The sequence below is a fragment of the Podarcis erhardii genome, assembly GCF_964252035.2.
Source record: "Podarcis erhardii genome assembly, chromosome: 4".
Classification (NCBI taxonomy): Eukaryota; Metazoa; Chordata; class Lepidosauria; order Squamata; family Lacertidae; genus Podarcis; species Podarcis erhardii.
This window is the reverse complement of record NC_138508.1, coordinates 8,945,665-9,016,630: the sequence shown is the minus strand read 5'-3', so window position 1 is coordinate 9,016,630 and position 70,966 is coordinate 8,945,665. Positions and strand designations below refer to the sequence as shown.

General features: G+C 45.6%; 3 protein-coding genes across 8 annotated transcripts in view; 1 reads left to right on the top strand and 2 right to left on the bottom strand.

The window, feature by feature from the left end:
* Positions 1-18,967: 18,967 nt before the first annotated feature.
* SERPINH1 (serpin family H member 1) lies at positions 18,968-37,769 on the top strand. 2 transcript variants are annotated; one of them, XM_081860576.1, is made up of 6 exons: positions 18,971-19,117; positions 22,687-22,730; positions 30,521-31,173; positions 32,376-32,474; positions 33,462-33,694; positions 36,290-37,769. In XM_081860576.1, exons 3-6 carry the CDS (start codon positions 30,543-30,545, stop codon positions 36,590-36,592), a joined length of 1,266 nt encoding a protein of 421 aa, XP_081716702.1. In that variant the 5' UTR covers positions 18,971-19,117; positions 22,687-22,730; positions 30,521-30,542; the 3' UTR covers positions 36,593-37,769. The 2 variants fall into 2 exon arrangements, with proteins under 2 accessions (XP_081716703.1, XP_081716702.1); XM_081860577.1 differs by lacking the exon at positions 22,687-22,730 and having other exon boundaries at positions 18,968-19,117.
* Positions 37,770-42,126: 4,357 nt separating this feature from the next.
* Positions 42,127-50,233, bottom strand: RPS3 (ribosomal protein S3). The gene is made up of 7 exons (XM_081860794.1): positions 50,084-50,233; positions 48,612-48,742; positions 46,956-47,049; positions 45,639-45,733; positions 44,731-44,918; positions 42,947-43,143; positions 42,127-42,199 (listed from the first exon to the last, which is right to left on the bottom strand). The coding sequence occupies exons 1-6, from the start codon at positions 50,111-50,113 to the stop codon at positions 42,950-42,952; spliced, it is 732 nt and encodes a 243-aa protein (XP_081716920.1). The 5' UTR covers positions 50,114-50,233; the 3' UTR covers positions 42,127-42,199; positions 42,947-42,949.
* A 19,418-nt stretch (positions 50,234-69,651) lies between these two features.
* Positions 69,652-70,966, bottom strand: part of FCHSD2 (FCH and double SH3 domains 2) — a 150,563-nt gene continuing 149,248 nt past the window's right edge. For all 5 annotated transcript variants that reach the window (XM_081860316.1, XM_081860317.1, XM_081860314.1 and 2 more), the window contains exon 20: positions 69,652-70,966. This exon is cut by the window's right edge and continues 1,732 nt beyond it. The gene's annotated coding sequence lies outside the window, so the exon portion shown is untranslated.

Here is a 70,966-nt window from a genome sequence, read left to right as displayed (position 1 = left end):
CTGAATCTCAGAAGCCAGAACAACAAGAGGGATCGCTGCGCAGTGAAAGCAGCAATCCCTCTTGCTGTTCTGGCTTCTGGGATAGCCGCACAGCCTGCATTCGCTCCATAAGATGCACACACATTTCCCCTTTTTAGGAGGGAAAAAGTGAGTCTTATGGAGCAAAAAATACGGTAATTTGATTCTGAATTGATTTTAGAATGTATTTCAATTAATTGATTGTGATTTTACGTAAACTGTGTTACTTTTATTGTTGTTAGCCCTCAACTAGGGAGGGCGGGATATAAATAAAATTATTATTATTATTATTATTATTATTATTATTATTATTATTATTATTATTATTTCCCCTCCTGTGCTTTCCAGCAACTACTACGATGTCAGCTGTGGAGGCAGAGCCTGGCTATCAGCCATCATAAACCCCTGAATTTGTCACATCCTCTTTAAAACCACCCAAGTTGGCAGCCATCAATAGCCTCCAATATTGGGATTGAGCTCCACAGATAAACTGTGCACAGTTTTGAAACAGCCCTTTCTTTTCTCTGCCCCGAATCTTCCAACACTCAGCTTATTGCCCACGAGTTTGACTGTTGTGACAGAGGGAAGTAAACTTTCCTCTATCCAATTTCTCCAAGTCATGAGTAATTTTCATAAACTTCTGTTATATCAACTCTTATTTGCCGTTTCTTTAAATTTAAAAGTCCCAAACGCTGCAAACATTCTCCATAGAGGAGCCACTATGTCCCCTTGATCATTCTGGCTGCTTTTTTCTGAGAGGAGGAAAAAAAAGTGTAGCTGAATCTTAACCCCAGAATGAACACAGTGTTTTGCCTGACTCTTAAATGCGGCTTTGAGAAGAGCCATCCCACAAACTCACAGCATTACAAGCTTGGAAGCACGAATCCTAAGAAGGGAGGAAAGAGGGAGCGGCGTTGTGGAGGAGATTCTCTCACAGCTGCTGGCCAGGACTCCCGACATCTGCGTTTCTCTTAGCAGACATCGCTTGGCAATATTTTTCCAGAGTTGCATCATGCCGACTCCCAGAATTTTCTAGACAATCATCTCTCTGCCTCTGTGGGGGCTTGAAAGCCTAAATTGTATATCTATACAGAGCTGGAGCATGACATAAATGTGCAAAGGAAACAGGCAATTTTCTCAACGGGGAGAATTTGTGTTGGGCTAAATTAAAAACTGTGTGCAGTTCCTGCTAGCCATCCCTGTGATTTCTTTTTCACCCAGAAAAAGATCAATGCCATCCAGAGAATACTGGCAAAATGCTATAAATAAGAAAATGTATAATAAGGAAAGCTATGTAATATGATTAGGACTGTGATTTGGTCTTTTGAAACACTGATATTGGAAACTGCTACATATAATTACTAAGAAATTCGGATGGAAGAGATTCGAGGAAGTCAAATACTATGTTTATGAAGATGGATGGTACTTAATTTTAATTAATTAAGTGGTAATATGTTGTATGTATCTTTTTTCTCTTTTCTCTTTTTCTCCTATTTTTTGTTTGTCTTTATTATTGTTAATCTCTTCTTTTTTATTATGTTTATCTACTGAAAATAATAAATATTATTTAGGGGGGAAAGAATACTGGCAAAATGCTCAGGACTGGCCTCTGGAAGAAAGCTGTGGATTTATATCATTTTGGCCAACCAGTTCCTCAATTCTGACCCAGTTGTCATCACTTAGTCTGCCTTTTTTCTCCTGGACGTTCATCCTGAAAGAGGCTTTGTGCTCCTCAGCACTGGATTAAAACTCGCACCAACATTCTTAACAACTAGGTAAAGGTAAAGGGACCCTTGGCCATTAGGTCCAGTTGTGAACGACTCTGGGGTTGCGGCGCTCATCTCGCTTTATTGGCCGAGGGAGCCGGCGTACAGCTTCTGGGTCATGTGGCCAGCATGACTAAGCCGCTTCTGGCGAACCAGAGCAGTGCACGGGAACGCCGTTTACCTTCCCGCCAGAAAGGTACCTATTTATCTACTTGCACTGGTGTGCTTTTGAACTGCTAGGGTGGCAGGAGCAGGGACCGAGCAATGGGAGCTCACCCTGTCGCGGGGATTCGAACCGCCGACCTTCTGATCGGCAAGCCCTAGGCTCTATGGTTTAACCCACAGCACCACCCGTGCCCTAGGTGGGTTTGTCAAAACAATGATGCTTTTAGCAGGTGCCAAAAAGAGTACAATAAAGGCAGCGGCCTGACATTAATAGGCAGGGAGTTCCGAAGTTGCCGCAATAAAAGATTGAGTTGTTACAAATGCAGAACAGGTGTTGTGTGAACCTGTAAAAGTGCCAGTTCCTCCGACCAAAGGGATTCTGGGAATTGTAGTCCAACATCTGTAGGGTCAGCTAAAGCACATGCAACCGCTTTCTGGCCTTCCATTTCTGCAGCACATGGGTGGTGGGAATTGGGAACCCTTCCTGTTCTCATGGGCCGGGTGCCAAGATGCAGAGATCACAATGAACATGCGGGAAGAAACTGAGCTCAGCTGGATGGCAGGCAGAGGGGGCCACAGTTTGATGTTGAAGACACGTGTCGCTTGGCTCAGTCCCTAGATCAGCCTTGCCCAGCCCTGTTTTGAAAGGCAGCACCCTTCAGCCTCAGGCAGCATGGCTGTTGGTCCGGCATGAGGACAGGTGTAAAGGTGAGGTAAAGATAAAGGACCCCTGGATGGTTAAGTCCACTCAAAGGTGACTATGGGGTTGCGGCGCTCATCTCGCTTTCAGGCCAAGGGAGCCGGCATTTGTCCACAGACAGCTTTCCGGCTCATGTGCCCAGCAGGACTAAACCACTTCTGGTGCAACAGGACACCGTGACGGAGACCAGAGTGCACAGAAACACTGTTTACCTTCCCGCTGGAGCGGTACCTATTTATCTACTCGCACTGGCGTGCTTTCAAACTGCTAGGTTGGCAGGAGCTGGGACAGAGCAAAGGGAGCTCACCCCGTCGTGTGGATTCGAACTGTTGACCTTCTGATCGGCAAGCCCAAGAGGCTCAGTGGTTTAGACCACGGTGCCACCTGCATCCCCAGAACAGGATTAGACCTGTATTTCTGAAGTCACTTCAACAGCAGATGGGGGGGGGAATATCGTCCCCCAACCGCCTCACCCTGCTCCACCCTGTATTTTGCCAGAACAAAGATTCCTCTTTTTAAGGTGATATTGTCATCTCCCGCTTTCAATGGAAGTAGACGTAAATTGAGCGTTTTATGCGAGAGGTGTGTTCCGAGGAGGGATCTGAAGGAAGCCAAGAATATGATCCTCAGTGAGGGGGTTCTGGGCACCTAGTGAGAATGGGTGGCACTCTGAATACCAATAATAATAATAATAATAATAATAATAATTATTATTATTATTATTTATACCCCGCCCATCTGGCTGTTTCCCCAGCACTCTGGGCAATCTAGTGTTAAAAACAATACAGCATTAAATATTAAAAACTTCCCTAAACAGGGCTGCCTTCAGATGTCTTTTAAAAATAAGATAGCTGCTTATTTCCTTCACATCTGATGGGAGGGTGTTCATAGAATCATAGAATCATAGAATCATAGAGTTGGAAGAGACCACAAGGGCCATCGAGTCCAACCCCCTGCCAAGCAGGAAACACCATCAGAGCACTCCTGACATATGGTTGTCAAGCCTCTGCTTAAAGACCTCCAAAGAAGGAGACTCCACCACACTCCTTGGCAGCAAATTCCACTGTCGAACAGCTCTTACTGTCAGGAAGTTCTTCCTAATGTTTAGGTGGAATCTTCTTTCTTGTAGTTTGGAACCATTGCTCCGTGTCCGCTTCTCTGGAGCAGCAGAAAACAACCTTTTTCCCTCCTCTATGTGACATCCTTTTATATATTTGAACATGGCTATCATATCACCCCTTAACCTCCTCTTCTCCAGGCTAAACATGCCCAGCTCCCTTAGCCGTTCCTCATAAGGCATCCTTTCCAGGCCTTTGACCATTTTGGTTGCCCTCCTCTGGACACGTTCCAGTTTGTCAGTGTCCTTCTTGAACTGTGGTGCCCACAACTGGACACAGTACTCCAGGTGAGGTCTGACCAGAGCAGAATACAGTGGCACTATTACTTCCCTTGATCTAGATGCAATACTCCTATTGATGCAGCCCAGAATTGCATTGGCTTTTTTAGCTGCCGCGTCACACTGTTGGCTCATGTCAAGTTTGTGGTCAACCAAGACTCCTAGATCCTTTTCACATGTACTGCTCTCAAGCCAGGTGTCACCCATCTTGTATTTGTGCCTCTCATTTTTTTTGCCCAAGTGCAATACTTTACATTTCTCCCTATTAAAATTCATCTTGTTTGTTTTGGCCCAGTTCTCTAATCTGTCAAGGTCGTTTTGAAGTGTGATCCTGTCCTCTGGGGTGTTAGCCACCCCTCCCAGTTTGGTGTCATCTGCAAATTTGATCAGGATGCCCTTGAGTCCATCATCCAAGTCGTTGATAAAGATGTTGAATAAAACCGGGCCCAAGACAGAACCCTGTGGCACCCCACTAGTCACTCTTCTCCAGGATGAAGAGGAACCATTGATGAGCACCCTTTGGGTTCGGTCAGTCAGCCAGTTACAAATCCACTGAGTGGTAGCATAGTCAAGACCGCATTTTACCAGCTTCTTTACAAGAATATCATGGGGCACCTTGTCAAATGCCTTGCTGAAATCAAGGTAGACTACATCCACTGTGTTCCCTTCATCTACCAGGCTTGTAATTCTGTCAAAAAACGAGATCAGGTTAGTCTGACATGACTTATTTTTCAGAAATCCATGCTGACTATTGGTGATCACAGCATTCCTTTCTAGGTGCTCACAGACTGTTTGCTTAATGATCTGCTCCAGAATCTTCCCTGGTATTGATGTCAGACTGACTGGGCGGTAATTATTTGGGTCCTCTCTTTTCCCCTTTTTGAAAATAGGGACAACATTTGCCCTCCTCCAGTCTGCCGGGACTTCGCCTGTTCTCCAGGAATTCTCAAAGATGACTGCCAGTGGTTCTGAGATCACATCTGCCAGTTCTTTTAATACTCTTGGATGCAGTTCATCTGGCCCTGGAGACTTCCACAGGGCGGATGCCACCACCGAGAAGGCCCTCTGCCTGGTTCCCTGTAACCTCACTTCTCACAGGGAGGGAACCGCCAGAAGGCCCTCGGCACTGGACCTCAGTGTCTGGGCTGAACGATGGGGGTGGAGACGCTCCTTCAGGTATACTGGACCGAGGCCGTTTAGGGCTTTAAAGTTTCTGTCGTTTGGAGGAAGCAATAGTAAGGACCAAACAGCAACCAAGGATAATGGAGCCCACTAAGAAGCTCTTGATGTCCAAGGAAGGCACATCTGGACCCAAGGAAGCCCTTTTATACCCCTTCTGGCCAGGGACATCCAATGGTAAGCTTCGGTGGGTGGAGTCAGTTCAGGCCCGGAAGCTTCTTCCCTGAGAAAGTCCCGCCCCCTGCAGTCCTGCATTTCACCACATGGGGCAGCTGCACACTGAACCCTCAAGCTTTTACACCCTTGGAGTTGAATTAAGCATCACCCTTTGCAATTGGATTGGGGGAATTTGCCTAGCTGGCATTACCCAAGCTGGAGTCTTCTGCACAGAATAACAGCATTCTGTTTTCATTTGGGAGTGCAGGAGGAATTTCCCTTGGGGCACATTGGCAAGAGACTACGAATTGCCTTCTGCGCCACTGGACAGTGAGAATCAAGCAGGTATTAGTCAGTTACAGAGGCTCTATTGCATGGGTAGGCAAATTAAGGCCCGGGGGCCGGATCCTGCCCAATCGCCTTCTAAATCTGGCTGGTCTGGGAATCAGCATGTTTTTACATGAGTAGAATGTGCCCTTTTATTTAAAATGCATCTCTGGGTTATTTGTGGGGCATAGGGATTCGTTCATTTTTCCCCCTTCAAAATACAGTCTGGCCCCCCACAAGGTCTGGAGGACAGTGGACCAGCCTCCTGCTGAAAAAGTTTTCTGATCCCTGCCTATTGAGTCAAAACGACAGAGAGCTTTGCAGTACCCTAGGTAAAGGTAAAGGGACCCCTGACCATTAGTCCCAGTCGCGGACTCTGGGGTTGCGGCACTCATCTCGCTTTACTGGCAAGCGTACAGCTTCTGGGTCATGTGGCCAGCATGACTAAGCCGCTTCTGGTGAACCAGAGCAGCGCACGGAAACACCGTTTACCTTCCCGCTGGAGCGGTACCTATTTATCTACTTGCACTTTTGACGTGCTTTCGAACTGCTAGGTTGGCAGGAGCAGGGACCGAGCAACGGGAGCTCACCCCGTCACGGGGATTCAAACCGCCGACCTTCTGATCGGCAAGTCCTAGGCTCTGTGGTTTATTTTATTTATTTTATTTTTTATTTATAAAATTTTCAAATTTAACAATAAAAAAAAAACATTCCATCTGAATTATGCATCCAATTCTAATCTTTCCACTTTCAGACTTCCTTCAGTCTATCTGGAAATTTTCCTGTTTTCACAGTTATTCACATTTCTTGCATCTATATTGTTTTGTTTTGTTTTTAACCAAATTAATCTTAACGATTATTATAAAACAATAATTCTTTCCATTATTATCACAGAGCTTCTTGAAAACCTACAAACGTTAATTGACCTTCACAAATATTCTTAATATACTCTGTAAATTTATTCCAGTCCTCGGTAAATCTCTGGTCTTGCCGGTTCCGAATTCTCCCCGTTAGCTTGTCTAATTCTGCGTATTCCATCAACTTCATTCTCCATTCTTCTTTCGTCGGGATTTCTTCCTGTTTCCATAGGCTCTGTGGTTTAAACCACAGCGCCACCCACGTCCCTAAAGACGATCAAATTCATGGTGGCATAAGCTTTTTGTAGACTGCGGTCCCTTTCATCAGAGTATCAATAGGAGTATAGCATCTAGATCAAGGGAAGTAATAGTGCCACTGTATTCTGCTCTGGTCAGACCTCACCTGGAGTACTGTGTCCAGTTCTGGGCACCACAGTTCAAGAAGGACACTGACAAACTGGAACGTGTCCAGAGGAGGGCAAGCAAAATGGTCAAAGGCCTGGAAACGATGCCTTATGAGGAACGGCTAAGGGAGCTGGGCATGTTTAGTCTGGAGAAGAGGAGGTTAAGGGGTGATATGATAGCCATGTTCAAATATATAAAAGGATGTCACATAGAGGAGGGAGAAAGGTTGTTTTCTGCTGCTCCAGAGAAGCGGACACGGAGCAATGGATCCAAACTACAAGAAAGAAGATTCCACCTAAACATTAGGAAGAACTTCCTGACAGTAAGAGCTGTTCGACAGTGGAATTTGCTGCCAAGGAGTGTGGTGGAGTCTCCTTCTTTGGAGGTCTTTAAGCAGAGGCTTGACAACCATATGTCAGGAGTGCTCTGATGGTGTTTCCTGCTTGGCAGGGGGTTGGACTCGATGGCCCTTGTGGTCTCTTCCAACTCTATGATTCTATGATTCTAGATGCATGAAGCATCCTCCATTACAGGCAGCGGTGCCATCAGGGAAAAGACAAATTCAAAAAGTACGGATAGCGACAATTAAAGTTCGACTGTATGCAAGGTAAATACCATGCACCGGCAGGCACAGGCGATAAAATAATCAGGCTGGCCACCCCAGAACTAGCACAACCACATCCTAGAATTCCTGGAGCTTTTGTTGCTGATCCAGAAGCAGAACAGGGCGATGGCAAAGAGGGCAATGGCAAAAATTAAGAACAAGCTCCGCAGATGATCCAGGGACAAGATGGAGCTGTCCGTGCAGCAGGAATTTGCTTATTTACGTCTCTTGGCATGTGCTATAGGAGGAGATGGGCCTTTGGCAGCTGAGGCCTGTCATTAGAGAAAGAGACTTCTCCTTCCATGCTTACACAAACGTACGTCGCCCCCCCTTCCCCCAGCTCCAGTTCCCCCTTGGCTTCCAGCAAACTGTCCAGCGTGGCAGTGGGTGTGGGTGGAGGCTGGAAGATGCAGAGCTGCAAAGCCACACCCCTTCAGATTTCTCAGATTTCAGGCGATTGCACCAGAAATTTGCAGAGCAAGGGTTTTTTAAAAAAAGACAGAGAGAAGAAGAAGAAGCAGCAGCAGCAGCAGCAGCATTGGGGGTTGGGGGGGGTAACTGTAGTCGGTTGCATCTAAATTCCTATTCCAGATTTATTAATTTGTTGTTGTTGTTTAGTCATTTAGTTGTGTCCGACTCTTCGTGACCCCTGGACCAGAGCACGCCAGGCACTCCTGTCTCCCACTGCCTCCCGCAGTTTGGTCAAACTCATGCTGGTAGCTTCGAGAACACTGTCCAACCATCTCATCCTCTGTCGTCCCCTTCTCCTTGTGCCCTCCATCTTTCCCAACATCAGGGTCTTCTCCAGGGAGTCTTCTCTTCTCATGAGGTGGCCAAAGTATTGGAGCCTCAGCTTCAGGATCTGTCCTTCCAGTGAGCACTCAGGGCTGATTTCCTTCAGAAAGGATAGGTTTGATCTTCTTGCAGTCCATGGGACTCTCAAGAGTCTCCTCCACCACCACAATTCAAAAGCATCAATTCTTTGGCGATCAGCCTTCTTTATGGTCCAGCTCTCACTTGCATACATCACTACTGGGAAAACCATAGCTTTAACTAGACGGACCTTTGTCAGCAAGTTTATGTCGCTGCTTTTTAAGATGCTATCTAGGTTTGTCTAGATTTATTAATAAGACAACCAAATATAGATGATACCAAAATGGAAACATATAAGCTTAAATTATTTCTATGAATTACACATAATCATAAAACACGTGACCTGTACAATAAGTAAAAGGTAAAGGGACCCCTGACGATTAGGTCCAGTCATGGCCAACTCTGGGGTTGTGGCGCTCATCTCGCTTTAGTGGCCGCGGGAGCCGGTGTACAGCTTCCAGGTCATGTGGCCAGCATGACTAAGCCGCTTCTGTCGAACCAGAGCAGCGCACGGAAACGCCGTTTACCTTCCCACCAGAGTGGTACCTATTTATCTACTTGCACTTTGACATGCTTTCGAACTGCTAGGTTGGCAGGAGCAGGGACCGAGCAACGGGAGCTCACCCCGTCGCGGGGATTCGAACCGCCGACCTTCTGATCGGCACGCCCTAGGCTCTGTGGCAAACCATAGTTTAAAAACAGAATCTTAAATCTCGGGGAGGGGGATTGCACACTACAGAATTGTAGAATTGGAAGGGACCAGAGAGTCATTTGGTCTAAAACCCTGCAATACAAGCAGCTTACCCAGTTTTCAAACCATACCAGGCCCTGCTCAGCTTTGCAAAAGGCGCTAGCAGTTTTATTGCTGTGCCACCACACTTCCATTTTACCCGACTGCTCTCCCCTGGGGAAACCTGATCTTTTAGCGCTGAATTGGAATGAAAAGGCAATTGGGTTTCCCGTGGACTGTGGTTTGTTCCAATTTAGCCCTGTTGAAACCAAGACAATAGATATTGCATCTCAGCCACATCACTGAGTGTAGCAAGCACCACATAAAAGGATTCTCAATAGGAATGCCTAGCTCTTTCACACTGTTTACAGAATAGCATAGAATGCCTGGCTTCCTCTACCCAGGGGCTGCCTCATACACAAAAGCACCAGTCTCAGAAAATTCAGCTCCATTGCCTGTGAGTGTTTTGCAGAGAAAAGGTCGATTCAAGCTCAGATCAATATTTCTCTTCCCTGGTTCCAAAGTGGGGGGAAGCACTGGAGGAACTAACGGCATCCATGTCTGGTTCCGCAAGCAGAGCTTGGAGTTGCGCTTATCAAAAATAGCTCGAAAAGAGATGTCCTTAAATGCCCTCAGTGTTCCTAGGCAGAAGGAAACATCAGGTGGCATAAGAAAAAGAAAGAAAGAAAGAAAAGGATTTTTGCTAGGGGGCCATGTCAGATTGTGGCTCATCTAAACTGGTATTGTCTCAACTGGAGCCTTTGGATTTGGCAGGAGTGTGAAACAAGATTTGGAATATTCTATGGGACCTTTAACTATGGAAATCTGGCAGACTTGTTAAGAAGGAATATGACTACCGTTGGGTTGGAGCTCCCCTGAGATTTGTTCTTTAACACCAAAGACTATCAAAAAAAAGATCGGCAGAGGGGACATGAAAGAGAGTTAAGAGCCTCGGACTTAAGGTCTCCGGGTTGATGGACTTTTGGAGAACTGTTGGCAGGGGCCGAGACCGGGGAGGGGAGATGGTGAAAGGAAAATTGGGAATTTAAAGTGTATATATTGTGATATTAAAAAAAAAAAAAAAATCTTCTTTTAATGTGAGATGGGAAAATCGTGGAATGGAATCTTTGTGACCCTAGGGGAAAGTCTTAAGAGAATAATTTCAGATATATAAGTTTTAAGGAGAAATAAGATTAAATAAAGTAAAAGTGGATGGCTAATCGGCGAATGAGAGAATGGATAATTACAGTATATTAAGGTAAGTTATAAAGATAAAAATAAAGATGAAGGATTTGCTGAAATATCTATTTGAATTAGAATACAAAGAGGAGTGTAACCTTTTTGTAACCTTTTAAAACTTGAATAAATATTATTTGGGGGGGGAAAGGTATTGTCTGCACTGAACGGCAGCCGCTGAAGTCAGGGACTGAAGCTGTGGTTGTTGCACCCACAAAACGTGTTCTCCGCAACTGAGCTGCAGACCTTCGCTCTATCAAGGTGTGCTGGAACTGATTAAAGAATTTGGAGAAGTGGCAGGCTTTAAGCTGAATATAACAAAAACAAAAATGCTTGTTAAAAATGTAACCACAGAAGAAAAGGACGACTTAGAAAAAATATTGGGCCTGAACATCTCTTCAAAAGCGAAATACTTGGGTATTTGGATCACCCCCCAAGAACATAAACTTATTTCAGGATAATTACACCAAAACGTGGCTAGAGATTAGAAAAAACTTGGTAACCTGGAGTAAACTAAAATTAACATTTCTGGGTAGGATTTCCATTATAATGATGAATGTGCTTCCAAAATTAATCTTTTTATTTCAAATGATTCCAATGCTGGGTGAAGCAGGTTGTCTCAAGATATGGCAAAGAGAAATTTCCAAATTTCTGTGGGAAGGGAGGAAACCTAGGATTAAACACCTGATCTTAATAGACATAAAAGAGAGAGGAGGCTTTTCCCTACCCGACCTAAAACTTTACTACGAGGCAGCCTGTTTCACCTGGTTAAAAGATTGGTGCACGTTGCAGGATCCGGACCTCCTGGACCTGGAAGGTTTTGACAACCGTTGGGGATGGCACGCCTACCTAATATATGGAAAAACGAAAATTCATAAAAATTTTACCAACCATATAATAAGAAAGTCACTCTTTGCTGTATGGAAAAAATATAAAGACCTGATGGAGCCTAAAGTCCCGTGGTGGACTTCTCCAGTAGAAGCCATAGCAGTAAAACGGAAAAATACTCAGGAAAGCTGGCAAACATATAAAATGCTTCTAAAAAATGAAGATAACCAAATAAAATTTTTTAAAAATTGAGGAAATAAGAGAACACATTTCAGACTGGTTCCAATACCATCAGTTATTTGAAAAAATTAAATCTGACAAACAAAAGGGGTTCTCAGTAGAAATTTCCCAATTCGAATCTGATCTTGTAAATTCTAAAAGAAAAACTCTTTCCAAAACTTACTGACTTCTCCTTGACTGGACAGTCAAGGCGGAGGAGGTAACAGTGGCAATGGTGAGGTGGTCCCAGGATTTTGGCCATTCAATAACCATGGCCCAATGGGAAAATTTATGGAAGATCAATTGGAAATTCACAAACTGTTACACGATTAGAGAGAACTTTCAAAAAATGCAACATCGATGGTATCTAACACCATGGAAACTTTCAAAAATGTATAAAAATGTGTCAAGTAATTGTTGGAGATGCGGAGACTCAGGAACATTCTACCATATGTGGTGGACATGTAGGAAAATACAGTGGTGCCTCGCAAGACGAAAAGAATCTGTTCCGCGAGTCTCTTTGTCTAGCGGTTTTTTCGTCTTGCGAAGCAAGCCCATTGACAGCTTAGCGGGGAAAAACCTGCAGGAACTCGCAATACATTTTCGTCTTACAAAGCAAGCCCATAGGAAATTTGTTTTGCAAAGCACCTCCAAAACGGAAAACTCTTTCATCTAGAGAGTTTTCCGTCTTGCGAGGCATTCGTCTTGCGGGGCACCACTGTACAGGTATTCTGGGAGAGTATACATGCAGAACTGCAAAAAATGCTAAAGATCTCTTTCAATAAAAAACCAGAGGCCTACCTCCTGGGAATAACAGATTTGGATATTCCACAAAAGAGGAAGGGTATCTTTTTATATGCGACGGCGGCAGCAAGAGTTTTGATCGCAGCAAAATGGAAGAGTAATGAAATCCCCTCTATACAAGATTGGATCCAAAAGCTGACAGAATATGCCGAATTAGATGGTTTATCAGAAAAAATAAAGAATAAATCAAAACAGGAATTTGTTTCTAAATGGGAGGTTTTCAAAGAACATCTGAAAAATAAATATAGTAGTTTAAATTCCGTTGCAGCATTCGAGGAACTTCAGTAATAGTTGCTAGGTAGATAGAAGAAATTAGATTTATTGAGAATAAGTTTAATTCTGAAAAAAATGTGTATTGGCAATAAGTAATATGAATTTGAAATATGGAATAGACGGGAAGTTGGGTCTTTAGTGTTAAGACCAATAAATGTTTTATTGTTTGCCAAGAAAATTATGTGTCTATGGTTATTTTTGTAATTTGTGTGTAATTTGGTATTTGTGTTTTTTTTTGTGTGTTTTTTCTTGTTGTATAAATAAATATTAAAAAAATAAAATAATTTCATGTAGGAAGTCAATTGTTCATCCAGACTTAGCACAATTTCCGTAAAAAAAAACCCCCAAAAAACACAAGGTGGGCTTGTGAGTGTGGAGATACAAACACCCTGTTCAGATGGAATGACGGCCCCCCCAGGCGGTTATCTTGACAAGGGGCTCCCTGTTATGTGCTCAGTATTTGCCTGAGCTTTGACTCTGGACTAAGGAATCTGAGCTCCTGTGTTCTGATTCGATACACGATGTCCAATCACAGAACATTTCAGGATTTGGGCCTCTGCCATTGGCCCTTGAACTCTTGAGTCGTGATTCGCAGCTTGGAAGTTTAGACAGCCAGTCACGTTGGGAGTGGGAGTGGCCCAGGCTTTCAGGAATGTATATAAGCAGTTGCTTTGCCCCCGTTTCCCAGTTATGTAGTTCAATAAAGGCTCTTGCTGTTATTGTTGTGTCTTGCCGCGTGGGAACCCACCTATACTTCACTCCCCAATCACATTGGGTAGGAAAGAGTCACTTAGGGTCCTCCCAGAAGACCCTGTGAATAGAGCATCCATCTTGATTTGTGCACAAGGAGATTAGAGAAAGAAGGCTGCAGAGATAGTGCAGGATGGTACACACCCTGCAAATGATCTCTTTCAGCTTCTGCCTTCTGGAAGAAGGTACAGGGTTATAAAGACGAGGACTAGCCGCCTGAGAAACAGTTTCTATCCAAATGCGATTTTGGTTTTAAACACAGTGTAAGGTAGTCTCTATGTGAGTATATTGTATTCAATTATGGGGTATCAGAGTTTTTAGGGGCTAACCAGGTTGGGATAGCTGAGATAGCAGGCTTGTTGCTTTTTGAATGTCTGATGTAGATTTTTTTCAGTTTCGTTGTTCTGTATGGGACAATGACAATCAAGATTATCGTATTGTAGATGCTGCCAGCTACTTAATGAACATTCATCCTGACTTGTTCGCAGGAAGGTTTGACGACACTGCATCAAAACAAGGGTTGCCCCACCCCTTCTCCTATGCACCCCCCCTTTCCTATCGCAAAGAGTCTGATCTTTCAGGGAAAGTGGGTTTGTTGCAGAAATCCTCCAATCACGCCACCCAAATTTAATGGTGCAGCATTGAAGCAAGTGTCTGGAAGTGTCCCAAGGTGGCCATGCTGCAATGGACCTAACTGCATTCGGATGGGGCCAGAAACTTCCTAGATTCAATTCTTTTTTCTTTTTTTTTTAATAAATTTTTTATTAAGAGTTTTTTTTATTACAATAGAAAAAAGAAACAGCATAGCAAAAAGCAAACAAAAAAGAAAAACAAACATAAAAATTAACAACATATAATAACGAACTTTTCTTCATTATTGGACTTCCTCACGTCTCTCGCTCCTACTTTCCAAATTTATAGAGCTTTAACCAGCAATTTATCACCTTGTTTCCATTCTTATTGTACACTTTTCCAATATTTTGTCCCTGACTTTGAATATTTTTAACTAGGTCTTAAATCTCTAATCTTACCATAGTATTTATTCAAAATTTATTTTTCTCATAAAATTCACTCATTCTCACAATCTTTTCACCAAATTTTATGGTGCCCTGTTATTTTCAAATCTCTCATCCTTCTTAACACTCATACAATTTACAGTGTTTTTGTAGATAGTCCTTAAATTTCTTCCAGTCCTCTTCCACTGCTTCCTCTCCCAGGTCTCGGATTCTGCCAGTCATTTCTGCTAACTCCATGTAGTCCATCAGTTGCATCTGCCATTCTTCCAGTGTGGGCAAATCTTGAGTTTTCCAATATTTGGCGACAAGTATCCTTGCTGCTGTTGTTGCATACATAAAAAATGTTCGATCGTTCTTTAACACCCTCTGGCCAACAATGCCCAAAAGGAAGGCCTCTGGTTTCTTAGGGAAGGTATACTTAAATACGTTTTTCAGTTTGTTATATATCATTTCCCAGAAGGCCTTAACCCTGGGGCAAGTCAGAACGTTCCTTCAGTTTCCTTACATTTCCAACACTTATTATCTGACAGGTGATATATTTTTGCAAGCTTGACTGGGGTCATGTACCACCTATATATCATTTTCATAATGTTTTCTTTCAAGGCATTACATGCCGTAAACTTCATACAGGTGGTCCATAACTTTTCCCAGTCAGCAAACATGATATTATACCCAATGTCCTGTGCCCACTTTATCATAGCTGATTTAACCGTTTCATCCTGTGTATTCCACCTCAGCAACAAGTTATACATTCTTGAAAGTACCTTAGTCTTAGGTTCTAACAGTTCTGTTTCCAGTTTCGATTTTTCCACCTGGAATCCTAACTTTTTATCCAATTTAAAAGCCTCTTTGATCTGAGCGTAATGTAGCCAATCTCGCACTTTGTCTTTTAGTTTCTCCAAACTCTGCAATCTCCAATTGTCTCCATCTCTTTCTAATATCTCCCAATATTTCGGCCATTTGACCTCCATATTGGGTCTTTTCACAGCTTTAGCTTCCATAGGTGATAGCCACCTTGGGGTCTTATTTTCTAATAAGTCTTTATATTTTGTCCAGACATTAAACACTGCTTTCCTTACAATATGGTTCTTGAAATTCTTGTGAATCTTAACCTTGTCGTACCACAGATATGCATGCCATCCAAAAGCATTGTTAAATCCTTCTAAATCTAACACATCAGTGTTTTCAAGGAGCAGCCAATCTTTCAGCCAGCAAAAAGCCGCTGATTCATAATACAACCTTAAGTCTGGCAGGGCAAACCCCCCTCTTTCTTTAGCATCAGTTAATATTTTAAACTTAATTCTGGGCTTTTTGCCCTGCCAGACAAATTTAGAGATGTCTCTTTGCCACTTCCTGAAACACTCCACTTTATCCACAATCTGTAAAGTCTGAAATAGAAACAGCATTCTTGGCAATACATTCATTTTTATAGCAGCGATTCGGCCCATCAAGGAAAGTTTCAATCTTGACCAACTTTCTAAATCTCTCTTAATTTCTGACCAGCACTTTTCATAATTGTCCTTAAATAAACTCAGATTTTTTACTGTTATGTTCACCCCTAGATATTTTACTTTTTTAACCATGTTTAACTCTGTCTCCTTCTGAAACCTTTCTGACTCTGAAACTGTCAAATTTTTCTCCAATACCTTAGTTTTTTGCTTGTTTAGTTTAAAACCCGCCACCCGACCAAAGTCTTGAATTAATTGTAATGCCCTTTTCGTACTAGATTCTGGCTCCTGTAAAGTCAAAACTAGGTCATCTGCGAAAGCCTAGATTCAATTCTTGCAGAGCTGAGCAAGGACCTAAAGCATGATCTAATCACAGCTAAATCCTGTTCCTGTTCTTGTTGGGGAGAGAATAAAGCTCTTGTCCAACTTCCTGGTTGGTCTGTCTTCCGAGCTTCCCATAACACACGTGGCACAGTCTTCCTGGGACCAGTTGGGAGCGGGTGCCATGTGATCAAATCCTCCCCCATGCCGAAAACTCCATTACGTTGGGAAACCTGCACGCCCGGGAGAAGCCAAACCAGGGATACAAAACTCATGCGCCGGGCAGGAACTTTTCTCCTGTGGAAAAGGAAAACCCCGACAAATCCCAGTGTTGCATGAACAGCTTGGGGTGGGTTGGGGGGGGTGGAATCAGGAACACGGTCCCCTTCTTCTACTATCCTGTCTACCTTCTGGAGTTCTGTCGTTCTGCTTCCAGATGACTGCCTTTTTGTGCGCTCCATGTGCAGCCTCCAATGTAATAAACGGTTATTATGGGGAACAGATGAAACAAACTATTTCGCTCGCAGCTGGACACAAAAGATGGGCAATAGGAGGGGAGCGAGGAGACATTCCTGTCTCTCTCATCTGACATAATGCCCATTAACAAAGGCTGGTTGGAGACTAGATGAGGGAGATATATGGAGATTTTGCTCTCAGTTCATCTGAGGGCAGATTCATTTAATTCATTGGCTTCAAATATCCACCCAGAAAGAAGAACGAATGCAATGCAGTTTACAAAAGAAATCAAACCCTATGAAACAATAGTTTATAACACAGGTCCCTTCCCAGACTGTCAGTGTCTTTGGCAAAGTCAGGCTGCCACAATTACAGTGGTACCTCGGGTTACATACACTTCAGGTTACATACGCTTCAGGTTACTGACTCCGCTAACCCAGAAGTTGTACCTCGGGTTAAGAACTTTGCTTCAGGATGAGAATAGAAATCACACAGCAGCAGCAGCAGCAGGAGGAGGAGGCCCCATTAGCTAAAGTGGTGCTTCAGGTTAAGAACAGTTTCAGGTTAGGAACGGACCTTCGGAACGAATTAAGTACGTAACCAGAGGTACCCCTGTATAGGTGATTGGGAGGTCCTGCACAACAAATCCATGCCCCAAAAACAATAGTTTTGCAGTAAAGAAAGTGACAGAAATTCACTGGAAACTGTGAGCTAAGTCTTTTAATGCTTAAATGTTTCTTTGAGTGTGCTTGAATCTTCCTGCCACAGCTGTGTGATGCTCCACACCCTCTCTCTCCTGGGGAATATCTCTCCTGGGGAATATCTGGGGTGGTACATGCTCTGGTTATCTCCCGCTTGAACTACTGCAATGCACTCTACGTGGAGCTACCTTTGAAGGTGACTCGGAAACTACAACTAACCCAGAATTCAGCAGCTAGACTGGTGACTGGGAGCGGTCGCCGAGACCATATAACACCGATCCTGAAAGACCTGCATTGGCTCCCAGTACATTTCCAAGCACAATTCAAAGGGCTGGTGCTGAACTTTAAAGCCCTAAACAGTCTCGGCCTAGTAGACCAGAAGGAGTGTTTCCACCCCCATAGTTGAGCCTGGACACTGAGGTCCAGTGCTGAGGACCTTCTGGCGGTTCCCTCCCTGCGAGAAGCGAGGTTACAGGGAACCAGGCAGAGGACCTTCTCAGTGGTGGCGCCCGCCCTGTGGAACGCCCTCCCATCAGATGTCAATGAGATGAGTACAGTGATACCTCGAGTTAAGAACTTAATTCGTTCCGGAGGTCCGTTCTTAACCTGAAACTGTTCTTAACCTGAAGCACCACTTTATCTAATGGGGTCTCCTGCTGCTGCCGCGCCGCCGGAGCACGATTTCTGTTCTCATCCTGAAGCAAAGTTCTTAACCCGAGGTACTATTTCTGGGTTAGCGGAGTCTGTAATTTGAAGAGTATGTAACCTGAAGCGTATGTAACCCGAGGTACCACTGTAACCATACAGTGGTACCTCGCAAGACAAATGCCTCGTAAGACGAAAAACTCGCAAGACGAAAGAGTTTTTCATTTTTTGAGTTGCTTTGCAAGACAAATTTCCCTATGGGCTTGCTTCGCAAGACAAAAACGTCTTGCAAGTTTGTTTCCTTTTTCTTAAAACCGTTAATACCCAGGGTGCATTCAGGGGGTGCAGTTGCGACTTGACTTCGAGGAGCAACTCATAGCACGCAGTGTGGTAGCCTTTTTTGAGGTTTTTGAAGACTTTGGTGATTTTTGAAGCTTTTCCAAAATCCGTGCTTCGCAAGACGAAAAATTCGCAAGACGGGAAAACTCGCAGAACGAATTAATTTCGTCTTGTGAGGTACCACTGGATAAGCTTTAGAAGACATCTGAAGTATTGGGAAGTTTTTAATGGTTGATGTTGTATTGTGTTTTTAATATTTTGCGGGGAGCCACCCAGAGTGGCTGGGGCAACCAGTCAGGTGGGTGCCATTTTATTTATTTATATTTTATTATCATTATCATTATTATTATTCCACGTTGGGCAAAAAGATTCTTGCATTGCAGGAAGCTGGGCTTGGTGACCCAACTCTACAACCCCATGTTTCTGTAACTATAAAGACAGTTTAAAGCAGTACCAGCACATGCATAAAATCCATTCTTTTCTCCTGCCTTGCCTCTCCACTTAGGACCGGGGTTGAGGTGTTGGGTGGAAGGGAGAACAGCTCACGTTTGCAGCGTTTCAAAAAAACCCTTCGCTTCTCGTGCCGAACTGCAGCGAGAGCTTGAAGGACGTGGGAGGGAAAAGGAGACCGAGCTACGACTGTGCGCCTGGAAACGGGACTCTCTATAGGACCCTGCAGGGCCGGGAGGGAGCAGCAGGAGGGGCAGAGAGAAGAGCGCTGCTTGGGACGGGGGGGGCCCATCCTTTTCCGCAAAGACGCAGCTGGAGAGCGTTCCCCCCCCCTTAACAACTTTCCAGAAGTTTCTCTCGCGGGGTTATATAGCCCCCTCCTCCGGGCCGCCGCGTCGCAGAAAGCGCAAAGAGAAGCCCGGCTTTCCTTCCGCCGCCCGAGCGCCATCTCCGAGGTGAGCGGGGGGTCCCTTTTGGAGACGTTTTGCGCAACTCTCGGGGAACCCGGCGCGGCTTGCGCGCGTGGCGAGTGCCCGCTTACTCGAGAGTAAGCCCCTTGACCTTCGGCGGGACTTCTTCCCAAGGAAGCGCGAAGCTTCCTTAAGGCCGGTTTGGGGAGCTTTCCTTTTTGGAAAGCCTTCCTTGCTTGCTTGGGAAAGCGACTCTCCCTTTCCGGACGGCGAGGCGTCCGTTCCCTGCGGGTGGTTCTCCTGCGCAAGCCCCGCTGGGAGAAGTCGTGGTCCCGAGGCTTTGGCAGGAGAACGACCCGCGCCGGGGTGGCCTCCTTAACCCCCGCTTGCCCCAGGCGTGAATTCGGATTAAGGCTCAGGGTGGCGCTGATCTTGGATTTGAACTTCGCTGGGGCGTAGGGGGGACAGTTTACTTTCCTTTTCACAAAGCTGAATTCCTTTTGTAGCTGGTTCATTTGACTCTGCCGGCTTTTTCGGGGTGCGCTCAAAAGAAACCCCCTCCGTCGCCACCAGGCGGGACCTTTGAGACACGTCGATGAGCCGTCGAGCTCTCCTTATTTGGGGAAGGTGGCCTTTTCATGCAACGCCTCCGGGCTCCCCATCCAGGATCACAGAATTGTAGAGTTGGGGGGAACCCTGGGGATGATCTAGTCCAACCCCCTGAAAATACGAATATGCAGCTGTCCCAGTCAGGGATCGAACCTGCAACCTTGACACTGTCAGCACCAGGCTCTATCCAAATTGAGTTATCCAAGCTATACAATGAAATGCTTTAGACGGGGGCTCCTGGCAGTGATGTACCCAGAGACCAAGGTTGGTTTAGTCCAGCGGTTCTCAACTTGTGGGTCCCCAGATGTTGTTGGACTACAACGCAAGTGGGGCGCATCTTGCGCTCTGGGATGCGCCTCGCCGTGCGCTCTGCAGGGCGCGCGTAATGCCCGTGCGCCCGCTCGCTTTAGGACCCGGCTTTGGAGAGCGGATGCCGAGAGGGACCCCCGGGATCTCCTGGAGAGCAGGCGGAGCAGGGAGGATCGCGAGATCGCCCTCTTCCTTGTGGGGAGCAGCAGCAGCCGCCTCCGCCCCGTCTCTCTCTCCCTCCTCCGGCGCTATTCCTGGGCCTTGCGAGCTAGTTGGCTGCAACTTTTGCCGGCAGGATTAAGCCTGCTCCGGTTTCCTCGCGGCTGCTGCTGACTGCATGGAAAGATTGCCGGAGGAAATGTACCCCCGCCCCTCCCGCGGGGAAAAAACAGTAGCAAGGGTGGGGGAAGGATGCTCCCGATTATACAAGCCTGGCCCCATAGAAGGGATGTTTGTTTTTACTATACTTTGCGTTCAGTGCCTAGATTGGGGAAGGGCGTTCCAGGTTAAATGTTGAGTTATTCCCCACCCCCACCCTGATGCCCAAAGGTCTCAAATGTGGGGTGGAGTGGCAGGCACCCACTAAATATTTGGGGATGTCAGAAGAAGTGGAAAGAGGCAGAGAGGGCACAAATCTCACCAACGCTAAACACATCCCATGAGAGAAGTTTAAGTGCCTTAAAAGGTAGGAATAGACCTGCTTTTGGATCAGATTCAAAAGTCCTTTGGAGTCCAATATCTTGCTTCCTGCAGAAAACAACCAAATGCACCCAGAAAACAGGACAAGGAGCCAGCAGCTCCTTTCACTTAATGTGCCCTTAATAGCTATATATTTTAAAACCTGTTGTCATCATCAGTGCCTTGCATGGGAACAAAACAGCTTAAAGCTGCAAGCCCCACTAACAGAATTAGCATCTTGGTCAGTGTGAAGTGTTTGTGGTTTGGAATCTCCAAAAATAATTCCATACGGTTCATCCCTTGTTTGTCTGGATGAATAAATACAAAAGGTAGATGTTCCAGAATCATAGTGGACAGACTTATTTCAGGTCCAATGTGGTGGAGTGCGCCTATGATATGAAACGAGAAGTGTAAACCCATCCTCCCTTTTTGCCGTGGGAACCCAGAGTTCCCCCGATAAGCAAAGCTTAGAAAGGTGAAAGAAAGCCAAGTTCAAAAAGGCGCATTGTGCTCTCATGTACAACTTACAAAATGTTAACTCTTTGCTAAAATGCAGCCGCTGTAACATAATGGTTTCTTTGTCTGCAAACCCAGAATCTGTTTTGTTTTTTAACTTTTGAGGGTCGGATCTTTTGGTAACCCAAGAAATGCTGTCACGTTTCACGTGCAAACTCTGAAATCCAACGCAGAATGCAAAAATGGTTATCTTTAAAAATAAGTGTCCGGCCCTCCTGGAAAAGTTTCAACAGCTTTGCAAGGAGATTTAGGACAATGGCTTACATTTTGATGGGTGTGTTTTGAACAGGTCAGCATCCCCGGTCACTCCATTTAAAATGTTTTGCCAAAATAAACCCAATTCCACGAAAGCCCCAATTTTGCGATGCATCCGAATAAACAGTGGGCGATATTTGTCTGAGATGCTTTTTTGACGAGGGTAATTTGTGCAGACTGCGCCCGGCTTTGGTTTAGATACGGCATACCATTGCTAACTCTCTCGGTGTCTGGTCTTGCCTCGGCTTGCTTACGTGGCGTGTGGGGGCAGCCAGGGACATAGGAGGGGCTTCATTATGTGTAGCGCTGAGGGAACACTGCAAAGGATGCTGTGTTGATTTAATGCGCTGCCAGAGGTCGATTTGTGCATTTTTCAGCTTGCCCATTCGCTTGGGGAAAGTTTTGGCACACTTCTGGAACATGTTACATATTTCTTTCATTTCTGCCACACCTTTTTAAATGCTCCAAGGAACCTTTTTATGACTGAGTCAAGATTTGAACCCTGCTCTCCCAGGTAACGGCTGCACTAGTCCATTAGAGGAAAAGCACCAGCATTTTAAGATTCAAGTGCATAGCAAACACAAGCTGTACCCATATTTTGCATTCCACAGCTGGTAGCTAACTGGTTTCCTAAAACGCTTATAATTGCATATTTAACATTCCAAAGCTGGTAGCTAACTAATTTCCTAAAGGGTGGATTGAAAAAAAAGTTTAAATCCCAGGACTGCCAACCCCAAATCTCACAAATTTCTCTCGAAGCACCATCAGTTGGGTTGAGAAAAGGAGGAGCATTTAGGGCACCCAAATTCTTTTTCCCGCATATCTATGGTCCCAGGGAGTTCCACAGCTGCTGGCCCCGCCCACCTGGCCCTGAGGCCCCGCCCTCTTTCTTGGAAGCCCTATCCACATTATGCCATGTGGAAGTGGGAGGGGCTATGCAAAACAGCGAGGAGGACCGCCCAGGCATTGGCTTGCGGGCAGGAATTCCAGAGGGGCAGCCGTGTCACTCTGTGATTGGTCCCCTTCCGATTTCAAAGTCCGCTTGGAACGGTGAGGTCTAGAAAGTTGTTTCCTGCAATTAAAGGAACCACTCCAAACCTCCTAGCTAGCAGCACCCTCTGATTCCTTCCTCCTTCCTGGCCCGCCGACATGTAAACTGTAATTTCTAAAGCATCCTGTTGATCTGTTCTGTGCAAATGTTCTCGGATCCTTGAGGGAACTGCCTGATTTGTCTTGTTTTTTTTCAGAATGAAAAAGCCAAACGTTGACCTCACTAAGAGAAAGTTCCAAGGTATCTTTAGAAGAACAGCAAAAACTAAACAAAAACCCTCCACACTTGTCACACCACACATCCAAAATGAAATAACGCCTAAAATCTAGCGCCCTGTAGGTTTTAAGGAACCTGGGTTAGAGTGATAAGTTTGAAGACTAAAGCCTTCTGTCTTGCCCTGAGACAGGGTAACCTGGTCCAGGAAAAGCATCTGAAATAGCTAGCTTGGCCCAGCTGTTCATATAGCGTTGCCATATTTCAAAAAGTAAAAACAAGAATACCCTGAACGTTGTAAAGCGCTTTTTTTTTTTAAAAAAAAAAAAACCACCAAAATTGTTTTTCCTATGAAAAAAACGCCCCCCAAAAATGCCTTTTCGATTGAAAGAGCGCTGCCTTTTGCAAAAAAAATAATAATTTCAACAACCTCCTTGATCACTGCATTGTTCAGTTGCAATTAATGCTTATTTCCCTGTTTAAGCTAAAATCACCTTCTTGAGAGTTAAAACGCTTTTGTTTGCTGAGAGCCTAATATAGAGCCTCAACACCGCCTCCTTTCTGAAAACCTTGTGGGTGGTGGAGCGGCAGGTCTGAAAATAATTGGGTTGTCAGTTCACAACCCGGAGAAGGTCTTAACAGCTCTGCAGACACAGGTGAAGAACAAGCGTAGAAACTTTCCTGTATCTTCCTCCTTCTCGACTGCAGAGCTGTTAATAATAATAATAGTAATAGTAATAATAATAATAATAATAATAATAATAATAATAATAATAATAATTTATTTATACCCCGCCCTCCCCGGCCAGAGCCAGGCTCAGGGCAGCTAACACCAGGAAAATTACAATAAAAACATAATTGGGGGGGGGGGGAGAACCAATTTAAAATACAGGTTAAAAATACAATTTAAAATGCAGCCTCATTTTAATAGTAGCCCATAGATCAAAACCATAAAGGGAGGGAAACATAAGGGTCAGACTGAGTCCAAACCAAAGGCCAGGCGGAACAGCTCTGCCTTGCAGGCCCTGCAGAAAGATGTCAAGTCCCGCAGGGCCCTGGTCTCTTGCGACAGAGCGTTCCAGCACGTTGGGGCCAGTACTGAAAAGGCCCTGGTCCTAGTTGAGACCAATCTAACCACCTTGAGACCTGGGACCTCCAAAGTGTTGTCATTTGTGGACCTTAAGGTCCTCTGCGGGGCATATCAGGAGAGTATGTTGGAGATTGAGAGCTCTTAAGTCTGGCAACGTTCTCAAAGACAAGCAGTTTAACCCCAGCAGCAGTCAATTACTTTGCTTCTGTAGCAAAACTTTTTGCCCTCCAATGTTTTTGGACGATATATCCCATCTTCCTTGACCGCTGGCTGCTGGGAGATGGAGTCTACCAGCATCTGGAAGATGTCACCATCCCTGCTCCAGATGTTTCAAATTACAACGCATCATCATCATATTTGGCACAATCCTATAGAGGGCCAGAGGTTCCCCTATAGGCCCTGTCTGTCGTGTCCAAACCGCTAACACTGTTTGCTTAACCGCCGAAGTCCAGCTTTTGCTGCAGTTTGAGAGTGTTAGCCATGCGGACTACAGAGGAGTAAATCTTTGGTGGCCGAAGCTACAGCCCTCGTAGGGGATTTGTTACTGCTGAATGTGCCGCTGGAGCATAGCTGCAAAGGCACCAACTGCTCAGACACATTGGGAAAGACGATGAAACTCTTAAGCTTGGGGTCATGGGTTTGATCCCCATATTGGGTAATAATAATAATAATAATAATAATAATAATAATAATAAATTATTTGTACCCCGCCCATCTGGCTGGGTTTCCCCAGCCACTCTGGGCAGCTCCCACAAAGACCAAAAATACAGTGGTGCCTCGCAAGACGAAATTAATCCGTTCCGTGAGGCTCTTCGTATAGCGTTTTTTTCGTCTTGCGAAGCAAGCCCATTGACAGCTTAGCGGATTAGCACTATTAGCGGTTTAGCGGCTTTTAGCGGATCAGCTGATAAGCGGCTTGGGCTTAGGAAAAGGGGGGAAAAGGGAAAAAAACCCCGCAGGAACTCGCAAGACATTTTCGTCTTGCGAAGCAAGCCCATAGGGAAATTTGTTTTGCGAAGCGCCTCCAAAACGGAAAACCCTTTCGTCTAGCGGGTTTTCCATCTTGCGAGGCGTTCGTCTTGCGGGGCACCACTGTACACTAATATGTCATACATTAAAAACTTCCCTGAACAGGGCTGCCTTAATATTAATCCCAGCTCTACAGTACCTCCAGGCCGGCCTTTCTCGACCTGTGGGTCCCCAGATGTTGTTGAACTACAACTCCCATCACCACTAGCTAGCAAGGCCAGAGCTCAGGGATGATGGGAGTTGTAGTCCAACAACATCTGGGGACCCACAGGTTGAGAACCGCTGCTCCAGGCTGTGCCTTTTGCAAAGTGGACGTTGCAGATCCTGTTCTGCCAGATCTAACCAGCCACTGGTTCTAACCAGATCAGAATATATACAGCAAGAAAGAAGACATCTGGTTTTAAAAGCCTTTTTCATCTCCATCCCTGCTCCCACCCAACCACTGCCACCAAAAAGACCTTTTTTAACTATCTGCATTGCTCGGAACTGTAATTTGACTCCACTTGGAAAGCTGTGCTATTTCCAGGAGTTAATTGCAGGGGGCCTTTTGCTTCTGTTTTGCCTGCGTGGCTCTTCTCCCCCTGCTCCCCACCCCCGCGCGCTTTCTGCATGGAATGTCCCGGGGGGAGGCGGGGGAAATGGCTTCTCCCACTTCCTTCGCTTTGGTTTATTCTGCTGCATGCAGAGTACATAGCTCAGACCCCACCCTTGGCACAGTGCCACAGGGCGCAGCTGGATGAGGTCTTGGCTACCTGCCAGATGGGATCAGGGAAGAAAAATTCAGAATTGGGAGCAGAGTGGAAGCTCAAAAAGAGTTTTGTCTGAACTGGCCCTTGCCAATCTGGTGCCTTCCAGGTGTTTTTGGAACATCTGGATGTTGTGGACGCTCCTTCCTTTTAAAGCAGAGGTTGGATGCTCATCTATCATGGATGCTTGACCTGAGATTCCTGCATTGCGGGGGTTGGACTAGATGACCCCTGGGTCCCTTCTAGCGCTAAGATTCCATGGAGAGCACCAGATTGCTGAAAGGCGGAGTAATAATAATAATAGGTAAAGGTAAAGGACCCCTGACAGATAAGTCCAGTCACGGACGACTCTGGGATTGCGGCGCTCATCTCGCTTTACAGGCCGAGGGAGCCGGCATTTGTCCGCAGATGGTTTTTCCGGGTCATGTGGCCAGCAAGACTAAGCCGCTTCAGGCGCAGCGGAACACCGAAACCAGAGCAGCGCAAATAATAATAATAATAATAATAATAATAATAATAATATAGTTACACCCCGCCCATCTGGCTGGGTTTCCCCAGCCACTCTGGGCGGCTTCCAAGAAGGTATTAAAATACAGTGGTCCGTTAAACATTAAAAGCTTCTCTAAACAGGGCTGCCTTCAGATGTCTTCTAAAACGCCGTTTACCTTCCCGCCGCAGTGGTACCTATTTATCTACTTGACCTGGCGTGCTTTCAAACTGCTAGGTTGGCAGGAGCAGGGACCGAGCAACGGGAGCTCACCCCATCGCGGGGATTTGAACCGCCAACCTTCTGATCGGCAAGCCCAAGAGGCTCAGTGGTTTAGACCACAGCGCCACCCACGTCCCTGCAGTAGTAGTAGTAGTAGTAGTAGTAATAGTGATGGATAAATAGTATTATTTAGGGCACTTTTTGAAATCCGAAGAGAAACACTGAATAAAGCTGAACACTGGAATATTTGCAACAGGTAGAAAGTGCTTCTTCACACAGTGCAAAGTTCAGCTATAGAATTTGCTCCAGCCAGGTGTCATAATGGCCACCGACTCAAGAGGGCTTTAAAAGAGAGTTAGACAGATGGAAAGAAGATAAAGTCCTGACCAGAGAAGAATGGCAGACCGAGTTGATGGATTATGCAGAAATGGCAAAAATGAAGAATCAGAAATCAGGAAGACCCAAATTTTAATAAGGAATGGGGGGAATTTATAATTTACATTAATAGCCATTGTAAACCGTTAAAATCATTAGTAGGATTGGAATAACACTTGTAGTTTAATGGTGGGACACAATGGAGAGGTAAAATATTTCGATTATCCTAAAAGATACAGGAGGAAATGATTAACAACAGGACCCACAAAAGGGAGGAAAGGTCCGTGAGATTCTTTGGAATCTCATTTTTATGTTGGATGTTGTGATTGTAAAACTGTAATTTAAAAAACCAAATGAATAAAATAAAATAGGGCCAGACAAATTCACAGAGGGTCTCAGTGAGTAGTGGCCATGAAGCCTGTGCCTTGCCTTCACAGTTTGAGGCAGCAATGCTTATGAGGAAACCACAGGAGAATCGAGGGCTTTTGTGCTCAAATCCTGTTTGCTGGCTTCCCACAGATGAGTCCCTGGCCTGATCCAGCCGGCTCTTTTTATGCTCTTTTGGCTTTGTGTTCCCGTTCGGAAACTACTTTTTAACCTCTCTTGAATCGAGAAAAAGGACAACGTCCCAGTAGTGGCAGCAGCTCTGTGCATCGATTCGACCCTCCGCCTTGGCGAAAGGACATTTTCCTCCCCAGTGGGAATATCTGGGATTAAGGCTTCTTCAACAGTTGCTGCTATTAATACTGCACTATCGAGGCACTTAGCCAATTCGGACAAATCCAAAGCGTTTAACAACCTGTTCCAGCCTTCTTTAAAGCTGGTGTCCTCCTGTCACTGGACTCCAAGTCCCATCAGCCTCACCTGGCATCCTGAGCGGTTGTAGATTATGGGATGTAGCTGGAGATTGGATTTGGGACAGATGTGGTGCAGATGTTTTAGTGGGAACATTCACAGTTAGCCCTGATGTGGAGTCACAAGAGAATCTCTCCTTCCTCTGGGAGAGGCTGCCCGTTGCCTTGCTGTCTGAGTCTGCGCTCTGGGATTAAAATAAATAATTAACACCATTCAGCCAGAAGTACCGTATTTTTCGATCTATAAGGCACAGCAGACCATAAGATGCACCTAGTTTTTGGAGAAGGAAAACAAGAAAAAAAATATTCTGAATCTCAGAAGCCAGAACAGCAAGAGGGATCGCTGCGCAGTGAAAGCAGAAATCCCTTTTGCTGTTCTGGCTTCTGGGATAGCTGCGCAGCCTGCATTCGCTCCATAAGACGCACACACATTTCCCCTTACTTTTTAGGAGGGAAAAAGTGAGTCTTATAGAGCAAAAAATACGGTATTTCCCAGAATAACGGCTGGTGCAGAATTTTTTTTAATTTTTAATTTTTTTGCATGCTGAAACGAAGCCTTTTCAGGTGCAGGGAGAGTCGTGGATATATCACATTTTTAATTAAAGGGAAGACTATGATTGTGATACGATTTTTTTGGGTGGGGGACGACCGTTAAATACTCAAACTTTCTCAGAATCCAAAAGCTCCCTCTCGTGGTCCTACAAGGAAGTGCAAATAGCTGCATGTTGACATTTGGAGACTGCAACCAACTTTCCTTTTCCTGCACAGCATGCAGAACTCTGCAATCCTCCATCATATTCCTCCTATCCTCACCTTTTCTCTAACCCGATGGCCCTTGCAGGGCTGGTGAACCAGTGGCCCTTTAGATATGGTTGGACTACAATTCCCATCACCCCTGGCCATTAGACATGCCTGATGGGAACTGGAGTTCAACTCGATTCCTTGGCAGGGATGTGTCCTCATTTTGCACCTCTTGCTATTTATTGGCCAAAGGTGATTTGCAGCAGCTTGCAACCAACCAAACGAAAACCCACATTGGGACAAAAAAGGTCCTCTTGAAACAATACATTAAAAACACCCCAGCCACTTTTCCACCACCGTTTTGAGATGAGGAGACCAGAACCACATGCTGCATTCCAGATACGGCTTTACACTGAGCCGCGCTTCTGATTCATGGACCTCTATATTGTCAACTCAGACTGGCAGCAGCAGCAGCAGCTCTCCAGGATTTCAGACGGGACATTCCCATCCCTAGCGGGAGATGCCAGGGATGGAACCGTGGACCTTCTGCATGCAGGGCAGGTGTCCTGCTGTCTTGCCAAAGGCAAGGTGGTTCTTTTAATGAGATTCAGAAGCAATACAAGCACAAGTGAGAAGATTAAAGATTCTGTTCTACACAGCAAGCACTATATACATTACCAAGCAAGCACTTCGATCTGCCACTGAGAAACCCTCAAGAAGTTTCGAAGCAATTCGCCAGATGGCCTTTGTTTGCACAGTCCTGCGGCCATCAGTCCATGAACGAGCTTCTCAGAACTATGTCCAAAAACCACCTGATTTATAGATTATTGATAGCTAGCCTGTATGGCTTGTCCAACTGCCTAGATGCAGTTTATTCTTTTTTTTTAATTTATAATTTTATTTGCTCAACACACCAACAAAAAAAATGTATTACACCATAATAAGAATATCATCAGTCGTGCATTACATAAATAATTCATATAAGTTCCATAATCCGTAAACTGTAATGGTCTCTTCCTTTTAAATCCGACTTGCCATCTACTCCATAAATCTAATTACCATTCTTTGCTGCCAATACATGTTATTGCTATCATCTCAAAATGTATTATCACATACCTAATGAATGATATTGCTGGTATTATTCAAATGCCGCAATGGATTTTAAGTCAGTATTATTAATTTTCAAATATATTTTAAACGCTTCCCATTTTGAAATAAATTCTTTCCTTAATAAAATAAAATTAAATTTTATTTAATTTTTTGGATAGGCTGTCTAATTCAGCATAGTCAATCATTTTTTGGACCCACTCTTGTCTTGAGGGAGCTTTTTCACTTTTCCACTTTTGTGGCTATAAGAACCCTCGCTGCCACCGTTGCATAGAGAAAGATATCCTTAAATTGATTAGGAAAGTCTGCATCAATAATACCCAATCAATATGCCTCTAGTTTGAAGTTTATTCATTAGTCACAATGTGCCGGTCGTTCATTAGTCAGCCTCTTCTCAAAGTCAGCCTCTACATCAAAGAAGGTCAGAAGATACCCAACATTATCGCTTCTTCCTTCCACCAGATGACACATTAAAGGCTACTCTCAGCCATCAAAGAGCAGAACAAGAGATGTTGTTGTCATTTAGTCGTTTAGTCATGTCCGACTTTCGTGACCCCATGGACCAGAGCACGCCAGGCACTCCTGTCTTCCACTGCCTCCCGCAGTTTGGTCAAACTCATGCTCGTAGCTTCGAGAACACTGTCCAACCATCTTGTCCTCTGTCGTCCCCTTCTCCTTTCCCAACATCAGGGTCTTTTCCAGGGAGTCTTCTCTTCTCATGAGATGGCCAAAGTATTGGAGCCTCAGCTTCAGGATCTGTCCTTCCAGTGAGCACTCAGGGCTGATTTCCTTCAGAATGGATAGGTTTGTTCTTCTTGCAGTCCATGGGACTCTCAAGAGTCTCCTCCAGCACCAGAATTCAAAAGCATCCATTCTTCGGCGATCAGCCTTCTTTATGGTCCAGCTCTCACTTCCATACATCACTACTGGGGAAACCATAGCTTTAACAAGAGATAGAGGGGAAGTAAACACAGGCAGGAAGAAAAGACCATGTCAGATCACTAAACGCCTTGATTGCCCCTACACTTGCCACTAAGCAACATCCCTTCCCTACATAGGCCCTTCCAGCACTGGTGGTTTTCTTCACCCATAGAATATGGTTGGAGGAGGAGCAGGAAAACGGGATGGCTCAGCCTCGCTGATCCTTGCCTTCTGTTTCCTTGCAGGCTCAGCTGGTTCCCAGCGTCCATGGCAGCCACCATGTGGATGATCCGACTCCTTGCGCTCTGCGCCTTGGTCCTTGCCGTTCCCCCGGAGGACAAGAAGAAGAGTGAGAAGAAGGCTTCTCCCGGAGACAAGAAGCTGAGCGACAAGGCGTCCGCCCTGGCCGACCGCAGCGCCACCCTGGCCTTCAACCTCTACCACGCCATGGCCAAGGAGAAGAACATGGAGAACATCTTGGTGTCTCCGGTGGTGGTGGCATCTTCTCTCGGGCTGGTGTCCCTGGGCGGCAAGGCCACCACGGCCTCGCAGGCCAAGGCGCTGCTTAGCGCCGACAAGCTGAACGACGACTACGTCCACAGTGGCCTCTCGGAGCTCCTGAGCGAGGTCAGCAACTCCACGGCCCGCAACGTCACCTGGAAGATGGGCAGCCGCCTGTATGGCCCCAGCTCCATCAGCTTCGCCGACGACTTCGTCAAGAGCAGCAAGAAGCACTACAACTATGAGCACTCCAAGATCAACTTCAGGGACAAGCGGAGTGCCCTCAAGTCCATCAACGAGTGGGCCTCCCAGACCACCGACGGCAAGCTGCCCGAGGTCACCAAGGATGTGGAGAAGACGGACGGAGCCCTCATCGTCAACGCCATGTTCTTCAAACGTAAGTGGAAGCCGGCGGGGAGGGTGGGTTGGGGTGCAAGCCCTGAGCTCTTGCTGAGCATGTGGGGTCCAGATAGGAGTGGTGGAATTGTTCAGCCAGCAGGAAGAGCCCTATTGGATGAAACCAAGCATTTCTTAAATGGAAAATGAGCCAGGTCCCAAGCAAAGAAGAATGGCCACTTGAGTTGACCGAATATGCGCAGCTTGCAGACTTAACGTATAGAATAAGAGAATGAGAACAACATGCATTTAGAGGTTGGAAAACACTTACTGAATATATGGGAAATAATGGTGTACAGGTGAAAATGCTAGCGGCGGTAAGATAACCGAAATAATATAAATAAAATGGAAGATGTAGAGAAAGTATCAGCAACAGAGGAATATCAATCAATTGGTAAAGGGCTGTAATGAGAGATTGGCAATACAATGGTACCTCGGGTTGCATACACTTCAGGTTACAGACTCCACTGACCCAGAAATAGTACCTCAGGTTAAGAACTTTGCTTCAGGATGAGAACAGAAATCGTGCTCCGGCAGCACTCCGACAGCTAATGGGGGGAGGCCCCATTAGCTAAAGTGGTGCTTCAGGTTAAGAACGGTTTCAGGTTAAGAATGGATCTCCGGAACGAATTAAGTACTTAACCTGAGGTACCACTGTATTCTCAATGTGGGCTTTGGGCACATGCAAGAACGAGACATCAACAGTGTGGTGGCATTTGGTTCCTTTAGGGGAAAGGAGTTGCATCACTGTGGGTGCCACTACAGAGAAGGCCTTGTTCTGAGTCACCATTCAGTGAGCAACACCTATTGTTGAAAGGGCATCCATTCAGGGTGCAAGCTGGCTGGCCCGGTGAGAGGCACTCAGATAAATACCTCAATCCCAAGCTTCTGAGGGCTTTGTGTATTAATATCAGCACCCTGGATTTGGCCTGCTAATGTAAAGACGGCACAGAATAAATAGTGTTAAATAGCATTGCCTGCAAGTGCCAGTCAAAATGCCGACAGCTGTGTTTTGTGCAAGTTCCTTGCTTCTGGGTTTGGCTTCTTGAAACGCCTGAAACCGCGGCTACAAAGCAAGAACCAGCTGTGTGTTTTTTGAACTGTGGCTGGAGGGGCACGCGTGATTAAATCAGATGTATGAGATACAACAAACTAGTCTGTCCTGCTGTTAACCGGCCTTGCTTCATCTCTTTGCTTCCACAGCTCACTGGGACGAAAGGTTCCATCACAAGATGGTGGACAATCGTGGATTTATGGTGACGCGTTCCTACACAGTTGGCATTCCCATGATGCACCGCACTGGTAAGAGAGCCTGGAAAAGGAGGCCAGCCTCATTCTTGGCTGGAAAAGCTTCAGTTTTAGACTGCTAACACTTTCCAGGATATGGCCCGGTTTGCCTCTGCGTGGCTCCATCCTTATTTCAGACTTTGTGATATATCAGTATCTTTGGCGATCCCTCGTAGCCGAGTAAGATGGAATGTAGGGTCCCTCCAGATGGGTGTTTTGTGGGTATCTTCTGCAACATGCCATCAATGCAGTCATAGTCTTCTTCTTCTTTGGCGATCCCTCGTAGCCGAGTGAGATTGTCTTCCATAAACACGATATTAACAGTGAGTCCGTAAGTGATTGTGGAGGCCAATTCTGGATCCACACGTCCTTCCACAGTGGGGACATAGGTTTCCGGGCGGGAGTTGATCCTGGTGTGGATTTGCCAAACGTGCCAAATCTTTTGAAAGATTTGCCTTGAGAGAGTCTTTAAACCTCTTTTGTTGACCACCAGCATTACACTTTCCATTTTTAAGTTCAAAATAGAGTAGTTGCTTTGGAAGACGATCATCAGTCATCCACACAACATGACCAGTCCAACGAAATTGATGTTGAAGACTCATTGCTTCAACACTGGTGATCTTTGCTTCTTCCAGTACACTGGAATTAGTTCACCAGTCTTCCCAGGTGATGGTTTAGGAGACACCATTGATGGAATCTTTCGAGGAGTTGGAGATGGCGTTTATAAGTGGTTTATATTGTGATGTTTAGCTGGTGAACTATCACAATGTTGAAAAACAGACATCGGCCAGCCCTAATCCTGATCCTAAGCGCTCTTTAGTTGCTTCATTTTTCCCCTTGTTCTTGGTACTGTTTTGCCTTGCCTCCATAGAAACCCAATAAATATTAGTGCCAGAAAAGAATAGTGCTGTCTGCATTGATGTGCCGCTTCGCCCTTGCCTGTTTCGCCCCCGCCTGTCTCCCTGCAGCCGCTGACTCATTCATTCCCCTTTGTTTCCGAAGGGCTGTACAACTATTTCAATGATGAGGCAGAGAACCTGCAGATGGTGGAGATGCCTCTGGCGCACAAGCTGTCCAGCATGATCTTCATCATGCCCAACCATGTGGAGCCGCTGGAGAGGCTGGAGAAGCTGCTGACCCGGGAACAGCTGAAGGTCTGGCTGGGTAAGATGAAGCAGCGAGCTGTCGCCATCTCCCTGCCCAAGGTCAGCCTGGAGGTCAGCCACGATCTGCATGTGAGTACCGCCATTGCGTTGCATTTCGCTTTTCATTTGTACGCTCTAGCGTTCCCAAAGCAAAGGAAGGATTAGACCCTGATTAATAGAATGCATTAATAGAAATAGAATAATAAATAGAATAGAGTGATTCTATATTCTATAATGAATAGAATAGAATGATTAATAGAAAGGGACGCGGGTGGCACTGTGGGTTAATCCACAGAGCCTAGGACTTGCAGATCAGAAAGCCGGCGGTTCGAATCCCCGTGACAGGGTGAGCTCCCGTTGTTTGGTCCCAGCTCCTGCCAACCTAGCAGTTCGAAAGCACACCAGTGCAAGTAGATAAATGGGTACAAGCTGTCGGTTAAACCACAGGGCCTCTTGGGATTGCTGATCAGAAGGTTGGTGGTTCGAATCCCTGCGACGGGGTGAGCTCCTGTTGCTCTGTCCCAGCTCCTGCCAACCTAGCAGTTTGAAAGCACGCCAGTGCAAGTAGATAAATAGGTACTATCCAGCGGGAAGGTAAACGGCGTTTCCGTGCGCTGCTCTGGTTTGCCAGAAGCGGCTTAGTCATGCTGGCCACATGACCCGGAAGCTGTACGCCGGCTCCCTTAATAGAATGCACACAGAGGCCTGGCCAGCAAGACTCTGGGAGGGGTGTGTATAATAATCCTCTCCACCCCTCGGCCCAGGTCGTTTTATTCAGAAAAGAAATTTTTACACAGTGTTCGTAAGAACCAATCAGATTTCCTCTGAGCATTTCAAAAAACCCTACGTGGGACAAAGTCAGATCAGAAGAAATTCTTTTAACTACAAAGACTGCTCTGATCATGCGTACATATCTGAGAGTAAATAAAACAGGACTAGAGGAATGCTTTTAGGAAACTCCGGAGGTCGTAAACAGGAGAGGCAAGATGGCAGTATTTACCATCTCCTTCCTGGACCTTAAAATCTATCTAAAGATTAACAAACTACATTAAACAAACTACTATATTTTATGGCTCAGGATGCCTGATGAACAACTGGCCTGTGTATTTAGAATACTGATATGTGCCTGTCAGGGTAGGTAAAGGTAAAGGTACCCCTGCCCGTGCGGGCCAGTCTTGACAGACTCTGGGGTTGGTGCGCCCATCTCACTCAAGAGGCCGGGGGCCAGCGCTGTCCGGAGACACTTCCGGGTCACGTGGCCAGCGTGACAAAGCTGCATCTGGCGAGCCAGCACAGCACACGGAAACGCCGTTTACCTTCCCGCCATTAAGTGGTCCCTATTTATCTACTTGCACCCGGGGGTGCTTTCGAACTGCTAGGTTGGCAGGCGCTGGGACCGAGCAGCGGGAGCTCACCCCGCCGCGGGGATTCGAACCACTGACCTTTCGATCGGCAAGCCCAAGGCGCTGAGGCTTTTACCCACAGCGCCACCCACGTCCCCTCCTGTCAGGGTAGAGAAAGCAAAATGCAGAAATGGAGAGGCTTGTGGGATTTGATCAGAAATTATTGTCAATGAATCGACCCCAGTCAATGCCATGCTTTCATAGCGGACACAATGGGTTTGATGCATATTTTGTAATTCCTCATAGTAATCCCATCTGATCCCCACACTCTGGACATGTGCACTCCTAATGTACACTACTAGAATCAAAGGAATCTCTCTCTGTGTGCAACTACTGCCGTGAGGAGGCTACTTGATGCCCCCCAATGGCATATGAAAAAAGAGCAGAAGTCGAAATGAATGGGAGCTGAATTTGCAAGTTAAATTCATAAAATTGGAGGACAAGACAAGACAGCCTTCAAGGAGGATTGGAAAACATTTGTAGATTATATAACAGCCGTACCTTGGTTTTCGGTGCGGCTTCCGATTGGCTGCAGGAGCTCCCTGCAGCCAATCAGAAGCCGCGCTTTGGTTTCTGAAGTCGAACGGACTTCTGGAACAGATTCCATTTGACTTCCAAGGTACGATTCTGTGTGTGTGTTAAAATGCTAGCAGATTTGGAGTAAGCTCATCAGTAAAAGTTACTTAGAGAATATGGTGGAGGAAAGAAGGTATCAAATAATTATAATATGCAGCCGAAATAGATAATTTGAGGAAACCATGGAAGGGTGGAAGGGAAGTCGATTACCAAGGGAATGTGTATTAGAAAATGTTTGACTAATTGCATTGTTTTTTAATATATATATTATAATTTGTATACCGCCTTTGTATGTTACTATGCACAAGGTGATTTGTAAGCTGAAGAAACGATGACTCAAATCACAAAGATCACACATGTAATAAGAGTCCGATTCAATACAAAAAAAAGTCACAGTAACAACCGGTCAAATACAGTGGTACCTTGCTTTGAGAACAGCTTAGTTTATGAACAACTTGGACTAAGGATGCTGCAAACCCGGAAGTAGGTGTTTTGGTTTGTGAACTTTGCCTTGGAAGCAGAACATGTTCCGCTTCCTGTTGAGAGTGTTCCATTTGTAAACTGAGTCCACCAGTGCTATGGGAAAGCACGCTTTGGTTTAAGAACGGACTTCCGGAACGGATTAAGTTCGTAAACCGAGGTACCACTGTAAAGCAATATTCAACAATCCATTAGAATATAATATATATGTGTCCTCGTTTTCCAGAAACACTTGGCTGATCTTGGCCTAACAGAAGCCGTTGACAAAAACAAGGCCGACCTCTCTAAGATTTCGGGCAAGAAGGATCTCTACCTCTCCAACGTCTTCCACGCTGCGGCCCTCGAGTGGGACACAGAAGGGAACCCCTTTGAAGGGGACATCTATGCCCGAGAAGAGATGAAAAACCCAAAGCTCTTCTACGCAGATCACCCGTTCTTCTTCCTGATCAAAGACAATAAGACCAACTCCATCCTTTTCATTGGCCGACTAGTGAGGCCCAAAGGAGACAAGATGCGTGATGAATTGTAGTGTGTGAGCCCAAATATGCCATTTGCGTTGGGTTGTGTTTTATTTTTTTTAAATGGGGGGAATATGGTTTATCTTCTACAAACCGGTGCACCCATGCCATTAACTCACTAAAAAAAGATTGGAGGTCATAAAACAGCGGGGAGTTGGGGTCAGGGAGAAGCCAGCCCAGGGAGCCATCCCCACGAGAAACCACTTTTTGACGCTTCACACCTTATCCTCTTAAGACCTGCCCTGGCACCACAGGGGAAAACAGCTCCCAAATTTTGTTGTTCATGAGCTCATCCCTAGCAAGGTGGCATCCATTGCCCGGTGAGAGATCCTTTTAATTTGTAGGCGTTTTTGCTGCTGTTGAATGTGAAACAGGGGTACAACCAGCTACACGCAATATTTGATCACTAATAGGTGAAATTCTGAGTTCGTACCCGTTACTTATAAGACCAACTAGTCATTGGGAGGGGTGAATTAAAAGGATTTCTCATTAGTGCATCCCTTTTGTCAGCTGAAAAGCCCAGTTTGTTTTTAGTTGGGATATTTTCTGAAGTGGAAAAAGGATTCCAGTTCTTTGTGATGGGTTACATAAAAAACCACTCTGGTCCCCAGTTGTGTTTCCAGACAACCACGTCCCTCCCAACTCCTGGAATGTCCCCTTAGTAACTAACTGGTGCTTTTCCTCATAAGAGGCTACATCCATCATTGAAGGAATGAGCAGCTGAAGCTTGCATTGGCGATGGGCGCCTTATCTTTTTACCTTAACCTTGCCATTAACCTTCCCATTTCTTTTCTCCCGTTGTGCTGAGGCTCCCCACTGTTAACATTCCCTTTTACCGGAGTTAACGTTGGCAACTCTTGGCCCTTCTTAACAGCATTCGCGTAATAAGACAAGGAAGCATTTGGGGTGCTAAAAAAAGATAGAATGCCAAGAATAAGCCCAGAGGAGGGTGGGTGCAGGGCAATGGACACAAAACATGGGCCTTACAGTGAACAATTCACACACTGAATCCTGGTGCTATTATACACTTTGGGAAGAGGGTCTGGGTGGGGAAGAGAACAGGGCAAAGCGCAATTGTGAGGTGATTGATTTGTGTTATGTGAATGCAAGTATCAGATGCCTTTATTTTCTATGGTCGCACAAAACCTTTGTCGTACGATTTTTTTGCAATAAAATATTTTTCGGTGACTCGTCCTAAAGCCCTTGAATTTAGCAGGAGGGTGGCTCTTGCCCTATGCATAAGTCATCAAACTCTCGAGGCTTGCAGGTCCTACGAGATTTCCAACACAGGCCACATATTTCCCATATTTCTTACAGATCTATGAATACTGTGTGTTGATCATAGAATTGGAAGAGACCACAAGGGCCATCGAGTCCAACCCCCTGCCAAGCAGGAAACACCATCAGAGCACTCCTGACATATGGTTGTCAAGCCTCTGCTTAAAGACCTCCAAAGAAGGAGACTCCACCACACTCCTTGGCAGCAAATTCCACTGTCGAACAGCTCTTACTGTCAGGAAGTTCTTCCTAATGTTTAGGTGGAATCTTCTTTCTTGTAGTTTGGATCCATTGCTCCGTGTCCGCTTCTCTGGAGCAGCAGAAAACAACCTTTCTCCCTCCTCTATGTGACATCCTTTTATATATTTGAACATGGCTATCATATCACCCCTTAACCTCCTCTTCTCCAGGCTAAACATGCCCAGCTCCCTTAGCCGTTCCTCATAAGGCATCGTTTCCAGGCCTTTGACCATTTTGGTTGCCCTCCTCCAGTTTGTCAATGTCCTTCTTGAACTGTGGTGCCCAGAACTGGACACAGTACTCCAGGTGAGGTCTGACCAGAGCAGAATACAGTGGCACTATTACTTCCCTTGATCTAGATGCTATATTCCTATTGATGCAGCCCAGAATTGCATTGGCTTTTTTAGCTGCCGGCGATCACTTGTAGCCGAGTAAGATTGTCTTCCATAAACACGGTCTTAGCAGTGCGTCCGTAAGTGACTGCGGAGGCCAATTCTGGATCCACACTTCCTTCCACAGTGGGGACATTGGTTTCTGGGTGGGAGTTGATCACGGTGTGGATTTGCCAAGCGTGCCTTCCTCCTAGCACATTTCTCCCTTGCGTCCTGAGTTCGAGTGTCTTCAAAGCCCATGACAACAGGGGGATGGACATAGGAAGATGCTTCCTACTTAGGCCAGTGGTCCAGCTAGCTCAGTACTGCCCACACGGGTTGGCAGCAGCTCCCCAGCATTCTCCGCTGGCCTTAACTGAAGCCATCTATGTGCAAAGCCCATGCTTTGTCGCTCCATAAACTGATGCACTAAACACCCATCGTTCTTCACCATGTGTCATGGTGGCTGGGGCTGAGGAGTTTAGAGTCCAGCGTCAAGATAGCAGGCCCCTCAACCATGTTTTGTAGGACCTGCCAAGGGTAGCTGCCGCCGCCACCTAATTCCTCATCACCCACCACTCCCAAGATGACCCACTACAGTTGTACCTTGGTTCTTGAATGCCTTGGCACACATACGTTTTGGCTACCAAATGCCGAAAACCCGGAAGCATTCCAGTTCCACATTCTTTGTTATATTCTTTGTTATATTCTGGATTATGTATGTTTTAATAGATTATGTCTGAATAGGATGAGAGTGTTGGAGATACGTGCAAATGTGTATGTGAATCCGGTCTTGGGTGTTTGATTTTCGTTGTTGTGTATACTGTGTATATACGGACAATGACAATAAATTTATCTAATCTTTGGAAGCCGAAAGTCCGACGCAGCTTCAGATTTGAGTGCAGGAAGGTCCAGCAGCCAATTGGAAACTGCGCCTTGGTTTTCGAATGGACTCCTGGAACAGATTAATAACCAAGATACCACTGTATGCTCTTTGGGAGACACCATTGGCAACTGGGAACTAAACTAGGCAATCATTTGCTGCAAGCCAGCCAGCCAGGCTGTTCTGTTCCTGATTCTAGTTGACATTTTTTATAGCTGCTTCCCTTAGAAGTTTAGCCCCACCTTTTTAAAAATCTCAAGCCTGAAGCTTGGATCTCAGCTCTCACATGCATTATCCAGAACACACTAACTCTTACTTTACAGCACAGGTGGACATTAAGAACCTAAGGACACTTAAGGTCATCATCCAACCGCCTGCAATGCGGGGAATCTTTTGGCTCAATGTGAGGCTCAAACCCACAACCCTGGGATTATGAGTCTCATGCTCTACCAACTGAGCTACATATGTGTTCCAGCTTCCTGTCCTCTGTGGCCAACCAGGCAGGTGTCCATTATGGGAAACTCGGGATTTGAGAGCAAGAGTGCAACTGGTTTGTAGCTAGTGGTGTTCAGAAGCATTGATGCCTCCTGGCATCCAGATGCAGGGGTCAGCAAAATTTTTCAGCAGGGGGCCGGTCCACTGTCCCTCAGACCTTGTGGGGGGCTGGATTGTGTGTGTGTGTGTGTGTGAAAATGAACGAATTCCTATGGCCCACAAATAACCCAGAGATTCATTTTAAATAAAAGCACACATTCTACTCACGTAAAAACACCAGGCAGGACCCACAAATAACCCAGTGATGCGTTTTAAATAGAAGGACACATTCTACTCATGTAAAAACAGAGATTCCTGGACTGTCCGCGGGCCGGACTGAGAAGACGATTGGGCCGGATCCAGCACCCGGGCTTTAGTTTGCCTACCCATGATCCAGAGGGACACCTGACCTCAAGGGAAACTTTGTGGGCCACATGCCAGTTTGAGTGAAGCAGCAGGTCTGGCTTTCACAGAAAAACAAAAAAGGGTTTCTGTATACAGCAACACACACACACACACACACACACACACACACACACACACACACACAGGACCCAATCCACTCAAAGGTCTTGCCACAATTCAAGGACACATTTTAGCCAAGTGGGAAAAAAGCACACAAGAAGCTGGTGTTGAGGCTTTTCTGGTTTTGTTTGACAGGAGGCAGGAACCTTATACACCATGAATTTTTCTTAATCCCCGTTGGCAGCAAACTTATTTCCCGTGGGACTGAATTGCATACATGTTTCATGTGCTGAACGCTTGTGCACAAAGCATTGGGCTACTGCCCTATTGAAGGAAGGGATGCAAGGCAGCAGCCCCAATCAAGTGAAGACTTGGGATAGGCTGGGCAGCAGCTTTTGAGACTTCCAGGCACAGTTCCAGCTTTTTTTCTGAAAGTATTTGTTGTGCTGGGGTACTAGATACTGCAGCACACACAAAAGCTATCTGCGGAGAGTGCTTGGCTTCGATCTCGCCTCACCTGCTAGGCTTAAGCAAGTCAAGGGGTTCTCAGCCAGTCTCAGGATCTGCCTAGCCGATGGCAACCCCTGCCTGGGTGGGGTGTGAAAATAGCACACACCTCCTCCTCCTCTGCCCGTGCAAATCCTTCCATAGCAAAATACAGTGGTGCCCCCCAAGACGAACGCCTCGCAAGACGGAAAACCCGCTAGACGAAAGGGTTTTCCGTTTTGGAGGCGCTTTGCAAAACGAATTTCCCTATGGGCTTGCTTCGCAAGACGAAATGTCTTGCCAGTTCCTGCGGGTTTTCCCCCCCTTTTCCTAAGCCGCTTATCAGCTGATCCGCTAAAAGCCACTAAAAGCGCTAATCTGCTAAGCTGTCAATGGGCTTGCTTCGCAAGACGAAAAAACCACTATACGAAGAGCCTCACGGAACGGATTAATTTCGTCTTGCGAGGCACCACTGTAGTACTATCCCCCCACAATAAGGGAGGTGTCAGGAGGCTTGGGGGATCCTCGAAATTTACAGAAATACAAAAATGAATAAATTAGAAGCAGAAAACACCCCCACGAGGACAGAGCACGCTCAGCGGTCACACAATGCAGACTGAAAATCAGAAAATTTGGCAGGATGTTCAGCCAGACCTGCATGGACTAAGGCATGACTGGCTAGTTGGAACCTTGAACAAGTGCATTCCACACAAAGACACTTTGCTGCAAGAGAATGAGTGTCAAGTCAAAATGGCAGCAGTTGTTTCGCTGAGGAGTCAGACTAATTCAAGTTTCGCACCCCTTCTCTGCTGCTATCGGTTTTACAGGGATCGCCGCAAAAGGATTAAGAAATTGCTTTGATTCATACATTGATCTCAATGAGCTAGGATTGCTCGTGTTGCTAACACCTAGGAAGTATTCCTCCAATGGACTTTGCTTGTGCTAGTGACATCAGCATATAAACAGTGCTGGGACACAGCTAGAATGCAATTTCTGGTTGGTTGGAATCTCAAACAGCTACAGAAAAAGGGGCAGCAAATAAACAGCAGCTGTAATCAACGGGGGAGAGCAAAATCACTATCCCTTAAGCTTGAAGATCAAGGTCAGTGCTAATGAGAATGTTTATAGAACCTTTTGAACACATGGGTGACTCAATGGTTAAATCTGAGCTGGGGTATCAACAGGGAACAAAACTAGAAAGTTTCAGATATTGGTTGGCCAGGATTTAGGTCCCAGAGCGGGCAAAAAAAAGGAAGGTGAGCAGGTAACAGAAACAACCTCCAGCATGTTGTCTTTTTCTGATTTTATTAAAGAGATATTTGTACAAGACGCCAAACTCTTTGTTCCAGATGTTTTTAAACCTGCAACAGAAACCGAAGAATTAGTGAGTGGGGAGCTAATACCCATACCATGAACACAATCCCTGGGGCAACAGCCTGCGTTGTTTTATCCCTGTAAAGCAGGTACAGGGAATCGTTGGCTCATGGGAGCAGGAGTCCGTCAACCTCTGGAGAGCTACAGATTCCCTGTACCTGCTCTCCAGAGGTTGACGGACTCCTGCTCCCATGAGCCAACAAAGCCAGTGGTGAGGGATGATATGAGTTGTAGTCCTGCAACATCTGGTGGGCTGCAGTTATAAAGCATTAAATACACTGATTGCCCTCTATGAAACACTAGCAGCAACATGAAGCCAAGAAGTGCAGTACATTTCCGAGCACAATTCAAAGTGTTGGTGCTGACCTTGAAAGCCCTAAACGGCCTCGGTCCAGTATATCTGAAGGAGCGTCTCCACCCCCATCATTCTAAACGGACACTGAGGTCCAGTGCCGAGGGCCTTCTTGGTAGTGGCACCCGCCCTGTGGAACGCCCTCCCACCAGATGTCAAAGAGAAAAACAACTACCAGACTTTTGGAAGACATCTCAAGGCAGCCCTGTTTAGGGAAGCTTTTAATGCTTGATGCATTATTGTTTTTTAATATTTTGTTGCTGGGGAAAACTCAGCCAGATGGGCGGGGTATAAATAATAAATTATTAATATTATTTACACTGCGGCTCACCCCCAACGTTTTCTCCCAAAAACCCGTGAGGAATAAAGCAAAGCGACTCACCCCTTATGCCGTGGGGACGGGCTGTGGCATGGGGGGCTGTTCTGGCTTTGTGCCTTTCTGCTCCGAGATGGGGGTGGTGGGCAAGATCTCCTCCTTGGGCTCCACGATGCTGACGTGGTCTGGCAAGGGCTTCTTGGGGCCAATTTTCCCGCTTGGGTCCCAGGGAAGCATGATTTTCACTTTAATGCCCAGCACACCTGGAGTAACAAGGAAACACTGTCAAGAAAAGCAGCCTGGGCAGTTAGTTTCCTCTGCCACCCACAGCCTAGGCCTTCATTCTGTCTTGGGCATAGGCAAACCCGGCCCTCCAGATGTTTTGGGACTACAACTCCCACCATCCCTGACCACTGGTCCTGTTAGCTAGGGATCATGGGAGTTGTAGTCCCAAAACATCTGGAGGGCCAAGTTTGCCTATGCCCGGTCTTAGTCTTTGCTGTCCTTGTAGAGAGACCGACCAAGCAGGCAATTCCCCTCTCACAGTATTGGGGGGTTTGGTGTTTCAGAACATTGTCCTTCGGGCACCTCTCACACTTCTGCATGAAAAATAGAGAAACAAGCCAGAAAAGATTCTCGAGACACTTCTGCAAGCTGGTTCACAGGCCGTGAAACTGAGCTTTCAAGGAGTTACAGGTTCAGTGCTCCCCCCTCAACACATGGCGGTTCCTTCCCATGACTTGAGGCAAACCAGTGTGCAATTTTGTCCCAACCAGCAACTATTGTATAATAACAACTTTATTATTTATACCAAGCTAAGATAAGAAATGAGGTTTTTAAGCACTGTTAGCGAGACAGGTGCAAGCTATGACAAGACAGCAAACTATGGTTTGCCTCAAACCAAGGAAGAAGGGGTACCAATAAAACCAAAGGTCCTTGAAGGCTCAATCATCTAGTGCAGGGGTCTGAAACCTTAGGTCCAAACGCAGGCCTCTATCTGGCCCCTGGGATTTCTCTCCCCAGACCACACCCTTCACCGGCCCTGGCTGTGAACTCTTGATAATGCTCCTTGTTCTCCTGGATTCAGGGTAGAAAGGGATATAATAATAATAAATTTTATTTATACCCCACCCTCCCCAGCCAAGACTGGGCTCAGGGCGGCTAAGAACCGATATAAAAACAAATTGATTGAAATACAACTTAAAAACAAGATTAAAAGACAACATTCAAACATTAAAATGCAGCCTCATTTCAATAGAAACTCAAATCAAATCAAAACTTTTTGGGGGATGAAAATGTCAGATCTTCACCAAGGCTAATTATCCAGATTGGTCCTACTTGGGCCAGAAAAAAGCCAGGGAAGTCCCCAAATAGGAATTCCATCACAGGAGGAGAAAGGAAAAAAGAAAGAGGGAATCAAATAGATTCCAAGCCAAAGGCCAGAAATGCGGAAAGAAATCAGATCCTGCAGGGCCCTGGTCTCATGAGTCCCAGCCAGGGCCAGTGTTGAAAAGGCCCTCTGGTTGAGGCTAATCCAGATTCCTTAGGGCCCTATGTTAAGAGTACACAGAAGTTCCCACACTGTTCTCCCTGCTTTTTGCCTCTGGCCCCCTACACTACTGGCACGTGGCCCTCCAGAACGGAACATTCAAGGAGGCTGGGAAGAGCCAAAGAAGGTTCCCTGCTTCCGACCTACTGCCAAACCATGGCTTGACGCAACAGGAGAACCAGCCCAGCTAGACTACGAAGCAGCCGGGGGTTACAGAAGGCCCAGAATCTTTTTTAGGAACAAGGAAGCCAACTGGGGGCTGCCTGAGAGATTGCCTGATTGCCTCCCCCCCCCCACTCACCCTGCCTGAGGAGGACGTGGCGGACAGCCGTGTCGACGTAGTAGTTGACGGGGTCTCCGCTGTGGATCATCAGGCCATCCACAAATTTCATGGACTTGGCTCGCTGGCCACGGAGCTTTCCCGACACCACCACTTCGCAGCCCTTGGCTCCACTCTCCATGATGAAGCGGAGGACGCCATAACACGCCCTAGAAGAGAAGGAAAACTCTCCATTGAACCGCGCTGGGCCTTCTCCTCTGATCTACTGCTTTATTATCAAGTTAAGGAGGACAACCCACCCCCCATCCCCATAGACTTCCAACATTGGACTTCATCCGCAACACTCCCTTCTCAGACAAATGCCTCAAGATCATTCAATGAACAGGACGCCTCTGTTGGGAGTACACAAGCACAGCGCCACAGAACGTGGCGCTGAGCGGTTTACTCCAAGCAGGATGGCGGCCGTTTCTGACTCGTCATCGTATCATCACTGAAGGGTTTTTTCTTTCCTTTCTTACAAGGGTTGCCATTCAACAACGCTCAAGGAAGAGGCCATACTTTGGGGGAATCTGGCAAGGCAAGTTAGCTCGAGTAGAAACAAGAATCTCGCAAACTCGTTGTGGCATAAACTTGCTTGGGTCAGGGTCTCCCCACTCTGCTCTCCCTTTCCCTATATCAAACATCAGATTGCAAGCTTCGCAGGGCAGTCTTCACCTCTGAAACATCATGCTGCATTAATAATTTTGCCCATTACGCAGAAGAGAAAGGAGAAGCTGCACCAGTGCAGAGATGAGGGGAACTTTAAGGTGCGTTAAGGTGGGATTTATTCAGCCCAATGTCTTGATTATAAACTTCCGCAGAGGCACAATTAAAACCCCAGTTTTCTAAACGCTATTGCAAAATGATTAGACGGAGTGTTGCTTGCTTACCTACGGACGGCAAGGCCCCCCAGAAGCTTGTAACGCAGCGACTCTGCTTGAGCAATGGCGCACAGCCCTCTCGTGGCCACCTTCTCAGCGTACAGCTGGAAAAGAAAGCAGGAACATTTTGTCCATTTTTTATTTTTGCAAAGTTCAGGCTTGCAGGCACCTCTGTTGCTTTACAGGCTCATCTTCACTTTGCACTCACGAACTCTCTGAAAATACTTACATGACCTTAAGGGTTTGTAGGTGTTCTCCTCCGCTCCACAGGCTGAGCCAAGGCATCCCATAAACACACCAGTTTTCAGTGCAGGGCCCACTTACGCTGTGCCTTGTGCAGTATCATGAAAATGAGTTTTAAAAGCCAGTTTGGTTCCAGAACCGTTGGCCAACTTGGAGACGCCACCGCTGAGACGCTTCCAAGGGTGGAAAGTGTCTACGGAAAGCTCAACCAGGTGACTCAACCTGTTTGGCCAATACTGGGCAAAAGCATCATTCCAGACATGCCAAGCACAGAAGGGGCAAAGGGGCTAAAAACTTAAAAAGAAATTAATAGTAAGAGGGCCATATACGGAAGAGATGGAAACACAGCACTAGCTGGGAACTTCTCTTAACACAGCCCAGCACCTTCCAAATATTTTGAACTACAATTCCCAGCACCTCCAGCTAGCATGGTTGTTGCATAAAAGTAGATTTTTACAGCTTTGTACAGCTCACTAATGGTTAACATAGGTGTTTGGCGAGTCCAGCAGCTAACTGAAACTTGAAAGGGTAATTAAGTTTGCAAATTTGTTTTAGATTCGCAATTCTGATCATGGTTAGGGGCTTTGCTAACCCTCATCCACCCAGAAGATTTGAAGCCTCTGACCTTCGCAGCAAATGCTCCAACCTAGCCTCCTGCAACCCTCCAGATGTTTTGGGATCCAGCTTCCACCAAACACAACCTCTGGCCATATTGGACTGATAGAAGTTGTGGACCACTGACAACTGGAGGGAGGGTGGCTGGCTACACAAGGCTGCTCTTGTCTCTGAAAAACAGCCTCATTCTCGTAGCGTTACAATCACGTCAGCCTAGATCAATAAATCAAAACCAGTTTGAGGAAATACTCCCCAAACCTTGACTCGCCCTTCTCAGACAAATGCCTCAAGATCATCCAATGAACAGGACACCTTTGCCCAAGCACCCACACACAGCACCACAGAACGTGGCGCTGTGCTGTTTACTCTGAGCAGGCGGGTGGCCATTTCTGACTCGTCATCAGATCATCACTGAAGGGGGAACTTGGCACACAATAAGCAGAGAGTGAAAACTGGGGCAGCCGTTACCTCAACGCTTCCTTCGGGAAAGCCAAACCGCTTCTGGACAACAGCAGTCAGCTCACGAATACGGCGCCCTTTCTCGCCCAGAACATTCTGAGTTCTGAAAGAAGGAGCAAAGGCAAGGCATTAAGAGATTGTTAAACTGAAGGAGCTGATCATGTGTGTGTAGGCTGATATTGAGGAAGGGGTGAGTGGTTCCCAGTTACATTAGGCTGTGCATTTATGACTGGCCATGACTCACTCTTAGCAAAAAGCAGCCCTTGGGTCAACACGCAGATTGTAAGGGTCTGCCATGGTTTTTCCACACCAAATCATTTGCAGCAAATGTACAGTGGTGCCTCGCAAGACGAAATTAATCCGTTCCGCGAGTCTCTTCGTCTAGCGTTTTTTTCGTCTTGCGAAGCAAGCCCATTGACAGCTTAGCGGATTAGCGCTATTAGCGGTCTAGCGGCTTTTAGCGATCAGCTGAGAAGCGGCTTAGCGCTTAGGGAAAGGGCGGAAAAAAGCGGGGGGGGGGGGACGCGGGAACTCGCAAAGATTTTTTTGTCTTGCGAAGCAAGCCCATAGAGAAATTCGTTTAGCGAAGCGCCTCCAAAAACGGAAAACGCTTTCGTCTAGCGGGTTTTTTGTCTTGCGAGGCGTTCGTCTTGCGGGGCACCACTGTAATGGAGGCCCAGTTCTTAATTAAATCAATTTTATTATACAGTCCCTGACCCATTAACAGGAAGGATAATAGTATTTCCAACATAAAACTACAAAAACACACCTTTCTAAAAGGAACTAAGCTACACTTAAAACTGATGAATCCCTCATTAATTTTTGCTGCAAAAAATCCTGAAAAAGATGGAAACATGTTGTTTGAACCAACATGGATTAGATTTCCAGGTACAGCAGCACTTAGGCCACCCCTACCCTCATGGATCACAACTCCAAACAGCCTCAGCCAGCATGACCGAATGTCAGGGAACAGGAAAACAGAGGACATCAACATGAAGAAGGCCCATCTAGACCAGTATTTCACCCTGCAGTTCATGGGAAAGTATTGTCTGAATCTGGATCTATGACCAAGTGAGTCCAAGTGGCTCCTGCACCCGTGGTTTTTGAAAAGGGTGAGGAATACAAAGTGAGCTGTTTGCTTCTACATAGCAATATAGGGAAACCATGCAAACCACAGCAACTCTTCTGATCCAACTCAAACATTCAGGAAGAAACCATTCCTATTCAACAGGAATGGAGTAGATGGTAAAAATGCAGAAGAGGGGATGCAGTGAGAGATCACGTGTTATGCATGCAGAAGGTCTCAGGTTCAACCCCTAGCCTCTCCACGTAGGACCATGGATATTCTCTGTCTTAAACCGTGGAAAACCTCTGCCAGTCAGTGTCGACAGTACAGGGTTAGATGATCCAATGGTTGGCTTGGTAAAAGGCATCTTCCTATATTCCACCCCAAACTTTGATGGTTTTCAAATACATGAGCCCTACATTTACAGACCCACCCAATATTCCTGCAGTGTATACATGTCTGTAGTAGGTACAGGCTTCAATATTCCAATTGCCTCCTGGATTCAGTCAAACCACGCTATATGAACACACCGCCAGACTTTTGAGTTATCGCAGCGGCAGAGTTGTTCACCCACCACCAGAAACGTAGATGCAAGTCACCTGGTTGCAAGGATGATGATTTCTGTCCTGGTTGGGGTAACTCTGACCTCCACACCAGAGTAGCCATCTTCAGCCAGCTCCCGAGTCAGGAATTCATTCAGTTCAGCTTTGAAGATACCATCAGCCACAAACTACAAAGAGCAAAACAGATTATGAGAAGCCAGCAGCAGTTTAACCCTGCAAAACCCAGGGGAAAAGCCTCGTTTAAAAAACAATAATAATTGACAAGCATCTGCTGGGCCTGATGTGCACCAATCCTGCCCAGTGCATGTGCAGCACAACCAAAAGGCTCAAAATTTCACCCAGAATGGAGATGGACTGGATTAAGAACCACCCAAGTGATGTAGTTACACTTTCCAGAGTGGTTTACCAATTCATCCCTCTTCACAGGAAACCGGGAACTGTAGTTTTCTACGGGAGAATAGGGGTGTCCTATCAACTCTCAGAACCCTTAATAAATTAGTTCCAGGATGCTTTGGGGGAAACTCTGATTGTGGTATGACCCTGCTTGCATGTACAACGTAGATGGGGGCACACATACACAAATTTCTTGATCCTGCTGTCCATAAAACCGGGTTGCCACTTTTTAAAAGAAAACTTTTAGCCAAAACCTTGTAGTTTTGTCTACTGTGATCAAAGGCAACGTACTACCCTGTCAGAGCACTGCCTACTAGGCAGCTGCATGCAATAGGAAAATAATGCATTAATGACGCCAAAACAGAATGCACTACTGCAACAAGTCCCCTCTTCCTGCAAAACCTCCTGGTCCTCCAGCACTTTATTTCGTTTCCGGGGGCAAACCTAGCAATTGCTCTTAGCCCTGACAGCCCCACAGAACCTCCACGTGGAAATGGAGCATCCTTGCCAAAAATGCCAGTCACTGACTTACTGGTGCTTTAATGGTCCCGAAGGGCATCCAGCTGAGACTACATAGAGTCATAGACCCTTCTTATTTATTTGGGAATAGGAGTTTGGTACTAGAATGCAGCTTCTTATCCTTTTTCCATTAAAGGAAGCCATTTCTGCGCACTCAGCAGCGAGAGCAATTGCGCTGCGTGCAGAAGCCCCCAGGCTCAATCCAGGCGCTTTTTTGAGGGTCCCCTCTCCCAAAACCTGGAGAGCTGCTGCCAGCCAGTGCAGGCAATATAGGCCCAGGCAGACCAATGGCCTAAGCGGGGCATGGCGCAGGGTCCTGGACAAACCTTTGAGGGCCTCGAGCGGCCTTCTCTTCTCCCCCAGCCCGGCCTGTCCAGGGCCCAGCCGGCCTCTGCCTTGCCGCCATGTTCTTCAAGCCAGGCCCAGCCGGGAGAGGGGAGAGACCGGCCTCCATCCACCTCCATCCGCCGGTCTCGCCCCGCCGCCGGCCGCTCCAGAGACCTCAAACCCCACAGCTCGGCCCTCCGCTCCTTATCCCAGCCTCATTTCCCGGCTCTCGTCCCCGCGGCTCCGCTCCGGCCGCCCGGCTCCCTCACCTTTCGCTTCTTGGAGATCTGCACCGCCATCTTGAGCCGAGCAGCCCGGGCTGAAAAGAGGCCGCTTCCGCCGCCGCGGAGGATTATAGGGCGGGCAGGCCGCTTTCCGTTGGCTCACGGGTGTCACGTGGCGGGAGCCGCTCTGCATGCTGGGAAACGTAGTCGACGTCCCTTCGCAGCGCGGCTCGTGGCGCATGCGGGATTTCGTCGCGTCCCTTCGCTGCTTCCCATTGGACCGCGGTGGTACCCGCAAGAGTGCATCATGGGAAACGTAGTCTTTCTGTGTTTTTTTTACCCAAATTAAAAGGAGTTTGTCCAGACTTGGCGGGGTCGAGGAGTGAAATATTGTTAAATGAGCGCAAAGATGATTCACAGCAGCGCACATAGCTGTGCACATTATACGCCTAATAATAATAATAATAATAATAATAATAAATCATTTGTACTCCGCCCATCTGGCTGGGTTTCCCCAGCCACTCTGGGTGGCTTCCACAAAGACCAAAAATACACTAATATGTCATACATTAAAAACTTCCCTGAACAGGGCTGCTTGAGGGAAGTATGGCCATATAATAAAATATGATAAAATATAATAAAATTGCTAATAGGCAAATGAAACCTCCAGGAACAGAGGCAGTCTACCTTTAAGTGCCCCAGACGGCAGCGACAGCCAGCAATGGAGAAGCTGTTCGTGTGCTTGCATTGGCATCTGGCTGGCCACCTCCAAAGGATTTTGGAACAGGTGGCCTGATGCAATAAGAGGAAAGGCTGTCGCTCCACTTGTAAACCACTTTGAGATTTTTTTCCCCTTTAAAATATAAGGCGGTATAGAAATTGTGAGGAAAAATTATAAACCTTTTGGAGAATTTATAGATTATACTTAAATGAATTTGACATAAGAGTGTAAACAAGATGATAAATTGCTGGCAAGAATTGGCAATGATGCAAATGGGAGCGGGAGGCGTGAGGAAGTCCAAAGATGTTATGAAAAGATGTTATGATATATGTTATACTGTTTTTTATTTTTGCATTTAAGTTTGAAAAACCCAAATAAAATATTATAAAAAAAAGAATAGAAATGAAATGACTAATAATAATAAATTTCATTGTAAAAAAAATAAATGGTGCCTAGCCATTTCATTGTGCTGACCATAACCTAGGTTTAAGGTGCCATTTGGCGATTAGCTTCTACATCTGAGTTTCCAAAACTGCTCTGGAACTCTTCCAGCTCTGCAATTCTATGATTCCATGTATCTTTTTTTTTTTTTTTAAAAAAAAAGAAAATTTCTAGATATGACCACAGTGGGGCAGTCCCTTCCTGCAGAATAAGACACATGCTTTGCTTAGCCTAAGATAGACACATTTTCCAAGGGGGCAGGTGGACTCTGTGTTCCTTTAGATGCTGATCAATGAGAGGACAATCAAGAGAGATAGAATCATAGAGTTGGAAAAGACCACAAGGGCCATCGAGTCCAACCCCCTGCCAAGCAGGAAACACCATCAGAGCACCATCAGAGATGATTTCCTAGATGATAAGAGGCCCACAAACCTCTAGTGACGTACAGTGGTGCCCCCGCAAGACGAATGCCTCGCAAGACAGAAAACTCGCTAGACGAAAGAGTTTTCCGTTTTGGAGGCGCTTCACAAAACGAATTTCCTATGGGCTTGCTTCGCAAGACGAAAATGTCTTGCGAGTTCCTGCAGGGGTTTCCCCCCCCCCCTTTTCTAAGCCGCTAAGCCGATTATCTGCTTATCCGCTAAGCCGCTAAGCTGCTAAAAGCTGCTAAGCCGCTAATAGCGCTAATCCGCTAAGCCGTCAATGGGCTTGCTTTGCAAGATGAAAAAACCGCTAGACGAAGAGACTCGCGGAACGGATTCTTTTCGTCTTGCGAGGCACCACTGTACAGCCAAGGGTTTGTCTTGAGGATCAGACATATGCTGAGCCACCAAGGTCACACATAGCAAGAGAGAACGTGAGCCACGGACCGCTCACCATCGTCCACAATTGTCACTGGTTCGGTGGTCCAATTGATTCCTCCTCCATTTCAGCTGAAATCGTCACTCCTGTTGTTGTAAGCCAGAAAATGGCTTATCTCCTGAGTTTACGCCAATAAAACTCAGAAACTTGAGGAGTTAGGAGTCCAGCGTTGATTATTGCAAAGCAATAGGTCACAGTCAGATCATTCCGCAAAACTGTGAAATAAAAAATTTAAGGTCTTATATATATAATAAATGTTCGTAAATGTACCAAGCAAACACGTACAGAAATATATAAACCACATGTCTGAAGCAGCACAGGAAGACAGTCCTGGAACCATTTTGACTCCCAAACTGACCAAATGATTTCTCTGCAAGGTCAAGGAAAATGGAAAAGCCTCCCCATTGTCTTTTCATTCGCAAATCCTGTCTGAAGGGTATGTCTGTGTATGAATAGGGTTAGTTACAGATAGGTAGCCGTGTTGGTCTGTGTATCTGAAGAAGTGTGCATGCACACGAAAGCTCATACCAAGAACTGACTTAGTTGGTCTTTAAGGTGCTACTGGAAGGAATTTGTTTTGTTTTGACTATGAATAGGGTGTGAGCCTGTGACCTGGCTCAGGAACTAAGTATTTATCACTACAAAAGACTGGCCAGGCTCCCCAGGGTATCCAATCAAGTAAGCATTAACAGGTAACTTGCCAGACAGGAGATAAACAACACACTTGGATTTCTGTTGTAGACCCTCTCTTCTGTGATGTAGGTATGATGTTTCTGGGGGGTAGGTATGATGTGTCTGGGGGGTGTTTCTGGGGGGTGGTCTTGAGCTACACCCCTTCTGTGATGTATGTATGGTGTTTCTGGGGGTGGTCATGGACTCCAAGGCGGACAATTAACAATGTCTATATAAGGGCGGACACACCTTGGTTCGGGGTCCTCCTCCTCCTGAGTGTGAAGGGGACACCCTGTTGCAACAGTTCAATAAAGATCAGGCTTACTAGCTGCTTTGCTTCTCAATATTCTCTGGTTGGCCTTTGTTATTTTCTCCAATTGATGGAGAACCTGCAAAGGACTCTATGAGGGCTCTTGTGTCCCCCATAAGGGAATAAGGGCAGATTTTCATTTATTACAACTGCAACCCCGTCTGGCAGTCCAGGCAGTGGTACAGTGGTACCTCGGGTTACATACGCTTCAGGTTACATATGCTTCCGGTTACAGACTCCGCTAACCCAGAAATATTACCTCGGGTTAAGAACTTTGCTTCAGGATGAGAACAGAAATCGTGTTCCAGTGGCGCGGCTGCAGCGGGAGGCCCCATTAGCTAAAGTGGTGCTTCAGGTTAAGAACAGTTTCAGGTTAAGTACGGACCTCTGGAACTAATTAAGTACTTAACCCGAGGTACCACTGTATTTATAAATTTTCAAACAAAGCATTTCAATTTCCTCCAATAATACACATCATTACCTCATTTCATGTTTAATACACATGCGCAGTAAGCACTAGCAGTTTCTGCTGATTAAGTTCTAATTCCCACCGGGTTCTGTTACATTGTGTTAGTGTGCATGTTGGGAACCTGTGCTATGTGTAGCCATTTGCACCATGTAGCAACTTATGTTCTAGCTTAGCTATATCTTTGTGGTTCACATATTAGCTGTATTTCTGCCCCAATTTTTTTTTGGGGGGGGGTTTGGCAACTTGCAAAATCATGTTTCATAAAGTAACAGGCTACCATAACACCTCTATTAGAAACACACTCAAGGATTTACAGGGATACACATTATTATATTTATTGTGGCCCTTTGGGCCACTGCCACAACGTGACTAAAGCCCTATAGATGAAGCCGTGAGAAGATGCAACTTCAGGCCTCTTTGGCAAAAAAAAAAAAGCATCATAATGTGCCTGAAGCAGCCATGGCTTCCCTCAAAGAATGCCGTGAACTGTAGTTTGAGAGACAGTGTGGTGTAGTGGTTAGAGTGTCGGACTAGGACCAGGGTTCAAATGCTCCACTGAGCCAAGTTGAAACTCACTGGGTGGCCTGCAGGGGGCAGTCACTGGTTCTCAGCCCAACCTACCTCACAGGGTTGTTGTGAGGATTAAATGAGGAGAGAGCCTCATGCACCACCTTGAGGTTTTGGGCGGAAAAGGAGAGATGTATTTTTTTTATTATCGTTTTTATTTGATTTTACACATACAGTGGTACCTCGGGTTACAGACTTCCTGTAAAGTGGGGCTTCCTGTTGGAGAGAAATAACAACAACAACAACAACAACAACAACAATTCTTCAGTGGTACCTCGGGTTAAGAACTTAATTAATTCTGGAGGTCCGTTCTTAACCTAAATCTGTTCTTAACCTGAAGCACCACTTTAGCTAATTTCTGTTCTCATCCTGAAGCAAAGTTCTTAACCCGAGGTACTATTTCTGGGTTAGCGGAGTCTGTAACCTGAAGCGTCTATAACCTGAAGCGTCTGTAACCCGAGGTACTACTGTAATAATAATAATTTATTATTTATACCCTGCCCATCCAGCTGGGTTGCCCCAGCCACTCTGGGCAGCTTCCAACCGAATATTTAAAACACAATACAGTGGTACCTCTGGTTGCAAATGGGATCCATCCCGGAGCCCTGCTCACAACATGAGCAGAACGCAACCCGTGTCTGTGTGTGTGCGGGTTGCGATTTGCCACTTCTGCGCATTTGAGTGACGTCATTTTGCGCGCATGCGCACGCATGAGCGGCGAAACCCAGAAGTAACCCTTCCTGGTACTTCCAGGTCGCCGCGGGACACAACCTGAAAACACACAACCTGAAGAGGTATGACTGTATGACTGTTCAGAATTAAACATTTAAAACTTCCCTAAACAGGGCTGCCTTCAGATGTCTTCTAAATGTTAGATAGTTGTTTATCTCCTTGACATCTGATGGGAGGGCGTTCCACAAGGCAGGCGCCACCACCGAGAAGGCCCTCTGCCTGGTTCCCTGTAACCTCACTTCTCGCAATGAGGGAACTGCCAGAAGGCTCTCAGCGCTGGACCTCAGTGTCCGGGCTGAACGATGGGGGTGGAGACACTCCTTCAGGTATACTGGACATTGCGAGAGAGAGAGAGAGAGAGAGAGAGAGAGAGAGAGAGAGAGAGAGAGAGAGATATGAGTTGTGCCTTCCTAAAAGGGAAGATTTCCATTCATAACCCCTGTTTGGAGGGTAGAGAGTTAATAATGATAGCAAGAGTCCACCGGGCTCTTCTCATGTTCTTATAAACAACGAATACAGTATATAGTAAATACTGTCCTTAGTTGTCAGCCACAGCCGAAGCAAGAGGAGAAGGTCAAGGAGGCAAAAACACAAAGCGCAGATAATTACAGGCTTGTATCCTGTCCCCAGCAGGGGCAAACAAGCAGAGCACAGTCCCCCTTCAGACCTTCTTATCTGGACCACGCGAATATTCATGCGAGGCTGCCTTGATTTCCCTGCTGCCAAAGCAAAGACGGCTGCAACACAGACCCAGCTTTGTTCGCTGAGAAAGAGGTCTCTGCAGAAAGCCGCGACGTGTAGTGGATTTTAGCAGTTTGAGCACATCCGGGAAGGCAGGGTTCTTGCTTTCAGAGGAAGCGCCCCAAGCTCAGTTGGCCGGACACCTGCTTTGCATGCAGAAGGTCCCGGGGGTTCAATCCCCAAGGGACCTTCTTCAACACAATTCCTCAACATCAACATCGTTGGACTGGTCGTGTGGTTCGGATGCCCCATTATCGTCTCCCAAAGCAACTACTCTATTTAAAGACGCTCTCAAGGCCAATCTATAAAAATGCAGTACAGAGGTACCTTGGGTTACATACGCTTCAGGTTACATACGCTTCAGGTTACAGACTCCGCTAACCCAGAAATAATACCTCGGGTTAAGAACTTTGCTTCAGGATGAGAACAGAAATTGTGTAGCAGCGGCGTGGCGGCAGCAGGAGGCCCCATTAGCTAAAGTGGTGCTTCAGGTTAAGAACCATTTCAGGTTAAGAACGGACCTCCAGAATGAATTAAGTACTTAACCTGAGGTACCACTGTATAAGCACAGGGAATGGGGAAACATGCCATTTTTCCAGATTTGAACCAAGAAGAAAAAGAAGAAGAAGAAGAAGAAGAAGAAGAAGAAGAAGAAGAAGAAGAAGAACAAGAAGAAGAGGAGGAAGAGGAGGAAGAGGAGGAAGAGGAGGAGGAGTAGTAGTAGTTTGGATTTGATATCCCGCCTTTCACTCCCCTTCAGGAGTCTCAAAGTGGCTAACAATCTCCTTTCCCTTTCTCCCCCACAACAAACACTATGTGGGGTGAGTGGGGCTGAGAGACTTCAGAGAAGTGTGACTAGCCCAAGGTCACCCGGCAGCTGCATGTGGAGGAGCGGGGACACGAACCCGGTTCCCCAGATTACGAGTCCACCGCTCTTAACCACTACACCACACCTAATCAGGAACTCATCATACACTTTAGCTCTAAATAATTGAATTAGACAGCACCTATATGATATTGAGCGACAGAATAATTTGGCCACGATAAGGAAATTTTGTCCACGGTATGATTATTTTCCACCTAGTCATTTTGATACGTTGCCACCCTATTTGCAAATTTCAAAATACCGACGTGCTTTCACTTGCGCAAGATTAAATGTGCTACGTAAATATATTTTGGTTTCAAAAAATTCTGTGGGAAAAACAGTTATGTCCCATGTGGAGATGGCAGTATTGAAGTCAGTGGCTTGTGCTTCTAGCTTGCACTCTTTATAAAAATTTGAGGAGTGAGGTTATTACCCCTCTATTACTATCCATGCCGGATTGCTCAACTGTTGCTGACATCTCCTTTCTCCTAGCAGATAAAAAAAATTTAGCAGGGGAAATTAGAATAAAGTTATTGATTATTGATGTAAACCTCCAGAATGTATTTTGTATAGTTAAGTTTTTACCTCTAACTTCAGTAGATTGTATTTTATTGGTATGGCTAGCGGCTGATTGGTTCAAAATTGGGAAAGGAGTATGACATGGCTGTATATTGTCTCCCTGCTTATTTAACTTATATGCAGAATTCATCATGCAAAAGGCTGGACTGGATGAATCCCAAGCCAGAATTAAGATTGCCGGAAGAAACATCAGCAACCTCAGATATGCAGATGATACAACCTTGATGGCAGAAAGTGAGGAGGAATTAAAGAACCTTTTAATGAGGGTGAAAGAGGAGAGCGCAAAATATGGTCTGAAGCTCAACATCAAAAAAATGAAGATCATGGCCACTGGTCCCATCACCTCCTGGCAAATAGAAGGGGAAGAAATGGAGGCAGTGAGAGATTTTACTTTCTTGGGCTCCATGATCACTGCAGATGGTGACAGCAGTCACAAAATTAAAAGATATCTGCTTTTTGGGAGAAAAGCGATGACAAACCTAGACAGCATCTTAAAAAGCAGAGACATCATCTTGCCAACAAATGTCCATCTAGTTAAAGCTATGGTTTTCCCAGAAGTGATGTATGGAAGTGAGAGCTGGACCCAAAAGAAGGCTGATTGCCGAAGAATGGATACTTTTGAATTATGGTGCTGGAGGAGACTCTTGAGAGTCCCATGGACTGCAAGAAGATCAAACCTCTCCATTCTTAAGGGAATCAGCCCTGAGTGCTCACTGGAAGGACAGATCCTGAAGCTGAGGCTCCAATACTTTGGCCACCTCATGAGAAGAGAAGACTCCCTGGAAAAGATCCTGATGTTGGGAAAGATGGAGGGCACAAGGAGAAGGGGACGACAGAGGACGAGATGGTTGGATAGTGTTCTCGAAGCTACCAGCATGAGTCTGACCAAACTGCGGGAGGCAATGGAAGACAGAAGTGCCTGGCGTGCTCTGGTCCAGGGGGTCATGAAGAGTCGGACACGACTAAACGACTAAACAACAACGGTGGCTGATGCAAATAAAGATTATTCTGATTCTGATTTACTTTAGCTCTAATGATCACGGACTGTAACTTTTGCATCTCATTGCCATTCAACTCCCACCATGTGATTCTTTCCTCCACCCTTGGAATAAAGGCCAGCCATGATTTAACTTCCTTCTGCATCTGACCATAGTGGGCTCGAGTGCATAAAAGCTTATTATGCTGCCACCAATTTGTTCATCTTTGAGATGGCACAAGACTCTTAGATGTTTTCTCCACAAGGAGATGACACAGCTGCCCTTTATGGAAATTCATAGAGCCACATCTGTCCTCCAGGCCGGACATCCTATCATCGCCTTTTTTGTTTCTGCCAACATTTCAGTTTATAACTTGTTCTGCTTTTTAAGCAACCTGCTTTTCCGCTTCCTCTTAAATCATGCGAACATTCAGCGGATGCTGACTCTTGACTATATATATGTGGCATGTCTTTTATTATTATTATTCCTTCTTGGAGACAACCTCATCTGGCAAAGCGCCCCTGCGTCTCAACGGCCAGGCTGCCTATCTGCCCAGACCATCTGCAGCAGAAAAGTTCCCTTCCGCAGAAATAATGAGGGGTCATAATTCTTGCTGTTGCATCACACATGCCAACCTGCCTCTTGCCTTCAGAGGCAGCAGGTTCACTGGAAAAAAACTTGTACAGTGGTACCTCAGGTTACATACGCTTCAGGTTACAGACTCCGCTAACCCAGAAATATTACCTCGGGTTAAGAACTTTGCTTCAGGATGAGAACAGAAATCGTGCTCCGGCGGCGCAGTGGCAGCAGGAGGCCCCATTAGCTAAAGTGGTGCTTCAGGTTAAGAACAGTTTCAGGTTAAGAACGGACCTCCAGAACGAATTAAGTACTTAACCTGAGGTACCACTGTACTAGTGCATACTCGATTAGACTCGGATTTTAGGAGGAATAAGGGATAGACGCGTGGGCCTTGCCACCCCTCTAACCTCCAGTTTCTTACTTGAATCTCCCAGTACATAGGAACACAGGAAGCTGCGCTTAGGGTCAGGAGTGAGCCAGCAATAAATCACACTGAGCAATGGGAGTTAACTCTTCATTAGCCAAAATGGTCTGAGCAGAAATGCCAGACCTAATGAGCACAGCAAGTCATCTCCAGCAAGTCTTGCCCCCATGAAGCATGAAGGTTTACACCGCCCCACAGCTGCCCAAGTCCCCCCTACTTTCCAGGGCTTTCCCCAAGCAATCAGAGACTGCGTCTGCATGAAGCTCAGTTCCGAATTTACGTACAGTGTTACCTCTCAGGTTACAGACTCCACTAACCCAGAAATAGTACCTTGGGTTAAGAACTTTGCTTCAGGATGAGAACAGCAATCGCACGGCAGCAGTGGGAGGCCCCATTAGCTAAAGTGGTACCTCAGGTTAAGAACAGTTTCAGGTTACGAACGGACCTCCAGAACGAATTAAGTTCCTCTCCGGCATTTTGGTGAGGTTCCTGGGAGTATCAGCGTTAGACATGGAGACAAATAGAAGAAACCTGTTTGCCGTGCTTCTGAACCCCCACTCAGCTGTCCTCGAAGGGAGCAGCTCTCCCTGCTTTCCAGGCCTTGGGTTAACCCAGGCGAAGGCTAAATGCAGCCGCTTCATTGAAGTGTAAAGAGCGGAACAAATGCAGACTAAATCGCTCCTTGTTCTTTCTGTCTTCTTCCTTTCCTATGTTTACACATCCGTCACTTCAATAATTTAGTGGTGCATTAAAATTAAAAAAGAGAAAAAGAAAACAACCTCTTTGGAGTGAAGTGCTGCTGGGAAAGCAAATCTCTTGTTTGCAGAAAGACAGTTATATTTCCACTGTTCGTACCTGGATCCATCCCCCAGCTTCCTGGAGATAAACAACACCGTCATTTTATTTGCAAGCCACCTTTCCATTCTTAAAACTACTGGTGGCAAGGGGGGAAAACAGGCATAAAAGGAGAATTCCTGTATGCCAATATCCAAGTTTTTGGTGAGAGAACCCCAGATGTAGAATCGCGAAATATGCAACAAAATAAAGCATGGAAATACAGGCTTTTAAAATATGACCAAGTACCTCCCAAAGTTCCCCTCTTCCCCTCCCACAGAAAAAGACCACACATTCGCTAAGTTAAAAACTGATTTACTTACAAACACTTCAAAGGTCAGGTTCATGTGCTTTTCCACGCATCAGTCAGAAAGCACAGGCTGTAAAACGTGGCTTAGTTTCCTAAGTTATTGGTATAGGAACTCAAGAGTGGCTTGTGAAAGTCATGCAGTCTGAGCTGCAGCAACCAGCTCAAAGACTCTTCACCTTCTGAAATTCTCTGGCAGACTGAAAGTATAACCATAGACTTTTTATTTTCCTCTCAAGGTGAGGGGGGGGGGTGACCTAGCCAAGCCTGGTAGGACAGCTTACTCTGTGGCATTAACCCCTTCATGCATTAATTAGACTTAAGCATGTTGGGTAGATGAGGCTGGTTATACCACAAAAACCATGTCAAAGCAGCTTACAACATGAATATAAATTACACCATTACAAAAGTAGCCATAAAAAAATGGTAACACACATCAGAAAGTACACAAAATTGAACAATTTACGCATAAATCATAATAAGATTTAGAGAAAAATATACCAAAAATTCATGATTTTTGTACACTACTTAGATTTTGTTTAATAGTAAGTGGCTCAGGAAGACGCACACACAGAGAGAGTTATCTGCTGCCCAATTAATCAGAGATGCCTTTCAAAATGTATTTTGAAATTGTATTTTGAAATTGTATTTTGAAAATGTATTTTGAAATTGATCACTTTTAATTTTAAAATCAACCAGTTAATTGATTACACATTGCAGCACTGGTGGTTTGTTTGTTTTTTTAAGAAAAACCGTGATTTAATTGGGGATCCAGCCTCAAATTTATAAAGTGCTTTCTATTGATCCTGCAAGTGCTCACTACTTTTTGGTCTCCTGTAATGGACGGCATTTGAGTAAAGCAAATCCTTTTAAATAAACAGCCAACTTTGCATTTGGTAATGCAAAAGTAATTCTTGGGAGGCAGCAATTTAGCATTTCGGACCACAGGCATTAATCACCCGGTGTTTTAGCACGCCTGCTTTCTTTTGGTTTATAACTCTCTTCGTTGTTCCAGCCCTTCTGGGGTTTGTAAAAGCTCCAGAAATAGCTCTGAGGGTGGACTCTGAAGCCTTCCACAGCTTGTGGGAACAAGGTGAGTTCTTACCCTTCCGAGGTCTTTTGTCCTCCAGACTTTGAGCATTGAAAAAAGAGAAGAAGTTCCACTCTAGCAAAATAGCAGCAGTCAAATAATTTGGGTTTTGCTGGCTGTTCTGAGGGTGGATTTTTCCATTTTTCATAGAGCTGTTTGGAAATAGCTTTGGGTATGCAGGACTAGCATGATGCCACAAACAGATTACCGTATTTTTTGCTCCATAAGACTCACCTTTTCCCTCCTAAAAAGTAAGGGGAAATGTGTGTGCGTCTTATGGCGCGAATGCAGGCTGCGCAGCTATCCCAGAAGCCAGAACAGCAAGAGGGATTGCTGCTTTCACTGCGCAGTGATCCCTCTTGCTGTTCTGGCTTCTGAGATTCAGAATATTGTTTTTCTTGTTTTCCTCCTCCAAAAACTAGGTGCATCTTGTGGTCTGGTGCGTCTTATAGAGTGAAAAATACGGTATTCAGCATTGCAGCACCTAAGCACTTCTGTGGGGAGATGCGCCACTTAGGGGCTGCCACAGACAAGGCCCTCTCCTGCTGCCCCAAGCAGACTGCAGCTTCTGAACGTAATGGAACTACTAAAAGGGCTCTCTCAGCTGATCTTTCTTAGGCATTTTTTTAAAAAAAAACAAATTTTATTTGATTTTACAAGCATAGAGTTATAACAATACCAAGTAAATATTCACATTAAGATAGATTTTTTCAATTTTGAAAAGCTTTTATTGTTAAAATAATTCAGCATTAATACACACATATTGTGAATATACAAGCATACAAACATACATTTCATACAATCCTTAAATATATACAAACATACCTACATTCAGTCCCACAGATAGATTTCTCTGAATCTCCATGCTTCTCACTATCCTCTCCATGGGACTTATTGTCAACATTTTCCACTGCATATTATTTCATAATCCATTTTTAAATATCTCTCCATAATGTCCATGATATTTGCTACGTTACAAGTGTCATTAAAATCCTGCTAAGGTGTTCATCTGCTGACAGTGGTCTCCTAAATAAATTATAAATTTCTCCCATTCTTTCTTAAAGTCTTTGTCTTCTTGGCTCCAGAGCTTTCTGGTCAGTTTTGCCATTTCGGCGTAGTCCAGGAGCTTGGTTTGCCATTCCTCTCTGGTAGCGACTCTTTCTTCTTTCCAAACAAGAAGAAGACACAAAACAAAAAAAGTACAAATAAAACATGATTACGTACGAAACTTATACAAAGGTAAAGGGTAAGGGGACCGCTGACCATTGGGTCTAGTCGTGGCCGACTCTGGGGTTGCGGCGCTCATCTCGCTTTACTGGCCGAGGGAGCCGGTGTACAGCTTCCGGGTCATGTGGCCACCAGGACTAAGCCGCTTCTGGCCAACCAGAGCAGCACACAGAAACACCGTTTTCCTTCCCACCAGAGTGGTACCTATTTATCTACTTGCACATTGACGTGCTTTCAAACTGCTAGGTTGGCAGGAGCAGGGACCGAGCAACGGGAGCTCACCCCGTCGCAGCGATTCGAACCCCCGACCCAAGTCCTAGGCTCTGTGGTTTAACCCACAGCGCCACCCGCATCCCTATAATTGTCAATTACACACACACACACACACACACACACACACACACACACTCTTCAGTTCTTTTCTTCCAATTGACTTCCTTCATCCTCAACACTTTTCTTTTATCGTTTTTGGTAAACTGTCTCCTTTTTAGTTCATCATTACCTTTTTCTTTCTGTTTTTAACTTAAGTACCGTAAATTATTTTGTAGACGTTAATGGAAACAAGTCCAAGTATTAATTTGAGAGGACTACTTTTTAAGACAGTCTCTGTATTTTACCCATTCTTTTTGGAATTTTTGCTTGGTTTGACCCCTGATTGCCTCTGTCAATCTGGCCAATTCAATATAATCAAATAATTTGTCTTGCCATTCTTTTTGTCGGGATTATTTCTTTTCCCCAATTCTTGGCAATCAGTGTTCTCGCTGCTCCCATGGTGTAAAGGAATATTTTCTTATTTTCTCCGGCAATATCTCATCTGACAGATCGATTTGGTACTTTAAACAGGTGACCTGTTTTGCTTTCAAGAGTGGCAAATTAAAATGGAAAGGTTTGCAGGGATGGTGAGTTGAATTTTTAATTGGACAGAATTTTTAATTGGACAGAATGTCTAGTTCGTACAAGAGAAGAGGCCTTTTCTGTCGTGGCTCCCCGCGCCAGTTGAAAACATTCCTCTTTGCCCAGGCCTATGACTGTTAAATAATCTATGGCCTTTAAAGGGTGGGGGGAATGGGCTGCAATTATGATGACTATTTTATTGTTAGGCTGTCAGTCTGCATACTTTTTACTATGTTTTTATTATATTTTTATCACTGATGTTTTGTACTGTGTTTCTAATGTTGTACACTGCCCTGGGATCTTTTGCTTAAAGGGCGGCATATAAATTGAATGAATGTAAATGTAAAGAAAAAGAGGGACCATTTTATCACATGTGGTGGGAATGTAAAAAGGTGAAATGCTTCTGGGAGATGATATGCAATGAGTTGAATTTTTTTTTTTTTGAAATATACATTTATAAAGAAACCAGAAGCATTTCTATTGGGCATTGTGGGGAGTGACATAAATAGAAAGGAATGTACGCTCTTTTTATATGCAATAACAGCAGCAAGAATATTATTAGCCCAAAAATGGAAGCAAGAAGAGTTACCGACGATTGAAGAATGGAGGATGAAGTTAATGGACTATGCAGAATTAGATAAACTAACAGGAAGGATTCGAAACCGGCGGGACCAGAAATTCACGGAAGACTGGAGTAAATTTATGGACTATTTGAAAAGTAATTGTGAAGAACAGACAACGTTTGTAGGGTTGCAAGAAGTTTTGTGAGGAGTATTATTAGAAGTATTGTAACAATGGACAAGGGGAAGGATGATTTGTTAAGATATGTAAAGGCAATATAAAGTTAAGGAATGCATAAGAAGTGGTTAAAACGGTGGATCATCAGAGGTGCTGATGGAAGTCTAAAAAGACTGTATAAGTGATAAGTTTTGTGGTACATTTTATAATTTATATGTTAAAATTAATAAAAAATATTATATAAAAAATAAATTGAATGAATGAATGATAGTTTTAATAATTATTTTAACTGTGCAACGTGTTTTGTTTTATGTCTCTTGCTTTGCAATGGCTGTGCAATCAAACATATGAACAGAATTTTAGGGGATTATAGCAGGCGTCTGTAAGGAAGGAACCCCACTTTTCTTATTAAAGCAGACCCTTCTGAAAGTAAACTTTAGCCAGGGGAAAGGACACCACCTAAAATGGCAACTTTGCTTCTGTTCACCAAATAAAACATTTTCCCGCTTTTGCGAAAATTCAATACACTTGATGCCTCAGAATTAAATTAATCCTCGGGCTCAGAACAATTTTTTAATTGGATCCTTGCCATTGATTTTTACCTGGCTAGTTCAGAAGATTTTAGAAGAAGCAATTAATACTTGTTAAGGCTTGCAGTTAGTCCTAGATGCCTCCTCCTCCATTCCTTCCCCCATGATTAATTAGTGCAAATTCTCCCTAATCGGCCAAAAATGTGTGTCTGCACATCGCCGCTCTGTTCCTACTGAAGTTTAACAAAGTTCAAACTGCTGATGGGTGGTGCAGGAATAAAACCGCTAGCACATTTGCAGAGCTAAGCAGCGTCCGGTATGGTTTCAGTTTGGATGGGGGGCTGAATGTTGAGATCCCTTCCTTGCAAGGGGTTGTACTAACTAGAGCAGGGGTCAGCAAACTTTTTTCAGCAGGAGGCCAGTCCACTGTCCCTTAGACCTTGTGGGGGGCCGGACTATATTTTGAGAAAAAAATGAAAGGAACGAATTTCTATGCCCCACAAATAACCCAGAGATGCATTTTAAATAAAAGCACACATTCTACTAATGTGAAAACATGCTGATTCCTGGACCGTCGCGGGCCGGATTTGGGTCGGATCCGGCCACTGGGCCTTAGTTTGCCTACCCATTAATCAGATGACTCTTGGGGTCCGTTCCAGGTCTACAGTTCTATGAACAATCTGCTTATGTATGGATGGGAGGGATATAATGGGAGTAATTGTGCTGGGCCCCAAACATAGAGGGGCCACACCAACGAGAAGAAATTGGTGTTCCCGCTGATTCTCACCATCTTTGTCCTTTGTCCTACCCCTCATAGATATGCCTCATTTCCACCTGCTAAAGGTAAAGGCTTTAGGTAAAGGGACCCCTGACCATTAGGGCCAGTCGCGGACGACTCTGGAGTTGCGGCGCTCATCTCGCTTTATTGGCCGAGGGAGCCGGCATACAGCTTCCGGGTCATGTGGCCAGCACGACTAAGCCGCTTCTGGCAAACCAGAGCAGCGCACGGAAACGCCGTTTACCTTTCCACCAGAGCGGTACCTATTTATCTACTTGCACTTTGACGTGCTTTCGAACTGCTAGGTTGGCAGGAGCAGGGACCGAGCAACGGGAGCTCACCCCGTCACGGGGATTCGAACCGCCAACCTTCTGATTGGCAAGTCCTAGGCTCTGTGGTTTAACCCACAGCATCACCCACGTCCCTGCTAGGGCTGGATTAAACCTTTAGAGGCACTCAGCACTTAAAATATTTTGGTGCCCCTATACATACAGGGGTAACCAACATAGCGCCCTCCAGATCAGGCATCTCCAAACTCAGCCCTCAAGCTGTTTTGGGACTACAACTCCCATCATCCCTAGCTAACAGGACCAGTGGTCAGGGATGTCAGAAGTGAGGTTACAGGGAACCAGGCAGAGGGCCTTCTTGGTAGTGGCGCCCGCCCTGTGGAACGCCCTCCCAGCAGATGTCAAAGAGATAAACAACTACCTGACATTTAGAAGACATCTGAAGGCAGGCCTGTTCGGGGAAGTTTTAAATGTGTGACATTTTGATGTATTTTTAATCCTTGTTGGAAGCCGCCCAGAGTGGCTGGGGAAGCCCAGCCAGATGGGCAGGGTACAAATAATAAATTATTATAATATTATTATTGCAGCGAGTGCAAAACACGGGGAGGGGGAGGGGAATCCACACCATTGGTGGCTTTCTACCTGCAAGGTTGTTCTTTCGTCTTAGTTTTCTCATTGAAGGGTTGAAAGCCATTCCAATGGGCCTTCTCAGAGGTGGCTTGCAGAATCGGCCGCCCCCATCTGCCCCCCCACTGGTGTGTGAAATGGGTCGGCCTTCCTCATCGTTCACTTTCAGGAGGAAATACTGTGCAGCTTACAAGTTATCCTGGGATATACTCACATTAACCAAAGTGGATCTGCTGGGGTTCAGAAACTCAGTTGCGATTCCTGCGTCGCAGGGGGTTGGTCAAGATGACCTCTGGAGGGCCCCTTCCAACTCGGATGATAATCTGCAGGCAGCTTTCCCCCCCTTCATTTGCACATAGCAACCCCTGACTCAAGGACTCCTAGTTTCCTCGGCGTGCATTTCCCTTTCCATCCGTCCGTAAAAAACGGTTCCTCTTCTTCCTCCCTCCTCTCCTGCAATGCAGAGGCTTGTTCTCATTCCGGTCAGAGCCTTCAATCAGTTTTATAATCCCAGTTCCTCTGTGTTTAATGCTGGGGACAGATAGGAGCAGCTCACCTTTGCAAACACATCTTCAGCATCTCACGGTTCCTGCTGTGTAGATAACAGGAAGATCTCTCTCTTTCGCTCACACAGTCAGCTTGCAGCGGCCTGTAAGATTTATATCCAACTTTGCCAATTTCCCATACTGCACAATTCTTACCACGCAGGAAAAGCAGCTCATCTGCCACATCTCCCAGTGCCCTGATCTGGCCACAGTGATCCACGCGATGGTCACCTCCAGGCTTGATTATTATAACTCGCTCTACGTGGGGCTGCCCTTGAAACTGACCCAGAAACTCCAGTGGGTGCAGAATGCTGCGGCGAGGCTCCTTACGGGGTCCTTGCTGTGGGATCACATTCATCCAGTGCTTTTCCAGCTGCACTGGCTCCCGGTGGAGTACAGGGTCAGGTTTAAGGTGCTGATTTTGACCTTTAAAGCCCTATGCGGCCTAGGACCCTCGTACCTAGGACCCTCGGGACCGCCTCTCCTGGTATGCCCCGCGGAGGACCTTAAGGTCCACAAATGACAACGCTTTGGAGGTCCCAAGTCACAAGGAGGTTAGATTGGTTTCAGCTAGGGCCAGGGCCTTTTCAGCACTGGCCCCGACTTGGTGGAATGAGAGACCAGGGCCCTGCGGGACTTGACATCTCTCCACAGGGCCTGCAAGACAGAGCTGTTCCACCTGGCCTTTGGTTTGGACCCTTATGTTTCCCTCCCCTTACGGTTTTGATCTATGGGCTACTTTTAAAATGAGGCTGCATTTTAAATTGTATTTTAACCTGTATTTTAAATTGTTCCCCCCCCCCCATGTTTTTATTGTAATTTTACTAGTATTAGCTGCCCTGAGCCCGGCTCTGGCCGGGGTATGTGTGTGTGTGTATATATATATATATATATATATATATATAAATATTAGGGTCTGCCCCACACTATGTGCTCCACCCCCCTCCCCAGCCATTTTGGTCTCTTTACTGAGCTCATCGGTCCAGCTTTTCCACGTGCAACAACACCTGAATTGTACCCATGCTATTTCAATGATGGTAATTTTTATTAAATTTTCTGTTTTACAATTTCAAATAAACGTTTGAAGAACTTTAAAATATCCAATGACTTCCCCCTTCTTCTCTTTCCATGGTTCATTTTACATAGCATACATCCCTTCATATTTTACTATGACCATTCAAATCAATTTCCCACTTTTACATCCATCAAAAATTACTTATCTTAGTGCTGCCAGCGTTTTCAGCCGTATATTTTCGATGTTTTCCAATCTTCTTTAAACGTATGTTCTTCTTGCTCTCTTATTCTAGATCAGGCATCGGCAAACTTGGCCCTCCAGATGTTTTGGGACTCCAACTCCCATCATCCCTAGCTAACAGGACCAGTGGTCAGGGATGATGGGAATTGTAGTCCCAAAGCATCCGGAGGGCCGAGTTTCCCTAGGCCTGTTCTAGATGTTAAATCTGCAAGTTGCACACATTCTGTCAACTGAAGTTGCTAGTTCTCTTTGGTTGGGACCTTGCTCACTTAAATGTGCTGCTTCCGGGTCATGTGGCCGGCATGACTAAGCCACTTTTGGAGAACCAGAGCAGCGCACAGAAACGGCGTTTACCTTCCCACCGGAGCGGTACCTATTTCTCTACTTGCACTTTGTGCTTTCGAACTGCTAGGTGGGAAGGAGCAGGGACCGAGCAATGGGAGCTCACCCCGTCATGGGGATTCGAACCGCCGACCTTCTGATTGGCGAGCCCTAGACTCTGTGGTTTAACCCACAGCGCCACCCGCGTCCTTCCTAAAATTCTATGAGCACTGTAATATTGAGGATGTATATCAAACAAGCGTGTGTGTATGTATGAGATTGAAATGTATGGATGATGAAGTGGAAGAACTGGACATTGCTTTGGTTGATGGTTTTGTTTTTACTAGATGACCCTCAAGATGCTTCCTGCCTCTACGATTCTTGATCGTATTGATCTGTAAGTCACCCCAAGAGCCTCTGTCCGAGACTCTGGAGAGCCAATGCCGATCAGTCATGGCAATACTGAACTGAGATGGGCCAAAGGTCTGATTCAGGGTAAGACAGCTGCCGACATTCAGGTTTACAGTGGTGCCCCGCAAGACGAATGCCTCGCAAGACAAAAAACTCGCTAGACGAAAGAGTTTTCTGTTTTTTGAGGTGCTTCGCAAGACGAATTTCCCTATAGGCTTGCTTTGCAATGTCTTGTAACGTCTTGTGAGTTGTTGCGAGTTTTTTTCTAAGCCGCTAAGTCGCTAATAGCCGCTAATAACGCTAAGCCGCTAATAGCCGTGCTTCGCAAGACGAAAAAACCGCAAGATGAAAGGACTCGCGGAACGAATTAATTTCGTCTTGCGAGGCACCACTGTATAAGTAAAGGTAAAGGGACCCCTGACCATTAGGTCCAGTCGTGGCCGACTCTGGGGTTGCGGCACTCATCTCGCTTTACTGGCCGAGGGAGCCGGTGTACAGCTTCCGGGTCATGTGACCAGCATGACTAAGCCGCTTCTGGCGAACCAGAGCAGCGCACAGAAATGCCGTTTACCTTCCCGCCAGAGCAGTACCTATTGATCTACTTGCACTTTGACGTGCTTTCGAACTGCTAGGTTGGCAGGAGCAGGGACCAAGCAACGGGAACTCGCCCCGTCGCGGGGATTCAAACCGCCGACCTTCTGATTAGCAAGTCCTAGGCTCTGTGGTTTAACCCACAGCACCACCCTAAATCCCTTTATAAAAGTGCCCCACTTGTTCAAGCTTGATAAAAGGCAATGCCTCAGCATTCAATATGCACTAAGCCACACCCCATGATTTAAAGCCACTTTTTATTATTCAACATTTTATACATAATAAATACAAAGTTTTACAGCCAATATAAAGAAAGCATTCAAAGGTCTGCTTTCAAGTGTACTGTCGGTGTACACAGTGATATGTTCTATTGCATGCCCTGTATGAAGTTTAAAAAGGAGGTGTATTTTTACAACTTTTATTTTTTAAATAAAAATTAGCAGCTCTTACAGAAAATATTTTTAAAATATAACTAAGAAGATTTTTTTTTAAATAACACTTTCTGAATTTTGAGAGTCTGGGTAACACACACCAAAAAATATGCGGGGAGACTGGCCAACGAAATGGAACATGTTGATATTATTGGCAACGTTTTTCATGAAGCATTTTAAAATGTATGCAGTACAGCTCTTTAAAAAATTGGATTTGTGTTGTTGTTGTTTTTAAAAAACTTAAGAATAAGTTTGATAAACATTTTTTTTTAAAAGACCTCAAACAGATCAACAGGACAGAATTAGCACCCCCCCTGCAACCCCCCACCCCCTCCAAAAAAAATTCTTCACAGGAAATCTGCCAGATATTTGGCAATTGCTGCTGAAGGCGCTATTAGGCTTCAAACAGCTCCTCCCTTGCTCAGGCCAACCAAACGAAAGGGAAATAAAAAAATTGGCAAAAACAGTCATATGTCCAGAGACCCAGCCAAGATAATTTGTGCAAAGTTTTAAGATGAAAATCTCGTCAAACGGTTTCACGAAATGCAGCCACGGAATTAAAAAGGAAGAAAAAAAAGGAAGATGTACTCCATTAGGCAACAAAATGCAGAAACGGATTCTAGGTTTTACGCGCTTTGCAGGGGTCCGGGAGGGTTGGCTGGAGAACGGACATACAAGAGCTCTTTCGACAGCACTGACGTTTCAGCTCCAAGAACATTTCTGTAGGTGGTTTTTTAAAAAATATATATCCCAGCCCTTTGGTTGGAAACGACTTGGGATGGAATTTGATTCAAATGGTTGCCCCTTCTTCCTCTTCCCTCTTGAGTATTGCCCCTCAAGAGACTAATTCCACCCAAAATACATTTCCTCCCCCTTATTTGACTGTTATTCAACTACAAAACGACCGCCTCTTTTGTAAGTCGCAAGCGGCTTTCGCTCAAAGAAACCGGGGTTTGGAAGGGGCCTCTCCGCTGCGCCCCCCCCCTTGAGAACATCTACTTTCCGCTCTTCGCCCTCCAAAGTGGGGCGACGGAACTGGCAAGACCCCAGGGATGGCTTTTTGAGCTTGATTTGGGGAGGGGATGGTTGCGATTCCACTGCCCCTAGTCCCAAGTGCGGGGGGG

What these genes read in the sequence shown, in the direction of transcription:
- RPS3 (XM_081860794.1), bottom strand. Translation starts at nt 50,113, where the DNA reads ATGGCGGTGCAGATCTCCAAGAAGCGAAAG. An exon ending in TTCCCGAAGGAAGCGTTGAG is followed by an intron (nt 45,734 to 46,955) that starts GTAACGGCTGCC and finishes TTTCTTTTCCAG; the next exon opens with CTGTACGCTGAGAAGGTGGC. An exon ending in CCACGTCCTCCTCAGGCAGG is followed by an intron (nt 43,144 to 44,730) that starts GTGAGTGGGGGG and finishes TTGTTACTCCAG; the next exon opens with GTGTGCTGGGCATTAAAGTG.
- SERPINH1 (XM_081860577.1), top strand. Translation starts at nt 30,543, where the DNA reads ATGGCAGCCACCATGTGGATGATCCGACTCCTTGCGCTCTGCGCCTTG. An exon ending in TCCCATGATGCACCGCACTG is followed by an intron (nt 32,475 to 33,461) that starts GTAAGAGAGCCT and finishes TTGTTTCCGAAG; the next exon opens with GGCTGTACAACTATTTCAAT. An exon ending in AGGTCAGCCACGATCTGCAT is followed by an intron (nt 33,695 to 36,289) that starts GTGAGTACCGCC and finishes CTCGTTTTCCAG; the next exon opens with AAACACTTGGCTGATCTTGG.